Below are 72,089 nucleotides of genomic sequence, written 5' to 3' on the forward strand. Positions count from 1 at the left end.
ATACTACAACAGAAACAAAATGCAAATAAATATGAACAGACAACAATCTCGTTTCAGTTAATCCTTTTTGAAATACTAAAGGACTTAACATTTCTTCTTCTGGGATCAGCCTTTTCCCTAAACTTTTCATACTCAGTATAAACAATGCACATTCCTTGTTCTCTATCTGATTTCGAATACCTTCACTCTTCAAATGCTTATATGCCATCTTCTGATTTCCTGTTTAAATTAACCATGACCATTTTATAACTGTCCAGTCTTGAACTGTGATTTAAATTCCCTCTCCCAATATATTTATAGAGTCACGCTTCCACTGTTGTTCAGTTTTTCTTGCTTTCTTTCCAAACCTTGTTCATAAAGAGAACCGAAGAAAGGGAAATACACAGCACCAAGGAAAGCAAGAGCAGAGCAGCAAATTGCAGTTCTGCAATAGGGACATTCTTTTGGGAGTGGGTGAGTGAGAACCTGGGTTGCAGGAGCTGGGTGTCCAGGTCTCCTGGGACTGCTTTTGCATTTTACAATAAACAGAAAACAAATTAAATCCCTGTACATATGGAGCTATTCTTCCATCTGATTAAGCCTGAGCTCTGAGTTCAAACAACAAATTTGCATGGTGACCTTACACACTGTCAAAGCCCACCCAGGTAGCAGATGGCATTCTCCTGCTATGTCCAGGTAGTTTTAACTCGAGTAGCAGAGCAGAGAGGTTTTTTTCCCCTGAGTGAATTCAATGTGAACAAAACACAACTGGCAGATTTTTGTCAGTGATGTTTTCACACTTTCCAAATCTCCAGAGTGCGTGTATACAGACTATCTAGGTGAGATGTTTCCAAGCCTGTGCTGATTCTTTAACCACATCTGGTACATGGATAAGTCTAAGGCCAGACACCAGTGGTGCAGCCCAAGTATAGGTATTGGTGCCAATGCTGCTTAACATCTTCATTAACAACCTGGAAGACAGGAGTAGTGCAACTTCTGAAAGTTTACAGACATTATATACACCAAAGTTTTTTGCTGGCATTCAGAGACCTCAACAGGGTAGAGAAGGCCCTGGCAGTCCTGGTAGACACGAAAATGTATGCAAGCAACACAGCCTTGCAGCAAACAAGGCCAACAGCCTCCTGAGGTGCATTAGGAAGAGTGTTGCCAGCAGGTTGAGGGAGCCTATTTCGACTCTGCTCAGCACTGGTGAGACATCTGGAGAGCTGGGTCCAGTTCTGGGCTTCCTAGTACAGGAGAGACATGAGCATAGCACAGCAAGTCCAGCAAGCTGCCATGAAGATGATAAATGGATCAGAACACCTGACCTACAAAGAGCGAGCTGGGACTCTTCAGCCTAGAAAAGAGAAAGTTCAGGGAGATCTTACAAATGTGCATAAATAGCTGATGGGGCAAGGGCAGAAGTAGAGCAAACTAAGTCAGTCTTCTCAGTGGCCCAAGGAAAGGACAAGAGGAAATTGGCAGGAAATACAGAAGGCGTAGAGAAAACTCACACAAACCTGCAAGGTTGATCAAACGTAGGAACAGGTTATCCTGAGAGGCCATAGAATCTCTGTCCTTAGAGGCATTCAAAACCCAACTAGATATGCTCCTCAGCAACATGCTTTAGTTGGCCCTGCTCTGTGCAATGTGGTTGCAACACAATAGTTGCGGTTTCTTCCAACCTGAACAATTCTGTGCTTCTGCAGTTGTGAACAACTTTACACAGGAAAACTGACACCACCACCACTGAGACCTTGACAACCTATGAAGTTGAAAGCCTATCTACAATATTTTACACTTCATATGAAACAGTAACAATCAGGTCACCATTTCATCTTTTGCGGAAGTAAATTTCCCACTTGAGTCTGGATCCAGTAACCTTTACTGCAGCTATGCCTACAAACCTTTGACTGTGACCCACATCTCCATTACATCAGTGACCAGTACCTGTAGTTGAACTGCACCTTTAATCTCAAGAAAGAGAAGAAAACACAGTTCTCTTGCATCCATGACAATAAGACCTTAGATTTGGAAATAATGAAGGAATGAGACAGCTTCTCTCAGACTTAGGATGAAGCTAACAGCTTCTTGCTTTCCTTAGACGGACTTACCTAACAAGGAGCACAAGAAGACCATAAGCTACACCAACATTTTGAGCAAAGCTCAGCCTGGTGAAGAGAGTCTCACCAGTGCTTATCTAGCTTGCAGGTTTGATCTGGTAAGCAGAATTGTCAGTCAAACGCCTAAGAAGCCAAACGGTTTTACGTACCTGTGAAGGTTTTATGCACCTGCAACATTAGATGAGCTGGGATTCCATGTGGCAGTTTATTAAATTTTGGATTTAGCCACAGTTATTAAAGCTAGACCCAGGAGGTGTAGTTCAGGTGTTCATCTTTTAAAATGGAGTGTTAAATATCATCAAGTTTATGACTGCACATTTTCACATCTGTGATACAAAGATTTTATGAAAAAAGTTATTCAATAACAAGAAAACTTTCAGAAACCAAGTCCTAGTCAGACTGAGCAGAATTAAATATGTATTGAAATGTGCAGATCACTATTTGACAAGTCATTTGCTGTACTGAATTTTCTTGCTGGAATAACAGGCAAGGAAACACATTTTTAGGTTTTTTCATTTACTTTGTTTACTTCTATGGAAGTTGGCTCCTGGAAAAAGTATACAAAATTAAATGATACATTTGACAGAATTACCCTTTCCACCAGCACTGTGCATATAGACTGTAACTCCAGCTATTGCAGAATAATCAGATATTAACATAATTTTTCATGATTTTTTCCTTTACAAATTAGCATTATAGCGATCTCTGTTCTGAAAGTCTTTATAAGCACGTCTTGCATCTGTTTTACTGTGTGGGATTCTTCCAAAAGGTTCCAGATCATTGAAGCAGGCATCAAAAACTTCATCCACAGCTTTTTCTGCTGTTTCTTTGCTGACTTTTCTAACAGCCAGAATGGAACGAATTGCTCTGTCTCGTACACAGGTCTAAAATGGGAATCAGATAAAGAAAAATCTGTTATTATTAGTATAAATATTTTTTTTCGAAATTTTGTCAAGTATTAACTCCTACTACATACGCAATAATTTTGTATCACAGAAGAATCAACCAATGCCTGTAATAAGTATTAAAGTATATTTTTGTTCCATCCTATGTTAACTATGTGTTTTAGTTTTCCATGTGCAAATAAAATGTCAGATAAGTAAAAGACATTCCTTAGAACAGGAATTAAAATACAATTTGGCATTTGTTGTAGGTATCAAATGTTCGTACAACTTGACTTGGAAACAAGAGAAAATACATGAGAAAGAAGCAGACATAAATACCAGTTAGCATTTTTCCAATTGAAATGCTGTAAAATAATGACTCCTCTACTGGCCTTCATTTTGACACCTTTCCTTTAAGACCTAACACATGTGGTTATTCAGAACTCTTTTCATTCTCCCTCCTCCAAGTTTCAAAGACTTTTTAGAGTTTTATCTGCTTATAGTGGGGTAAGGTATTCCCACCACATTTCCTGCAAACCCTGCTTTTTGTTTGGTTCTCATTAACCATCCATTGTCACTGGTAATGCTCTATGATAGGACTACGTATTCAGGAATTTCACTACAAAAAAAATAACAAGGTGGAAAAAAAATTATCATGAATCATTAAAGGTTATTAAATGTTAATTAAGAGAAGGCAGCAAGTCCACGTAATCCATTTCTTTGATGTTCTCACCTATGAAAGGCTGAGATCAAGTTAGTAAAGATGGCTCGAAAAAAAATCAGTAGACTTTAACATTTACAGTCTTTACCTGATGATGTCCTTTTAATCCAAATTTAAACCTGGCTATTTCATTCATCAGTGTACAGTCTCCACTGAGATTAGCAGCTCGAATCTATTGGGGAAAAAACAAGCCACACAATCAGAGAAACACATGAAAATACAAAGTCAAAACAAAGCTGTAAATTTTTTTTCTTCGGTATTTTTCTGAAGACAGCTGGCAGAGAATATTCCCAGGGCCACTTCTACTTACTAAGTACATATTACTCTTTATATCCACCCTCTCAGCCTCAAAGCACTACAAAGTATTACTATAGAACCTGTAAGTTTCTCCAGGGACTAAGTCGCATATTCCCAAAGCTTAGATGAATGAGCAGAAGAGATTATATGTATTTGCCCATGTGTATATAGGTGTATAGATATATATATATGAACTGCTAAAAGAACATGGAAAGTAATATACGAGTGTAATTTGCCCATGACAGTAACTCTGGTGAGTGACCTCCATGTCCTTATCTTGATCCATGACCTTTTTCATCTTAGTTTTCTCCCTTATTCTGCACAGGAAGGGAGTTGGAGAATGGCTTGGTGGGCGCCTGGAAGCTAGCCAAGGTCAACACCCCCCCCCAACCCGGTTATACAAAATGGCTTTACTGATACCACGTAAGTTTACTTCATTAAGTTTTATCTGTACAAAGATAAAGATAATATGTGGCTGTGACTCCCTTCCACAGCAAATATGAATTCAATTAATGAATTAAAATTAATTTTTATTTAATCTGTGCTGTACCAAACTCATTTTAGTTCTCTCACATACTGTTTATAGATGAAACCTGTGCTAATCTTAAGTCTGGAATCAAATATGTTCTTATTAAAACCAACCCATAAGAGAAAAAAAACAACAGCCAAACCAAAGCTACTATAATATTTTTATAACCATTTATATATTTTTTAAAAACAGTTTAAAAGCCACCTAATTCCCACAGTCACAAGTGGTACTTTCATAATATTAATCATAAGGGTAAGTTTTTCTGTGGTCAAATGATATGGATTACATCAGAAATCTATTAAAAACATGTGAATACACACGAGTCACGTACAAAAGAGGAATCTTTACTAGCTTGTGATCAGTTTCATTTCAGCTCCTAACACATCAATTTTTAAGACCTTTCAAATAGCAAATTCCTATGTCCTCTGAAATGGACATGGAGTCATAACTAAAGTGTATTATTAGCAACATCACAATTAATATAAAACGTATATTATAGTTGTTAACAAAAAAAAAAAAACCTAAACAAAAAAAAGGTTACCATACTACCATAACTACCCAACATACCAAGATTTGCAGCAGAGAAATAGAGCTCTATGAACATTTGACTAATGTGTGAACATGTTTTCATCTCTAACTACTCTCATTTGTTAATAACCAGGGTGGATACACTCACAGTGATCATATTCTACTTAGTATGACACTGACTTACTAATACTTGTGAAAACTAAACACTTCTTTTCTGAATTAAACTGTTTAAGTTGACTTGACAGAAAGGACAAAACATATTAACAAGATTAAACGAAATTAAGTCTGCGTAACAGCATGTCTATTTAAACATGAAACATTGCTAATAACCAGCAGTACTTTATATAATGGCAATGTTAGAAGCATTTTAACTTACCTCTGAACATGCTAAGTGTTTGACATTTTTAAACCAGTCAACATGTGCACGGCAGTGATCAAAAGCATGAATTAATTCATGTGTGACCACCCGGTTCATATGGGATTGCTGGCGAATGTTGTTCTGACACAGAACAATCTGTAGAAGAACAAAAATATAGGTAGTCTTTTCACCAAGTTTCAGGGACCTAAAACACACCACTTACAGTATTTAGACTGTACCTCAGTGTTTTTCAACACTAACACCCTCATCATTCTGCACTGTACTAGTTCCAATACCTTGGAACATCTTTAATTTTTCTTGTTTTCATGACTTTAACTCAGTTAACAGCATTTGTACACTTAATCCTAGTAAAAAACACTACAAAAACGGTAATTCTTTGAAAAGGGAACAATGTCCAGTGTCTACCTGAGATGTGGCAGAATCAAAACCTCCACTGACACACCCATCACAGTTTTCACAAGAAAAGTGCCGGTCATTGAAGACAGTGCTGAAAGGCCCAAAGAAACAAAGTTACAGGGAAGCATTTGAAAAAGTGATGTTACTACACAGACCAAGATTAATTAGTTTACGTACCAACCAGACTGCTTCATGGCCTCGAGAAGAAGTTGAGCATACGGATCTAGAAAAACATTGCTGCAATCAATTTCTCTAGACAAAAGTTTTGAAAGTCATCTATAATCAAAATATAAAGACAGTCAAGAAAAAAAAAAAGGAAAAGCACTGGACATGCAAATTAATACTTTGCTGTATTTAACCCTAATGCAATGCAACTGGCGTATGTTACAGTTCAGGCTATGTAAAGTGATATAGAATCATGATATAAACAGCGCTTTTCAGGAATCAAGTCACTTCTGACATTATTTTATTAGTAGCAGGACATAAATAGAGCGGCCTATAGCAACGATTGGTTTTGGTAAAATTCACAGTCAACATGACATAGTGAAAAGGGCACAAATGAACCAGAAATCGACAATTCCTCTCAGATTTCGATAGGCAAGACCTAGAGAAGGACCTTCTGACAGAAAAAGAAAAAAAAAAAAGCACGCACTTTTGAAATTGTGAGGTTTTTGTCTTAATCAAAATCAGTGCGTTCATCAACCAGCAGCCCCCTCCCGCTGACAGCGGCAGAGGAAGGGGAGCAGCTCCCGCTGCGGGACCCTACGGCCCAAAGTCACCGCCGCGGCCAGGCCGCTCCAGCGGGGGACACGGACGACCCCGACCCCGGCCCCGGTCCCGGTCCCGCCCGGGGCGCCCTCCGGGCCGGCAGGGCCAGGCCCGCCGGGGAAGCGCTTACTCGTGTCCAGTGTCATCCTGAGCATCAGCTGGCACCTGTTGTGGAAGGTGAAAAAGCTGCGGACCAGGAAGCTCTGCGGCTTCTTGTTCCGGTCGGGGAAGAGCCGGTAGCCGAAGTCATCCTCCTCCTCGCCGCCCTTCTCCTCGGCCGCCGGCGGAGCGGCCTCCCCCTGCTCCATGCCCGACCCCGACCCCGGGCCCGGCCCCTCCCCGCGCCTGCCGGCCACCGTCCCCGGGGCAAAGGGCAGAGGGCCCGGCAGCGCCAATCACCGGGCCGGCTCCCCGCCACGTGAGGCGGAGGGGGGCGTGACCGGGCGGCGCGGAGGGCCGCGGGCCGTGAGGCGAGGAGCGGGCGCGTGCGCTGTCCGTGCCCGCCGGTGTCTCTGCCGCCTCGGGGCCTCGGGGCTCGTCCCGCCGCGGGGCTGCGGGGCCGCGCTGCCTTCTGGGAAGAGGCTCGGCCGTGCGGGGGGGGCGGCCGGTGCCGGCAGCAGGAGGAGGCGGGAACCCTCACAGGTGAGACCGGGAGAGGGGTGTGCGGGGCTCGGCCCGGTGCCTCCTCCCCGCGGCCCGCAGGCGGGCTGAGGGGGAGCACACCCTGAAGGGCCGCCTTTGTCCCGGGGGCCGTTTCGGCGTGAGCTCGGGCCTTCTGCGGCGCGGGGCCCGCTGCCGCTGGGCGCTCGCCCGCTCGGCTGGCCTTCGGCCGGGCCTGTGGGGCAATGCGGCTGCTCCCCCGCGGGGTCGCTGGAACAGGGCAGCCCCCGGGTGCTGGGTGAGGCAAAGGAAGGCCCGAGCCTTGAGATGCAATTAGAGCTTGCCTTAAAGGCTGTCAGAGCCGTGCTGGAAAGCAGTCTGTTGCCAGGGCGTGAGTTGTGGTCGTTGCTAAGCTGTATGCGACAAGCAGTGTTAGGCCGGTGGGTAACGGGAGCAGGCTGACATTATACACTTGTGCAAGACACTGTAGAACGCCAGAAAACAAGCAGCTAGATCTAATAATCCATTCTCACAGGTGTAAGAATATTATTTTAGCCATTGGTAGCAAAAAGGTAAGTCCAGCAGGTCACAACCGCATTTCTTGCATCCTTTGAGGCATCTTGTTCTAGCTGCCATTGACCAGGGTGCACTGAGCTGTATGGAATATGTAGTGTGCCCATGCCCTGGGGGGTTTCATGGAATTAGCTGGCTGAATATTGCAGAGACAGTTCAGTATGGGACAACAGCTGTAGGCCAAAATAAAAAGCGCTTGAATTAGAAATACAATAAAAAATGCCCACTTTTTGCTTCAACTGAAGTCTCTTTACAATTAGTTTCAAATAGACTAAATATTTAACAAATTTTAGGAAAAATATATTGCTAAGGGTAAACGTATTACCACCTAATTATAGGAGGTAGGTAGAGAGAAGCATAGCTGGTGCATCAGGGCATCTACTCAGCTGCTTACAGCTGAGGATGAAAAAGCACTAATGTTTTGGTAGTGTTAGTTCACTAGTAATTATGCAGTGTGTTTTTCCATCTTTTATGAGACTTTTGTATATAATTATGGACAGCACATTGTATTGCAGAAATCATTAATTTTGTTTGGTCCATAAATAACGTCCTTTCTTTTTTCCTTCAATTTTGTGTGAACTATCTGTATAAATAGCTTATTTATCCTTATGTGAGGATTGTAACTGATCCTGAAGCTCTTTTGTTGTATTTAGTTCACCATGAATTACTTAATCATGATTATTTTCAAAATGTGTTTGCTTCATTTCAGGTTTATGTGTATATTTTTAATCGTGACTTAATATTTCTGTGATAATAAAATATCTTTCACGTAAGACACTAAAATTAAGACAACAAAACTTACAAAGACTATTAAGTATTAATAATTATTAAATAATATTGTAGGGAGTTGGAGGGCTACAGATGTGTACAGAAAGAATACTCTGGACCTGTAATTCACTAGTCTTCATAATAAAACACCTCATGTATTTACTCATTCCTGTGCTAAAAATGTGTGCATATTTAAGCGTTCTTGTAGGAGCTGAAAGTGCTGTTGGGGATCTGCTTGTCAGATGTCTTGTTGCTGTTCATGTAAAAGGCAGCATGTATGTCTTAAATGGTTTTTTTTTTAAGTTAAAACTTAAAGTTTAACATGTTAAATTTTTCATTTTTCATTCTGTCATCTAGGAAACACTGCATAAGTGGCTTTAAACTAAGATCACCTGGTTATCACTTTCATGATTTTCATTGACTTGTTGAGCCCTTTACCTTGCGCTTAGTTAGGAAGGCATGACTTACTGTTTGTTCTGATATACTTGTTTTGTCTAAATACATGGCTTCCCATCAGTTTTTCAAATACTTTAAATTATGTTTCTTGTTAGTCTCTTTCTATTTAATGTTCCTACTATGCTATTGGGAAGCCTGTCTTGCATGTAAGTCAGGCTGCTGCTGCTTTTTTGAAGTAGCTAACTTCCTTCAGTACATACTTTGAAGTTTTCTTTAGAAAGTTTTTTCCTTGAAATTTGGCAGATTACAATGAGTGCAGCAAATAAAGCACTAGAACTACAGCTGCAAATGAAGCAAAATGCTGAAGAGCTGCAGGATTTTATGAGAGAATTGGAGAGCTGGGAAAAAGACATTAAAGAAGTGGATTCTGAACTAAGGAAACAGAGTGGTGTCCCAGAAGAGGTAAAAATCACAAGTCCAGTGTCAATATTAACTCAGCTATTCGTAATGTGATAGTGTTTATAATAATTACTTTTTGCTTTGGCAAAATTACAAGTGTTGACTTAAAATAACTGAATAGAAGGTATGAGCTAGCCCAGCTGACTTGTTCAGCAGACCAAAAATTTCTCTGTAAACTGTTCCACCAACAGAGCTGTGGGACAGTTGCCTCTGGAAGTCATGGGTCCAGTAAATTTTTAATCCGTTCCAGATAGATCTAGAATATTTAGTTTGCAGCATCAGTATTGCTTACTTATTGCAGGCTTTTAATGTATTGATGTTATTCTTTAGTGATACACTGCAGAGAGTTGTCTTCTAAAGCTTAATTTTTTACCATACATATAATATTTGCTATTATTATGTATTGAAAGATTTATACTTGCTATTCTTAGTGGTTTTGTAGAGTTCCTGAGAACAGCTTACTGGATGGATTTCTAAACTAAAACTAGCCAATAGATAAAGGTATTATATCTAGATACAGGTACGATAGATTCTTCAATATAAGTGAATTTCACACATCTGTTTTATAATAAATTATTTCAATTTAGAATTTGCCACCGATTCGAAACAAGGCTTTTAAGAAAAAGAAGAAAAGCAAAAGTAAAGTCCCTTCAAAAATAACAACGGAGGAAAACAAGAAAAACAAGATCAAGTCTTATGATTATGAAGCATGGGGAAAACTTGATGTGGTGAGTCAGAATATTTCCTTGTTAAGATAAAATAAAATTTTCTTATAGTGCTGAGAGTTCAGTCCACAAATCAGTGTCTTACTGCACTGGATACTGTATGACCATAGAAAATCGTTTCCTTCCAAAATGGTTATGTGTTTAAAATTTGGAATATTGAGAAATACCAGTTTTCTATTGACTGAGCTTTCATCCAGCAAATTGAATTTTTCTTTAAGGGGAAAAAATAGTTTAACGATGGATCTATTAAAAGCTCATAATTGTAGTAGAATGTAAGACTAACCACACCTGGCAGTATTAGAGGATAGATCTCTAACTTTTGAAGGGTGGAATAAACCTCAATAAAGAGAACTTAAGCAGTAGAAATTTTTCAAAACACACTACTAATTCTCCTAAAGTCTTGCTTGATTTATTTTGCATTGTTAAATTATAATGAAGATCATTTATCTGATTTCAGGATAAAATACTTGAAGAACTTGATAAAGAAGATAGTACTCATGATTCTGTATCTCCAGAATCAGACTCTGAGGAAGATGGAATCCGTATAGATGCAGAAAAAGCTCTTGCAGAGAAAGAAAAGGTAAAATATAAATTATAACTTCTTTGTTTACAAACAGTCATCTAACACCATCTGTCAGTCCAGACTTTTCTTCAGTAGAGTCCCTTAGGTTTTTTTTAATTGTCTGCATGGGTGATACCTGCCTTCTTTCTCTGCTGTTTTAGAAATTCACTGGTGTATAATCTGCAGTTCACACTGAGAAATTGACATGTCTTTGTCCATTGTCATTTTGGCTGCAATGAAGCAGTTGAGGACACATGAGATAAAAGTTGTATCATAGAGGATGCAGAAATGAGAATATTTACCTTAAATAGCAAAGATGCCCAACCTAGTTACTAAAAAGTGAAAAAAAAATTCAGTGATTCTCTGTGGAAATTTAAGCAGCTATATATGTGTTACAGATTTCTGGAAATGACCTACAGATATTGAAAATGAATATATAATAAAACATTTCATAAATACTGAGAAATGTTTAATATGGGATACTTAGAATGTTGTAGTTAAAATAAATGTTTTACAGTAAAGAAGTATGTTGTGAGAGATGTTAAACAAAAATTCTTGAGCATTCTAAAATACAAGCTTTGAATTAACCAAAAATCAGTAATGTGTTAGTGTACAGTAATTTGCTAATAAGGCTTTCTTATATTCACAGGGTAATAACTACTTTAAACAAGGGAAGTTTGATGAAGCTATAAATTGCTACACTAGAGGGATGCATTCTGATCCATACAATCCAGTATTGCCCACAAACAGAGCATCGGCTTTTTATAGAATGAAAAAGTAAGACTTCTATTGTTAAATCCTTAATATTTCTTCTTTTCAGTGCTACCTTCAGACTTTTTGACTGGTTTTAAGTCTTATTAACCATGCTGTAATAGAGCCTGTGTAATAATGCTGTTGCAACCTCCTTTGCAGTTTCAAAGTAAAATAGCAATTGCTGGGATAAAGAATCTGGTGGTCTCTCTCTCCTTTTCTTCCTCTGCTTCCATGCTGGAAGTTTGCTGTCTTCTTTCATACAGTGTAAGACGCCAAAAAAAAAAAAGGAGAAAAAAGAGAGAAATTTCAGTGTTTAATTTGACTTTCAGATTTAGTGAGCTCTATTTCTAAGGCTTTAATTAGTTTGGGGGGAAGAAAGGGTATAGGGGAGCTGGTTATTCTCGCTGTTGAAATAGAGACTGTTGACCTCTGTTGTCCTTTCCTGTTTTAACGTGTTGAGAGATGTTTAAATACTTGTTCTGTGCCCCTTCTGAAGCATGTAAGATTTCCACTAGAGAGAACCCATAAAGCTTCAGAGTAAGCTAACTTGCTGATGTTTGGAGTTTTGTTACCTAAATGTGTCCCAACTAACTCATTCATATTTTTTCTAGGTTTGCTGTTGCAGAATCTGACTGCAATTTAGCACTTGCTTTAGATAAAAATTACACAAAGGCTTATGCCAGAAGAGGGGCTGCTCGCTTTGCTTTGAAAAATCTTCAAGGTGCTAAAGAAGGTGGGCCTTTTTAAAATCCTTTCCTTAAAATATATACAAATTGCTTGATTAAAGCTTGTGTGATTTGCTTGTTTGGTGTAGGAATTTAATTTTCATTTGTTGTAAACAAGGAAAGGAAATGCCATGTTGCATATTCTACTGGCAAGGTAAAATTCAAGTGGCAAGTCTAAGTGATTACTGTAGGTATTAAAAGTTCTAAAAGAATTCAGCTTTAGGTGTCTTAGATACGTGCTTTGTAGTATTTTGGGCTTTTTAGGTAACCACAAAAAAAGATTATCTCTTATTTTATACTCTGGTTACTTGCCTGTCGTTCCTAACTGAAATGTTTTTTTCTGCTCTTCTGATAGATTATGAAAAAGTTTTAGAGCTGGATGCAAACAACTTTGAAGCTAAAAATGAACTGAAGAAAATCAATCAGGTAATAAGACTAATAGGCTCTAACATAAATTAATAAACTCTTCAGTTTATATCTGTATCAACTTTTAACAGGAGCTGAATTCAGCAAAATCTCCTGTGTTTTTTCTGGCATTTGAAATTCACTGAGGTCAAAATCTGTAATTGAGTTTCTTCTGGATTAACTAGCATATGTGCAAACACCCATGTAATGGTGGATTAGCAGCTTAAAACTGGACGTGTGCACCAACATCTGTGGTTTGTTTTTGTTCTTTTTTAAATCTTCCATCAGATGTTTTTTTCTACCTCCTGTGTTAATGTTTTTTTCAGTCATGCTTAGTATTTTAATACAAGATAGCACTATGTATGAAAGAACCTGTGTGTTTTCTTGGCCATAAGCCAAGCTACCCTGCTTGTAGTCCCACTGATTGCTGTGGTCTGCCAAACCAGAAAGTGAGTTTAAGCCTAGCAGAACATAATACTCTACCATAAATCTGATCCCTTTCTTGACAAGGAGAGAATGTTGATTATGTTATTAGTAAATAACAAGCTTACCTGTAGTTACTGTGTGAATATACTTATACCTCTTCAACTGTAGTTTTGGAAGTGCTTGAAAAATTTATTTTCAGAATGAAGACCCAAGGTCTCCAGAAAGTGAAGAAATAAATTATTTGTGAATTGGAATATATATAGACAGGTTTAATGGGTCACTTTACATTGTGCTTCAGTAATTACATACCAAATACTATTCTGACTCAGAGTCCTTCATAGAAATAAATTTTCAAGAACAGTTTAGAATGTTGTCTTCAATTTGCATTCAACTTATAACACAGGCACTTCTGTAAAACGCTTGGCAGAGCAGAGGGAAAATACTTACTGAGAGGAAAAAAAATTACTTATTTGCAGGCTCTGTCATCAAAAGAGAGTTCAGAACAGAAAGAGTTTGAAGATGTGGTCCGACCAGAATTAACAGACGAGGAGAAGAAGCGCATTGAAGACCAGCAGCTCAAGCAGAAGGCTATTACAGAAAAAGATCTGGTAAGTCACTGGTTCTGGTAAAACAGAAGAGATATAGCAAAGAAAAGTGTTATGTTGTGCAAATTAGCTATGCAGATGTGTAAATTAAACTTGATGCTGTCCCGAAATTCGTAAATACAATATCTTTGATATTGCCTTGTTTCCCATTTTGGGCTCCATACGAGGGGAGAGGGACAGAGTTCTTTTTGAACTCTTTTGGAGGAATAATTATACAAGGTAGCTCTCGCAGCACAAACAAAAATAAATTTCAAATATGTGCTAAGGTAAGTAGAAGTTGGATTGTATTTTACAAAGATCCCATTTCTCCAATATTATGTGCATCTTAATCCTTTCCTGTCTAAGTATAGTTATGGACTGTTTCTTGTGCTTTCAAACCTCTGATTACATGGTGAAAAGTAGTTATAAAACAGACTTCAGGGAGTGCAGGCAGCAATCACAATAAAAATGATTTTGTGGGTACGTGATTTTGACTCTGTTGGCTTACTGATTTCTCCTTCTCCCCCTTGTTGCAATTAAGAAATAACATCTACCAAAACATAGTTTTCTTTCTGTTCTCTAACTAGCTTTTTAACTTCTGACTTTTTATCAATATTCAAGTTTCCTGTGCTGGTTGTAAGAGGTAATTAGGAAAAGAATGAAAGCATACATTAAGCAGGTAAAAAGGAACAAAAGTTTGAAAAAACCACAGAAAAGACATTTCTGTCTAGTGCAATGTTTCATTGGTAGCAGAGTTGACTCGCTGTGGGCCTGTTCCTGGCAACATGGATCCTGTCAAGTCTGAACCGTGGCCTTTGCTTTTTTGCCAGTGAGTAGTGTAGTAGAGGAGATGATAATACATGGCTTTATGTTAGTCCTGAGAAGCAAAAGATAACCTTAGCCTCTTGGAAACAAAAAAAGTAATGCAATTTTGTTGTATGGAGCATTAATTAGAAAAAACCAGCAATATTGGGGCCCAAATAATATTTGAGGATAAGAGTTTCATGGATGTAGCAGGATAAAGATGGATTTGTGCAGTGCAGAAAATAATCTTGGAAGGGAAATCGTAAAAAATTTCAGCTTTGTTTAGCTTGTGTTTAAATTCAGGAGGAACAGAGTGGTTTATCCTGGACATCAAGAGTAAAAGTAAATCCCAAATTATAGACTTATAGGTCTGCACTTAAAATGTGCATGTGGAAAAATATTTTTTATCCTTGAAGTTCTAGAAAAAAATAAAGATACTTTTTGTGGTCTGCTTCCAAGCTTAGATATGAATAAAAATGCCATAAATGTCTGTCCCGATGTGGATGTTCTTTGTGATCCATCGTCTTGATATTGTGACCCTGTCTACTAAAAAGAGTAAGAAAAGCTCATTGCACTAGACCTTTCTCAACGCTATTTTTTTTTTATTCCTAACCTACATATTACAGGGTAATGGTTATTTCAAAGAAGGAAAGTACGAGGCTGCAATAGAATGTTATACCCGTGGCATAGCAGCAGATGGCACCAATGCGCTGCTGCCGGCTAACAGAGCCATGGCCTATCTGAAGATTGAAAAGTAAGTAGTACTGCCTGTGCTATACTGCTTCTTTCTTTGTTGTGAACTAGGCAGGAGAATGATCCAGTAGATTTTCACTCAAGTTACTGTCACTCCTTCTAAGTCCTTCTAGAATTCAGTATAGAACAAATCATATTTAAGACAGTAAGGGAGAGAGACCAACTCAGTAGGTGTGATTTTACAATGCATTTCATGGGAAAGAAGTTCGGAGAGAATAAAATAGCATCAATATGAAAGTACAGTTTCTAAAGTTTGATTTGCAGTCCTATATGTGTGTAAAATTCTAGATAGTCACCTTTCTTATAGGACCTGCCCAAAGTGTTATATCTTTTTTTGTTTGTAAAACCCAGTCAGCTACTAGAAGTTTCACTGTAAAAAGGTTTATAACTCCTGACTCCAAAGGGAATGAATAGGAGCTTTTCCTGGAAACTGTAATTTAAAAAAAATATTGTTCTTTAACTCCATTAATGGAGACGTGTATGTGTAGTTAGTTTATTTTTAATTAAACTATATTCATATAATTCAGTAACAGTAGGAAATACATGCTTTCTTGCAAATGAGAAAAATTACATATGACCATTTTTGAAGTGCAAATCTTTTTTGATTCTCTGATAATGTAGTAGAATTACACTTTTTAGTGTAGAATTTAAAGTAGAATTAAACTTTTTAAACTGGTAGCATGAGAAGCAGAGAACTGAGCGTTATATTGGTATCAGTTCTAACATGATGTGACTGGGTACGTGTAGAGACAATACATTGATCTCAAATTATGAGATTACAAAATAGGTTGCACAGGTTCCTGTAATTTAGTTGTAATTTAGTACTGAAGCCATAGAGGACATCATAATGCAAATAATGTTTTTAGAGAATCAGAGGAAGTAATACGACAATTGAATGACCATGCAAGAAAATCAATTCTGTGTGATAAATCAGTGTATCATGGGTCTTTACATTTCAAAGAGGACCCAAATATAAAATACAACAGAAGCTCATTGGTATTCTAGTAAACCTCTAGAACTGATAAGAACTGAAAAAAAAAACAAAACCAACCCAACAAAATAAAAACCCCAAAACTGTTACCAGAACTTCAGTGCCAGATTGAAGGAGGAGAAGAGGAATGAATGAAAATACTTAAATATGCACATAGTGGAATCATTTTCTATTATAACGAAATATAACTGGGATGAGGAAATTTGATCTTACACTGAAACAAATTACTTTAATACAAGGATATACTGACATATTATTCTGGAATAGTTAAGGACAAGTCACAGAAATTCAGATGTAGATGAATTTATTTATATATATACTTGCTTCTCCTTGCTTGTGTGAGGTTTTTTTGTTTTGGTTTTTTTTGCTATGGTATGTCTGGTTTTCAGACATACAAAACTGTGATGCTGACTTACATTTTAAGGCTACTAAATGTTCAGAGTGGACTCTGCTCTGACAGGCTTTAAGCATTTCTTTTCATAGAGGAAGTGAATTTCTCTGTGATGATAAAGAGTCATCAGTGTGTCATGAGCCAGTTAAAGATTGGCTGGTATGTCAAGGTGCTGAGAAATCATATCCTTTATGCTTACATTTATTTTACAGTTTAGCTCAGTGGCGTGTATATATATGTGTGTTGGTAACTAAGATCTGTCTTCATATTTTAATTGTTTTGGTTAGCTCTATCTTTTCAGTTGAAACTGCCTCTTGAAAATGATTATTAATTTTGTTCTACTCTTTTGCTGAGATATGAAGAGGCAGAAAATGACTGTACACAAGCTCTGCTTTTAGATGCCTCATATTCTAAAGCCTTTGCCAGAAGAGGAGCTGCCAGAGTTGCTCTTGGAAAGCTAAAAGAAGCTATGCAAGGTATGACTTTAAATTAGCCTAAGTGTGATAGGTAAGAGAGGAGTATAAGGGCATCCTGATTTCTTTTTCTTCTAACAGGAATTAGATGAATTGCTGATTGATTGAGGTTATCAGAGCAAAAGTTAAGAGTGGTGGGGTTTTGTTGTGTTTCACTGAATATGTATAAAACCTTTTGTGTTGGTATACACATGATCTGAAGACAGTTTTGTATGAAATTAGAACTATTGTTGTTCATGGTAAGCACTAAGAAGTAGTTTGAAAAATGTGTTTAAAAACTAGATCATGGCATCAGGTTGACTTACCTGTCTTTCATTATTTTAAAGCTCTGAAAGGAAAATAAAAAGTTTAAAAATGTCTTAGTTGCTTTGTAACTTGAAATGTCTACAGTTTTCGTATGTTTTATCTCTCAGATTTTGAAGCTGTTCTCAAGCTGGAACCTGGAAATAAACAAGCAATGAATGAACTCAGTAAAATAAAGAATGTATGTATACTTGTGCTATTTTTGTTTTTTTGTAAGCCTGTAGTAATAGAACATTTTCATTCTTTTTTATGTAACTTTTGACATATCTTATAATTTTTCCTTAAACTTTTGATCTTTTGGCCAACTTGCCACTTTTTTCAGGAATTATCTGAGAAAGAACAGCAGACTCACCAAGAATATCCTGCAGTATTGATAAAAGAAACGGAAATAAAAAATATAGTGAAAGTGATTGATAATCCATTACACGTGAAATCAACAGTAAGTCGTTTTGTTTCCAGAGTTGCTTTCTGTAATGAAGGGAAAAGTAGAGCTTAAAGTTAAAATCCACTTTTTGTGTTTTTATTTATGTAGACTGACTCCTGATAGATTCATCTTGCCTGTGGAAAGCTCAAAATTTACAGAATTGCTCTTTAGATATTTTTCAAGAACATAACTTCAGCATTTCCACGTGTGTAACAGTAGTGGTGGTGTAGGCATTCAGCCTACAGTACCACACTCAGGAGATGTGGCGTATGCCTGTATCTATAGTACAAACTGAGGAGGCAACCCCACAACCCTATCCTGGGTCCGTAGCTAACATCACAGTTGAGACTAAAGGGGAGGCAGTTGAGTCTTGGTGTTTCTTTGCAGACTTGAGAAGGCTCTGGGTAAACCTGCCTTCTTTTCATAGGCTGTTCATAGTTTCTCTAGCAGCTGTAGTGGTAATAAGACATATCCCCACCCATGTCATATGCCAGTGTCACCTAGGGTGACTGAAAGAGCCTTGAGCCTGCATTTTCATCCGCATAAACTGGAGAATAGAAGGGTGTTGGTTTTCAAGAAGCAGTATTTTTGGGCTACGAGTTGTCAGGGGCTATAGTGAATTAGAGATACGGCAAAATATGCTAACACTGAAAGTAATGTTAGCTTTCTTTATGTATTAGGCTTCCCCTTTTAGTGCACTTAATCTTTATACATTCAGCAGTGAGTTGCATGAATGCAAAATGTGCTCACATATTGTACGGGGTGCTGTAGTGTTCTGCTATTGATGATTTCAAAATGTTTGTTTACCTTCAACAAATACATGAAATATGTAATTCAGATAGATTGTTTTACTAGAAAATGTGTGATTGTTTTGATCCTTTGGGGAGGGAGTTGGGGGAGAGCATTATGTGCTCTCTATAACCAGATCCAGTTATTTCTAGAAACCTAAATGAATTGATTGTGAAGTAGCTGAAACACTATAGACAATTATATTAAGTTTTCAGTTTGGCAGCTAATTTAAGCGGAGATACTAGGTTGATTGTCTTTTCCTTGTTGTTCTGTTGAGGTAGAACAAGTAAAGATGAAGAATCTGTGCTTTCAGTACTGCCTAAGGATTGCAGAGAGAACTGTAATTTTATTCCATATTCACCAGGCAGCCTCCCAGTCTTAGCCCAATAATGAGCTGGTATATTGTGAAAAAGAACCATGTATTGTCTGTGAATACATCAGCAAAATGCAGGGTTTTGGCATGATTTAAAGCAGTTTGCTGTGAAGATGTATGATGTGATTGTGTTAGAGCTGGACAGAAAAATCTGCCATTGAAATTGTTGAGCATGTTTAATAGTGTGTATTTGCATCTGTATTTCTAGAGCAATATATACTATGTTTGTATTCAGGAAATTAAATTCCAAAGAAAACAGTGATAATTTTTTATTTATTTATTTTTTCCCTCGCCACTAAGTGGTGCTTCCTTGTAAGACCTGTGAAGGTGGTGCTAGGTGGTGGTCAAAAATCATGCAGAGATCAAATAAGCTGAAGCATTTTAGTTAGTATGCCTTCTAGTGGTGGAGTTAACTGTCTTATGATGTATGTAGGGCTGAGTTACAGATATTTATAATCTCAAAATTTTAAGTTGAGGGTTTATTTGTTTAGCTAAATTACAAGGCTGGACCAGGTCATTGGTCAAAATATATGGTAGTCCTTCTCTATTGAACTTTAGAAGGGGGGGAAAAAATAAACTGCTTTTTTATTATTATTACTGGGAAAACAGAATGCAGGTTCTGTGATCCTCTAGAGTAAGGATACACTGGTTTATGAGGGTAAAGCAATAAAATGATCATGTAAGGTTTCTTGTAGAATATAATGAAGTTTCCTTTTATTGCCGTTTATCTTTATTTAAAGTGTCTTCCATGTGCACCACTACAGATGAAACTGGTTACCATGAGATTATTTAAAATTACCATACCTGTTTATCTGAGGCCTGTTTATATATACTGATGTTGAGGCTACACATGTGACATGAGATACATATTCTGTTTAGATGCCTTTGCAAAGAATAGCCATTGAAGAGATCGATGATGACACGCCAAATACTGATTTGCCCGGCACTACTGCTTTAGTCAATAACTGGAGGAATGCAATGAGTGTTGAAACAACAGCAAGTCTAGATCAGGATGATCAATTGACTACAATGGACATTCCAAAAGCAAAGCACTTAAAAATAGAAGAAATCAGTGATACTTCACCATTACAGTAAGTATAGAAACTCTAATGTTCTTTTAAAAAGGTAAACGTAGTTTAAATGTAATTTTCATTTTCAGATTTCTACATGTGATGAGGTATCAAATGTATGGTGCAGAATTTGAATTAAAAAAAAAATATTGAAAGAAAATTGAAGTTCTTGCACGTTTTTGATCATGTAGTGGCTGAGACAAGTATGGTCTGTTTAGTGTTAGGTGGAAAACTAGTCTTGCTCTTACATTTCAATTATAAATAAATTCATAATCTTTTCCTGTATGCTATGCTCTCTTCCTTGTGCACTTCATCTTCCCTGGCTGAGATTCTTATTTGTAATGTTTTAGAGTAGGATCTGGGCAGAGCTCAAACATTCTTTGCACACCAGTTGTGTGAGAGAAAACGAGCCGATGAACATCATCCCTCTTTCCTCTGCTGAGCAGGCAGCCAAATAACTTCAGGTTTACTGAAAGTTCCCAAGTGCCACTGTGTTAGCTGGGCAAACTCAAGTCTGGCTGGCTGACAGTAGACAGAAGTATAGAAGCCACTATCCTAACTTTATCCCTGCGAAGTATTGGAACTCTACTTCTTGTCTGCTTAGGAAACTTCCATGTGCATCATGATCATCTCATTCTGTTAATAGTAAATACTTTTTATAGAATTCTGTTTGAAGAATTTCTATGGGAAATACTTCCCACACCTACCTTTTCCAGCTCAGTCAGATGGATTTACTGTGAAGTGTTGAAGAAAAAATCATATTTCGTAGCCATTTTATAACTTCTGAAAAATAAGTGCACTTAACTCGTAAATTATAGGACAAAAAATAGCTCCTCTCTAATTGGTGTTTAGAACGGTTTGTTCGTTTAGCATGGTTATCGTTTTGCATTGTGAAATTGCAGAAAATGTAATTTGTTTTTTTGCAGCTGTTTATGGTAGAAATCTGTACCATAAAATGTAGTTATTTCCAGAAACAAAGTAGAGAAAGGCTGAGCATATTTGTAAGTATCTGCAGGTGTGGGTTTTTTAGACAAGATGAATCAAGTGTAAAGCTTCCATAATTTGAAGACTTTTTCTAGATACCTTCCTAAACTAATTTTTTTTTTTTTTTAAACTTTGTTTAGTATTTTAGATTTTTAATGAATTCGGAGATCTCCAGTTAGGTCTCAGTGTAGGATTTCCTTAAATGTTTTCTTGATTATGTGTTTCAAAATCTCTCTGCAGGCTTCCTGCTAGCGTGAAAGGAAGTTCATCAATATTGCATCCCTCCTCGCCTGTGAACAAACAGAAAGAAAAAGAAATCAGAAGGTCATTCAGATCTGATTCTCATGTCCCTGGCATTCCTGCAAATTCTTTCCAGCTTGAGGCTGACTTCAGGAAGTTGAAAGACTGCCCAGAAAATATGTACTTGTACCTGAAGGTATGAAACATCGTATTGATTGACAGTGCTTGGAACAAGTTTCTTCAGCTGACATTGAAGAAACAGCACAAACTTGGGTGGAACAGGTCGCTATGTTTAGAATGTCTTAAGTGCACAGTAGTCCGTTTCTTAAACTGCCTTCACATAATACTAAGTTTGATCCACATTTGAATATTTCTCTTGTGCCTGACTTTTCACTTACCTTGCTCTGAGTACAGTCCTCTGCATAATCTTGTTCTTCTTTCAGACATAGGTCCTGATTCCACAAAGACTTAAATATTTTAGTAACCATGTGAAATTATAATTTTTCAAATGAATGCTTGTAGGGTAATTAGACATAGCAACATTCTTACCTCTTTAAACTGAACGAATGCTTGAAACACATCAATCCACTTAATGTGTACTTCTGCTTATATGTAGTTTACAAAAAATACTTAGAATTCTTCTTTTAAAAGAAGTTAGCAATTATCAACAACAACAAAAAAACAACCAAAAACCCCCAAAATTCATGTTCAGAGTCAAATAGGGCAAGTGATTTGTTTTTCTTTATTTTGCTTTCATGCACTTCTTTTTGCTTTCAGGCTTTTCATGCACTTTTTAGGATGTCCAAGACATCCTAAAAACTCATTTCTAATTCTCATGACTCAACTGTATTTTGCCTAAAAATAACACTTGTTTAATTTTCCCAAAGCAAATAGAACCTTCGCTTTATCCGAAACTGTTCCAGAAATCCTTAGATCCGGACTTGTTCAACCAGATACTGAAAATTCTACATGATTTCTACATTGAGTAAGTTTAACCCTTTGTTTGTTTGTTTTACATTGCTTATTCCTATTCTGGTTTTTTGCCTTTTAGTTTTTTTTCTCTCTAGCCCAGCCCTTGGGCTTACAAAATTATTTCCGGCATGCAGCATCACATGAGCATGCTGTAGTAATTCAAATGATTCAGTTGTTCTTTCTTAAGAAATTAAAAGATATTTTGAAGAATCGGATAGAAAAGAGGTAAAGAAATAAATAGCCTTTGCTGTATGTCGTTGAATTCAGTCCTGATAAATAGCATCAGAAACTGAATATTAGACTGTACGAAATAATTTTTGTGCGTATTACTGTGCATGTTCTGTTATCACATAATTGCACAATATTAGCTTTCTATATTAACTTTCCAAAGCTGAGAAATGCAGAGGGTTTCATTCTCGTGTGATGCTTATTGTTTTGCATTCTGACTTTGTACAATGCTAACAAGCAATTAAAAGTAGCCTGTAGCAAACGTGTATTAGAGCTAGAAGTTCTGATGAGACAGGACCTGACGATTATTTTTGAAATTTCTATCTATGCTACCATTTGAGTCTAAAGTTCATTTTGCCTGTCAGAGGCAGTGTGCTGCTTCTCTGAATTACTCTGCCCGAGAGCACAAGCTCAGAACGTTTTTAGGGTGTTGCTTTTGGAGGAAAGTAAATGTAAATGAATGTTAGCCTTTCCTTTGGTTTCTTTAAAAGTAAATACCCATCATGTGGGTGAAACATAACTTCTTAAGTGATATGGTCCTGCCTTTGGTGGTGTAATATACAAAGGCTAGGAAGTTGAAATTGTTTACAGTAAGGTGAAAGACATTTCTTTGGGAGGCAGACAAGAAAAGTTATGAAAGAAAAATATTATTTGTTGTTAGTATTTGTAACAAAGACAGTGCCTGTTTACTATTGACTAGAAGAATATGAAATGAACACAATCTAGGAATTTTCTGTATGGATAAAAATGAGGGCAACTAATGTGAGGCTTCTTGCTGAGCTTCCTATGACCAGAGGTGCTACTTCCCCTCACACCCCCCAATATGTATAAAAATTGAGAAGTTATGGCAAGGTATGGACATTAAATCATACAATAGCTATTCTGTACATGAACAGCAGTCAGTTTGCATCAGTCGATGTTGTTATATTTCTTCACTCTTGCTCTGCATCCGAAGGATACTTGGGTAAAGATTTCTGGATGTTGACTTTTTGCATTGTGGGTGGAAGAATGAACAGGAAAGATGAGAAAGGCAGGGAATACGAGAGACACAGAGAAGGGATTTCATTGGTCCTTTAATTTCTTGTTCTTGAAGTCTTCAATATTGCTTGCAGCTACTGAATCTTTCTAATCAACAGTAGTTATTTTTGTATTTCTAATAATCTTCTTCAGGAAAGAGGAGCCATTGCTCATCCTTGAAATCCTCCAGAGGCTATCTGAATTAAAAAGATTTGATATGGCAGTAATGTTTATGTCAGGCTCAGAGAAAAAAAGTAAGTAATTCAGTAGCATCTTTTTAAACTTTGTTTGTGATACTGTGGAATCTAGCAAGAAATACATAAAACATAGTGCTATTCTTGTTGTTGTTTACTCTGTGTAATAATCAGTTATGGTTAGGTTGTCTAGCCTTTTTATTGTTTTAGAAATCAATATGCATGTCATGTAATTTTTATTAGTTTTTGATTCTTCATTAATTGTTAAGACTTGAAAACTACAGCTAAATCCTTTTGTTTTTATCAGTAACACCACTACATTTTAGTCTGATAAAGTAAGCTTCACTAGCATTTCAGTTTGTAGCTGGTAATGTTACAAATTTATGAATTTGTATGAAGTCTTGCAAGTCATGCAAGTCATCCAAATTACACATCTTCCACAATTTATGACTATTTCTTAGCAATCCTGGCTTCACTGTTGGCAAAAAAAATGTAAACGTCTCTAAACCACTCAGCCTGTTTGTCCTGTTCTTGGGGCATTACTTAGATTAGTTTGCAATTCAGGTTGATGTTGGTGTGAGTTCATGGTTTATAAAAGTGATTTATTTTTTTTTTTTCAAACATTTTCTTTATTTAGCACACCAGACAGACAGTGTAACAGTGGGACACAAGCAAAACGTTTCTCTGGGACCAAATGATGTCAAATTTACTATCTGCAGCTGAGTTTCACTAATAACAGCTATACTTTCAAAATTTTGATTTGTGAATCTCCTTAAAATAAAATTACTTGTTTGACTTGCTGAAGTGCAAGTAAATTCCTCTTATGAATTGCATTCATGCCTTTAACCTGATGTAAGCTTTATCTGCCATCTGGCATTAACTTTTATCTTCTGCATTTAATGGAATAGTGCCAGGATAGGAAACAATAAAATCTGTCTGTTGTCAGGATTATATACCTGTTTAAGGAAATGTTGTTAGGCAGCTCATGGGCATCAAAACGAAGTGGGAACTTCCCTTTGCTACACTTGTTTTCATTCTGTCAGTGGTTCTAAAAATTTTCTTGTATTTCAGCTATACAATCCAAACCTTACTCTCACTAAGGAATGAATTGGACTAATTTACCTTAAGAAAGGGAATGACAAAAATAAGAGTTTATGTTGGGATTTTCTTTTACAGTTGCACAGGGATTGTTCAATCATGTGAATCACATGGGATTGAAAGATACTTCTGTTGAAGAATTGGAGAAGAAATATGGCATTTTCTCTTCGTGAGATGACTGGCCTGTAAATTTCTGTTTCTGCACTGCTTTCATATGGAAATCAGATGAAGAAGCCTATAAAGACTGGAATTTTGTTGCTTTTGTATAACTAATGAAACTCTTAAACTTGGTTTAGCCAAATGGCAAGTGCCTGAAAAGAGAATTATCTTGTTCTGCAGGTACATTTGCTTTCCAGCACCTGAAACAATTCAGTGGAATATGTTTGCCAAAAAAACAGTTGGGCAAATTGGCATTCAGGATGGGGACTGTAGATAGAGATCTTTATGAAAGGAAAAAAAGTATTTATAAACATGTCTTTGGTAAGAATCAATTCATGTATATTACAAATGTGTGTGTGTTTTTTTTATTTTAGAAAATAAACTGATTGTTGAATTGAAGATGCTACATTTTTTAAGGATTTTTTTTTAACTAAGGTGCCCAAATAATTTTTTCTAAGGCTACACCACATTAGAATATGTAATGTATGAAGTGAACCTGAGATATGATGGCCAAAATATTCCAGAATTCTTTTACTTGAGTTTATCCGAAAGCTGAGTTTTTGCATTGACAGCTGAGATATTCCTGTGAACCACAGCTGCAATTGCAGAACAGAAGGAAGCCAAGTACTCTAGAATTAAACTGAAAGTATAGGGAAACACACTTTTTGTCAGCTATAGCTTTCTAAAAGCCTTAAAACTTCCAAGATGGATTAATAGGAAAAGGTATGAATGTTATCTTCTATGTAGTCAGTATTAGAAAACTAATTTTAAAACATTTGCAGCTGTGTAATGCCCTAGTTCAGATACAATCTGGTTAAAGAAAAAAAAAGTAATTGAGCTCCATCCTTGGGCTGGGCAGCAACTGATCTGAATTGAAGCACTAGATCCCTGAGGTAGCTTCCAGTGAACCCTGGAACTGGGCACTAGGAGAGTAACCGGTGTTACTGGGGAAATGGAAGAGGTTTTATGTGTCGCTGCTTGCAGCTTACCCACAACATCAACTGTTATCATTAGGTGTGTCCCAAATTAGGTGACAACTGGCGATTTCTTCCCCTCATTGTAAAGCGATTGTGGTAGCACATCAGGGATACTGCTGCAACTAATAGAATGAGGCGGGGAGTGGAGGGGTGGGAGGAGGAGGGGGGGAGAAGAGTAGTTAATGCAGTAATTTGATACACCTTTGTAGACAGAGCGTACCTTCTTACAGACCGTTATGAGTTGTTCCGTGTAGAGCAGAGGTGTGTGCCTGATTAGGTTATACTAGTAGAACATTTGGTACGTTCTCAGAAGCTGCTTCTTGAAGGCCGTTGGATGAGAATAGGGGATTGTAATATAGATCCATATATTTGTGATTGTAATATAGAGCCAGTAAAAGCAAGATGATAGCAGAAAGATTTAAAAACTGTAGGGCAGGAGTCACCTGCAACTCCACTTCACCCAGTCTGATGTGCTTTTAATGAGAATAAGCTGTTCCTGCTCCTGCTTTTACAGAGATTCCTGTTCAGGATTTGTGCATAAGGAAGGCTGATTGAAAGGAGACTGTTCAAGAATGTAGAATTTGGTGGGGTGGACCTGAGTCAAGTTGCTACTGAACTTAGTCTACCAAGAACTATCTTGAAAGTGGTATGCTACTATAGCTCTTTGCTTGTGTTTCTAAATGCAACATCTGATGGTGAGTTGGTAAGTCCCTGAGATTACTTTTCAGTGCATAAAAAAAAAACCAATGCATGATGGAGAGCAGAATGCAGGCATTCAGAGAACTGCTGGCTTTACTTGCTCCAGGAGATGGCAGTAGTTTTCCCTTCTAAATTGTTAAGATTGCCAAGTCTCTGAACTGAAGAATTTAATGAACCATGGAGAAGATTCATAGATCTGAAGTAAGTCAAGAATTATTTCTGGTGAGAGAGGGGGATTATTTTTTTTTTTTTAAATTCAATGCCTCAACACCCTCTCAATGGTTATATTCCTGTAGTGTCACAGGGGAAAAAAGTCTGAGGTAAATAGGTAATTAACAGTGTGAAATACTTGATAGCCCTTATCTGTGTTACAGCATTCAAAGTACCTAAAGTCGTGCTTGCTTCAGTGACTCATTCAGACCTGAGTTTTGCTTATCACTATTAAGTGTTGTATTTTCCTATCCAACTTTTAAACTTGTAAGTATTGTTTTTCAATTTGATGTTGTTCCTCCAGTAGATCTGGGAGGCATTAAAACTCCATACCGTCTGTTGATTTCATCATCTAGATTGTTAGAATGTCGATGGAACTGACCCTAGGACATACTTTTGCAGAACATCCTTACAGCTTTCTGGTTTGCCAGCAGACTGATTTTATTTTTTTTTTTTCCCTTCTGATAACTCTAGCTAGCTCTGCATTCATACAGTAATAGCTTCATCTGAGCTGTGTTTGTCATGCTTGTAAGAATGTCCTGTGATAGTCAGATGTCAAGATAAAGATACTTCACCTACTACTTTTTCATTATGCTACTGTGGAAGAAAGGATTTTAACATAACTTGTTCTTGGCTGACCTGTGTCAGTTACTGTAGAAAGCATAAATAAGTATAGTTTGGCTACTTGTTCCAAAATAGCTTTTAGAATTAAAAATTAATGGGTTTGACTCTGGTCAAGAAGTTTTTGCTGCTTGTCATCTTCTGTACCTTTCTTTTTAGAAATAGGCATTTCAGCTTGCCAATACTCAAATATAACTACTACTGGTTTTGAGGCTACTTTTTAAACATCACATCAATACAAGATTAGCATATCGATTTTTAACATATCTTGTAAGAGGAGTCTTTGGGGCCCAGAAAACCTGTGAACATTGAACTTCAGGAAACTTATGTTCTAACCTATCCTTTTCTTTGCTCGGCAGAGATCTTTGCCAGTGATGTGAATACAGTTGCTTGTAGTTGCCATCACTAGGGAATACTGAAATGAAAATAGCCATCAAAGAGCTCATTTCTAATGTCATCAGCTGTCAGTTGTTTTTCTTCCGTCTTGCATAACTAACACTTGCCTTTTTTTTTTTTCTTTTAATGCAGGTGCACTTTCAGAGGAGTCTCTTCTTACTCTTGCTGCTGCTTATTTTATTCTCCTCTTTTGGCTCTGGTATGGTCCCAGAGTTCTCTTGTTGCTCCTACTTAGTAATTACTAAGCAATCTGTCCTTGTTTCTATTACTTACATACTTTTGTCTTGTGAAATTGTTGAAGAGCTCTTTGTTAGTCAGGTTGGTCCCTTTTTACGCTTGTTATTCTTTCTTTTCATTGGCGTAATTTGGGCTTGTTACCTTGATATCATTTATTTCAGAACTGCCAGGTCTCCTGTACCTTTTTCCGCCCTTAGATTTTTCTCTCATGAAACCTTAATGAGCAGTGTTAGGAAAGAGGAAGTAGCAGAGAGAAGACTAAGCGTGTCAGGCTTTCAAAGTTGCATTTAGGTGCTGTGATGTCTAGGCAGCTTGAGTTTGCTCTACCCGTCAGTATTGGAAACAAAGAATTTGGGGCATTAAATATACATCCTCTTTTCCCTCCTCCAATAGCAACTGCAAGCTAAGGAACCTATGCCAGTCTTCCGCCACTAGTTTGTTTTTTTTTTTTTTCTTTCAGTAAATTAGTGCTTTTCTAGGAATAGCAAGAAGGGCCTTAATAAAAGCATAGAGCTGCACATTTGTTGACTCTCACTTCTCCCCAGATAAGATTCAGTCTGTAGCTTTTCTTTTGTAGCAGCTGTTAATCACACACACACACCTTTTTTTCTTTCTCGCATCTTATAGTGCCAGTGGTGTTCTGAAGTGCACTGTATCCCTGCTGCCTTTGCATGATGCTTTAGTAACTCCCTTAAGGTATATTTCAAAGGGTTGTATTATTCAGAGGACAAAATTATCCTGCAAAATCATTTGTTATTGACTCTCCTTGAGAGAGCAGGAAACTATCCTGACCTCTCAGGAACACATCCTGAGTTTGAATCTAGTCTTCATTTAATATTAACAGGTTTGAGTCTGCCAAAGGACCTGGAACTGAATTAGTGATTAATCTGACTTTACCTGCTTTGCTGTTTAAGCTTAGGAAGATACAATTTATAGAATAAAAGGTGGAATTGTATTTTTCGCTGTTGTCACATCTCTTAAGTATGCAGTTCAGCATGATTGCAGCAGCAAAGTTGTGGGGGGTTTATGCATTTGTCTGTTCCTTTTTCATTGTATTATTTCACGTGAACCATTTGTATCAGATCTTTCTCGTTACATTTGTCACCACGTGCCAATTCTCTCTCTCAGAATTTCAGTCTTCCCTTTTCACTGAGCCCTTTCTGTTCTCCGTCAGGTTCAAAACAATGTATTCTCCACTGCCTTCCCTCTCCTGTCATTAGTGGTAAGCAGCTCAGCCTCTAAAAGTGTCATTTGAAGGCTCCTTTTAATTTAAAAAAAAAAAAAAGCATTCAAGGCTTTTTGTTTCTGAAAGCTGCTTCTAACAGCTCTGCTTCTTTGGGCTCCATTTTGTAGGAGTATTCCACTCTAATGTCTGGCTTTGTATAGCAAGTATAACATAGAAACTGAGGAATTTTTTTTTTTTTTTTTTTTTTTCCTCCTTCCTTCCTATTCAAGTGGTTGCTGAGTTCAGTTGTGGTTGGATACACTGGAATCTTCTGCTTACTTAATAGAAGCAGAAAGTAGTGTTTGCTTTCCAGACTTCATCTTCAAACTTTAGACCTTCCAGTCTCTCTTCTGACAGATGTTGCATTAATAAAGCTTAATGTGGCAGGGTAAAGATAAATTTGATTCCTTGTTCTTCATACCAAATAAGTCTACCTGGGTCATAAAGCAAAAAATGTACCATTAGGCGCAAACACTGATTGCATTTAACCAACAGCTGAGTATATGAAAGTCTTCCTTGTCCTGATGCCTCATGAGACAGGACAGATTAATGTTCTGTGTAAACTATCAATTTAAAGTCCTTTTTTGTGGCTACATACTTGGACAGGTCTGCCACAAAGAACAGCAGCAGATTAGAGTCTAAGTGAGGTAACCTATAAAAAAAAAAAAATCAGATTGTTTTGCTTTATATGTATTGCAAGAATGAGTGCATGTACTTCAAGTTGCAAGGTCATGTACTCAGAGGCATCTTACTCCCTGAAGAATCAGCAGTCTGTACAAATGTCACCAAAAAGCAGAAAAGGATTAAATGGTTGATTTTCCTGGCTGTGATGGGAGAACAGTATCTGACTCCGTAAGTCAAATCTGGTGTCTTTCTGGCCACACCAGGCTGGGTACTTGGTTTGACAAGTGGCGCTTGAACTTGGTTTATAATGAATTGCTGTAACTTTAGGAAAAATCAGAAATGCTTTGCTGGCTTCAGAAAAGTGTACTCTGGAGTCTTCATTGGGAAGTGGAAGTGCTGCCAACTTTTTCTAAAATAGCCTGAAGTTCAGATTGTGTTACGTACAGGCTTCGGCACAGAGCAGTAGCTCATTACTTCCTATTTCAACAATGTAGCATGTGAGCCTTGAGGACTCCAGTTCTGTCCTTGGTGTTAAGATTTCTTTGCATTTTGTGGTTGGATTCTGGTGGTTGTGAAAATTAGCAAGGCTATTACAGGGTTACATCTCATTAAACACAGTATTTAAATGAAAACCTGTGTGCGTTTTTAACAGATGGGTAAAACCATTTTAGGGAATATTTTCCGTACAAACTGTAACAAAGAAAGGACATGAAATAAAAGCTTCAGAATTTGCCAGATCTCTGAGATTTTGTTCTGCTTCATGTTTTATTCTTCCGTGGACAACCTTGTCTGAATGATTGGTAAAGCTGGCAACTCTCACCCAAAAATCTGCAAGCATTAATTGAGCTTAAGGAGAACATAATCTTTGTTTAAATTGTTATCATCCCCAGACTTGAAAATTAAAGCAAGAGAGAGAAGTAGCTTCACGCCTTGCACTGTTTGCAACTGTTAAGCTTTGGCTTGATATTCTGACCTCAAGAGAGCTGTTTGTCCTGTCTCCCCCCTCCTTCCACAAGTTGCACTTGAAATACTGGTGCGAGTGATTTTCTGCTGCTTGAAAATGGGCACAGACCACAGCAAGTGGGGACTTGAATGGCTGGAGCCTTTCTGAGGAGTTGAGGAGCAACTTCTACGTCATTTCTGTCTTAAATTTCAAAGATGATACCAGGATAAAACAAATGCTTTGCAGCTTAACTGTTGGCCTGCCTTGTTCAGACTGTAACTGTGTTGCTGGCTTTGAGATACAGAGCCCTGGGAGTCCCTGGGGCTCCGCTTTTTGATTGTCATTTTTTACAGAGCCCTGGGTGAGGTGGATGTCCTGTGGGTCTTGTACCAGTGGCTTGTGGTGAGGACTTATGGTGGCACAGAGTAAATTCTTCTTCCAGGGGTTTGCAATCTAAATAGACAGCGTGTAGCATAGTCTCCCCACTGTTAGAAACGTACGACTGAACGCCTGGAGAGGCTGAGGAGAGACTTCCTTTTCACAGTAAAACCTTTTCTGTGAGTGGTCTGAACTGACTTGATTTTTCCCTGAAATGCAGTGGGAAGAACTCAGCTGCCCCACTGAGCGGGGTGAGGGATGATACATCTCTCTGAGCTGTGAGGAAGACAGGGCCATCAGCTGACATACCACATCATCTGGGATGCAGAAAAGGATGCATTTTACTGGTGTGAGTGCCAGCTCGTTCCCAGTGTAACACAGGGTCTCAGTGACCAGGGTAGGGAGAAGAACATGAGCCATGAATTTCCATTTTACAGGACTCAAATTCAGCATATTTCTTCAGACTTTCAGTATTTCAAACTCAATTTCAGTATTCAGTGTTTTTAATGTTTTTCTCTACTACAAGGAATCTAAACAATAATGAACATTTTAACATGAGGCTTGGCGAAGCTGGGAACTGAACAAACCCCACTAGCCCTTTTGAGCCCTAGGTCTGTTCTAATATCTTCAGCTACCTTTCCTCTCTCAGAATTACATTTTGTCCTTGTCTTCGTCCTTTCATGCTTTTACCTGTCACATACCAGGTTTATGTGAAGCCAGCTGTACTAAGGACAGATTCCTGTGGTCAATGTGCCCATTATCAGATTTTGTCAGAACAATTTTGCTGGTTCAGAAGCAAAGAAGACATTTGACTTGATTGGGATTCGCATGTGCTGCACATAAAACACCCAGAGAGTCTTCGGCTCTTTTCCTACCCACTTTGTGCTGATAGAAAGAGGAAGGCACTACCACACAGCGGGAGCTCCAGTCTCAAGTCATGTCATAAGGCTTCTTTCTCCTCCTACAGGAACACTGATGCAAAATAACATTATAGGGATCAGCTGCTGTGTTCAGAGGCTGTCTAGGGCTCTTGTTTGTTCCTCTTCAGCTACCTAAGGTAACAATATAGGGCTCCTTCCTCCTAAGACTCAAACCTGAGAGTTTGCTAAAGGACGTTTGTTTGTCATTCCCAGTTGCATAATGAATAAAACAGTTTGTTCTAATCTTCCTTCTCTTCTGCTGATTCCATCTAGGCTGATACTTACCATACTTCAGCCTGCCTGTGTTCTGTCATTGCTGGTTCCTGGCTGAACGTAGCCCATGCATTTGTCAGAGCAAGAGGAACATTTTGAATGGGTCAAATTAAATCAAAACAATAGACCAAAGCAGCGTTTCCAGGCGCCTCAATGTATTCAAGCTCCCTGTGTACAGGATTTCCCCAGGAACACTACTGTACACTGACATATTTCAAAACTTAACATGATGGCTATTTCCAAACTGATGAGCATCTGTTGCGAGGTTGCCAAAGACACAAGTGACAATTAGATGTCCATCTGCCTCTGAATCTCAAAAAACCCCAGCTGAATTACACAGCCTGTGGGAGGAGTGCTGGGTACTGCTTTATTGCAGGCCGCAGGGACGTTTGGGTTAATCAGTGCTTGGGAAAAGAACAGAAACCAGGTGATGGAGTGACAAGATCAAACCCTCCACCGTTATCTTCCGTGACTATAATGAATTGCCCTGTGTTGAGAAGTGCCCCACTTTTGTGCATAACCCTGTGCCTCAAGCAAGCTCCTGCCTAGAAATTAGTTTGTCATCCTGTGTGTTCAAAACTTATTGATAAGGTATGAATGTACTCTTTTATCCTTTTGCTTAGGCTTTTGCTTCTCTCAGGTTCATGAAGGAGCAGAGCAGGTTTGATTAGTTGGAGAGTCGTGGAAAATCGAAAAGACACCATCACAAAAGGTCTCTCTCTCAACAGAAATTGGCTGTGTCGCTCTGCTAACTATAAAACCTTTCTCAAAGAGCTAATTTGCAAGTGTTGATAGTTTGTCAGGGTTTTTTTATTATTATTGAAAGCACTCTGGGTTTGCCACCCCAGTGTCTCAGGCCAAATATTATTAGAGGAGCTTCCATATGTCATCTATGACTTGAGACATTTAGAGAGAACTTGATTTCCCTTGGGAAATATTTTTTCAGATAATTCTGCCTGAAGATAGAGTGGTATGTGACTTCTTTGTGGATTTTTTTCCTAGATTCTTATAAATACTCTCTTCCCTGGAGTAAAGAATATTATTATATCCCATAAATACTCTCTTTCCCATAATTGCACTCTTCTTTTTTAGCCTGTCCCTTCTTTCACCTCCTGTGTGCTGCCTTTCTGTGCTGGAGCTCTGCCTTGAGTCTCCTGCTTAGCCAAGCCAGCTCCTGTTACACCTGCCCATCTTCCAGAATATCAAGATGTGTCCCACCTGTGCTTGGAGAGTGCTGTCCTTAAAGACTTACCAGTTCTCCTGAAATCTTTCCAGAGCTTCCCCATGGGATCCCACCTACCAATTCCCTGAACAAGCAGCAGTCTGCTTGCCTGGAGTTCAGGGTCTGTGGTGTGCTGGACTTCTTTTGCACTCCTCACAGGATCTTGGACCCCACTACTGAGTGGTCACTACAGCCATTGACGCTACTGACTGTCACAACTCCAGCTGTCTTTTCCTTGTTGGTGAATAGCAGATGATGGAGAGCATTGCCCTGCTTGAGCCACCCAGTTCTGTATGAAGAACTTCTCCCTGACACCTCCAGAAATCTCCTTTAACACTTGTGTCCTGTTGCATTGCCCTTCCAGCAGATGAAAGGGGGTTAAAGTGCCCCAAAGAAACAGGGTCTGTGATACAGAGGGTTGAGCTGTTTAAAGAACTCTTCGTGTTTGCCCTCACCCTGATCAGATGAGGTGGCACCCTCCAATGTGATATGCCATCCTCATCAGTCTCTTCTCTGATTGTGACCCACAAGCTCCTCCTCATGGAAATGTCCTGCACCTCTGAGCTGCTCCTGTGCACATAGAGCATCTCTCCTCTTCTTCTTCACTGCCTGTCCTACCTGCGGAGCTGGTACCCACTCATGCAGGTGGTCCCAGCAACTCTCCAGTCCTGCAGTGATGCCACAGCCATGTGACCCCATTGGAGATCTCATCCCTTTGGAGTGTTTCCCAGGTGGTATTCACACGTACACTTACATGTGAAATCCTTTCACCCTCTTCCTGATGCTTTTGGTTCTCATCACCCTAAGCACTTGCCTGTCTTTGGCGCTGGGCTTGGTTTTAAAAAATATAAAATTAGATTCCTTTTACAGACCTAAAGTGTTTGTTTAGCTGCAAGCCCAAATTTAAGTAAGTCTTTCTCTAGGTTAAGTTCCTCTCCTAGGTCTAGCTGCTGGCACTCAGAAAGATAAACATGATCAAAACTTTCCCCAAGTGAGGACTTGGGGGAGAAAGCATCAAGCTGACATGAAGCTTCTGTCATGTTGCTCTACCTGTGCCCCTCACTCATGTGCTGTCATTTCTGCCTAAGAAACAAATTGTCAGCATGTGAAATTGCAGTGCAGTGGCGGAACTGGAGTCTGCCGTACACAGGAGGTGGAGCATCTGAGTCTGTTTCAGAGATAATTAGGAAGACAGTTGCCTGACTGTAAAAATGCAATTCTCTTCATTGGCAGAAGAAGGTAAAAATGTTTTCTCCCGGTGGGGAAGGCAGCTCTAGGTCTGTGGGAGGGCTGGGGCAGAGGGAGGTGCTGAACATCTCAGCAGGAAAAGAGATTCTTGTAGGAGCCACACGAAAACTGAGATTTAGGAGGGAAAAACCTCAAAGCAACGTTTGGGCTCATGCAATAGCTAAGAGTGCTACTCATTGAAGACTGTATTTGATGAAAATTGCATGAAGTATCCATTTCCCTTCCTAATTACAGAGCTAGCATAATGACTCAAGAATATCCACAGACTATTTATGAAGTGAATTTTGTGAAGGAAAAACTACCACTGTATTTGATTTGTTTAATTTATTTGACAAGCTTTGAGCCTGACCCAGCTTGGGGCCAAAGAAATGCTGGCAGGGAAAGAGAGCACAAGGCCTTTATCTTCACTGAATTATTTCTGCCAGCAAAGAAAATGTTTGGCTCTTCAATTATTTCAATTCCAGCCTGATGTTCCAGTGCTGGATCATCTGACTTGTCATACAGGATCATGGTTGCTTTTTCCTAATGCTAGAAATGAGAATCTCAATTCCCCTCCTTACCCAACATCCTACCGATTAGGCATCTTTTGACAGGAAATTTTGGAACTGCACAGAATTGCCCTAAAATCCAGTATCAGGGGAAAGTGATCACCCTTGGCAGCTAGGGCACAAATTGGAAATAGGTCTTCCAGGCTAACATGTCTTGGGACATTGCTGTTGCTATTAAAGAGTAGCACAGGACAGCTGGGCACGCAGGGAGGGTGTGAAAGCCAGCATAAACAGATAGATAGAAAGAGACAGTAGTGGCCAGCCCTTGGCTCATGGGCAGCTTTTCTTCCCTGAAATACCCCTCTGGCACTGTTCAGAGTCAAAGGACACACAAAAGTTAAAAATAAAGCCACAACTTTCTGCTCTGACAGGAAGCACAAATTTTGCCACAACTTCTGCCCTGATTTATCCCAGAATCGTTGAGGTGCCACAATAACTGATGCAGATTTCTTCTGATCACTGATTCATTCTCTTAGACAGGGTAAATTGCATTGGCTGTCCTGAGCCTACTGATCATGCTTGTGTACAATCGTGGAAATGACTCTCCTGCTTAAAGGAGTATTGAATAGAATTGCAAAATCAAGCACTCAAAAGACTCAAAATGTCAGTTATGCACAAAGTGATACTTAGCCTTTATTCAGACCATTTGTGTATTTTCCATACCATGGTATAATCTTTAATTACATGCTACATCCAATTTCTTACCTTCTTACCTTCTTACCTCTTACTTCTTACCTTCTAGCACAAGACTTAAAATGTATTTATTCTCCTGTAGTCAGAGGATTGTTTGAAAGAATATAGCTTTTTTCTGGGAAGATTTTTGGTGCTGGTATTTAGCTGTCGAGAGGGCAACCTGTCACTTCTGCAGTACAGTGCATGCTTTTAAGCTTTTTATAATGGAGTTTTGCAAAAAAAAATATCTAACAATGAATTGCAACCACAGGGAGGAAAGTAAAGTGGGTCTAGTGGCTCCTGTTCAGCTGGTTGTTAAAAATTTCATGATAGCATCGATGACACCCACACACACAGTTACTCTGTTCTCCCTGCTGAAGTACTCTTGGGTTTCCTGGCTGGCTCTGTGGCAGGCAGACATACCTCTGTGTGTACTGGTTGGACTGGACTTCACACCACATAGTATTTGCTTTATGTTGGACAGACTGGGAATGCAAAATCACTATAAAGCCCACAGCATCAATATATTTTTTTTAATTATTATTTTTTGAGTGCTTTGCACTTGCAGACCTACATTTTTTTTCTTCCAGTTCATTTTTGTTGTTCTTACTCCTCTAATTTTCCTTCCTACTTTTCTTTTATTCATAAGTGCTAATTAACTGTGCCTATGAGCCGTAACACTTTCCTAATGAACAAGCCATGGGCATTGTGAAAGTACCTCAAAAGACATGGAAAGAACCGCTTGCAGCTGAGACGAACCCAGCACATCTCCTTGTGTCAGCCAGACAGGGAGAGAGAGGCTCTGTTCAACAGCCTTTTGGAGAGCTGCCGATGCCGTGCAATTAAAATAAAGCCTGCGAGCAGCCAGAGCATCAGTGCTCAGCCATGGCAGCAGCAAGGGGGTGAGCTCTTCGCTGTGAGCTACGCGGGTGGGAGGGTGCCAAGAGGAAAGGTGCTTCCCAGGAGCCTGCCGAAGCTGCACCGACTCCAACTCGCAACACCATCCTCCAGCCTTTCCTGAAAATACATCGCATTCAAGAAAAATGAAAAACATCTTGAGGACAGAGTGAAAGGAAAGCGTTGCAGGGAAGAGCCAGCTCAGCAGGAAGGTGGGGAGTCAGTGTAATTGGAGGTGCATGGAAGTGCCTTCAGATAAAGGAGACTTTAAATGGAGAGGAAGGGTGAGTCCTTTCTGGGAAAAGGCAAAATGGGTTGATTTGCTGCTTCCACGCTAACAGTGAATGATGGGGCTATATTTCTATCCCTTCTTTTGCAGGCGGACTCAAAAACAAGGCACCTCTTCAGAGCTTTTACATTCTGCAACATAATAGCCAAACAAATGGCACTGGGAAGAAATCATCTAATTCACACCATTTCCTTATTTTTTTTATACATTTTCGATGAAAATGTTGAACTGTCTTTACAGCGTTAACATAAATGCAAGTAATGGGAAAGAAAGAAAGACTAGAAATGGACTTCCATTCGGAGAAATTAAAATCTTTTAATATAATACCAAATGAAATTGTTATGAATCAATGTGCAACAGAGAAAAAAAAGAAAGGATGTTTGATTTGCAGAAGTTCCTGCTTATCATTCATGGCAAATGAAGCAAATGCAGTTTTATTGCATGAAGGAACAATCTTCAACTGGCTTGAGCTATTATGCACTCCATTTAGCCCAGAGGCTAAATGAGATATGCAGCAGGAATGAATGTTATGTAAAATAAGCATAGGTTGAGGGAAAGCTGCAAGAATGAAGCTGCATGGGGCTGAAAAACGCCTTTCCTAAATTTCTCCATTTCTTCCACTTTGCCCACGCAATGGGGCCTGGGCGAAGCCCAGAAACAGCATCTCTCAGGCTGAGCTCGCTCTTCTGTATGGAGAGCAGCAGCTGTGCCAAGCAACAGCAAGGAGGGAAGGGGAGAGCTGTTGGGATACAAAGGAGGACCAGGACCCCCTCTTGGGCTGTCAGACCAGGGTCGGACTTTTTGTTCCCCCGCACTTGCTGAAATCACAGCAACTCCTCCTGTGGAAAGGTGAGTTTGCTAAACACAAAGTATGGATGAAAAACAACATGTTCAGGCACAGAGCGGTACGTCACACGTTCCTCTCACCAGCCGAGAGTATCCAATAGCATATGCAACACACACACTTTCCTTCTGTGGTTCCAAAATCCCTTTTCCTCGGTTAAATCCACCTTGTGAAAACATGACAAATATGACAAATCTTTCATGATTCTTCAGTGCTTTGGACTTTACACTACAGTCTTGTTCACAAAACAAGGTTAGAGCAACACTGACTTTTCCTTATAATGCGTTTTTATCTGTGAACATAAACAGAAGAATAGCAAAGCAATAAACAGCTTTATTGAATAGCTTCCACCAAAGGGGTCTTTATGCCAAAGAAAAAAAGAAAGATGAGGTTAATAGAGTGTGTGGTCTTACCAAAAAGTACATTGTGACTTTCTGTATGATTGGTAGGCTGTGCTGCAAAAGCCAGCATTAAACTTGATTTAGAAAAGAAACACACAGGGAGGAAGATCTAGTCAGAATAACCTGACTACCAGCCTCATGATTACATCTGTAGCCTGTAATTTTTTTTTCTAAACCATCTTTAAGTACAAGAAATATACAAAAAGCATTATTAAAAAAAAGATAAGGAAAAATGTGCCCACAGAAAAACTGCTAAAATGAAAACAGCAGCAAAAATAATAAGTGTAAATCAGGCTGAGCACAGTGCAGTGTGCCTAAAAGCCCAGGTTTTAAAAGTAAATTGGGATAAAATGAAAGTCTTGACTTTTCCTTTTCAAACTGTTCAACACTCAGCCTTCTTGACTTGTACAACTTGCACGTGTGAGCACAACTATTGCTATTTTACATTTTATTTAAGAGAGCTTTTTATCCTTAGACATTAAAATTCCAGTACTCCTGCTGGAGTCTCTCAAGTCATTTAATAATTCTGTGGTTTAATTATTGAAAAGATTGCTATCTACATTCAGTAAAAGCAGCAGCATATTGGTGATTTGAAAGGTGTGATATATATATATATTCTCAGTGACAAAGAAAACATAAACAGTCATCAGTCATCTTGGGTCGTCCACATAAAACAGCGATGGGAGAGAGGTTTTTTGGAGGTCTAATAACCCACAGAGGATTTGGGACCCAAATTACTGTATCAGATCCTCTTCTCTTCCCTCCTATGAGGTAAAATTTCTTCAGCACATCAGTTCCTGCTACTGAATTTTCACAATCATCTGAAGCTCCTTACAGCAGGTACATGCAGACCATCAAAACCTGGGCAGCATAGCTGCACAACACCAGATGCTCAAATTAGTTCGGGACATTTTTTTATCTCCCCTACTAATAGGGCCTGATCCTTTAGTTTTACCGTGCCTCAAAGGAAAACTTGATGTCCCTACACACTGCCTAAGATCACAGTAGATGAGCATCAAAATGGGAAATCCTGTCTCAAGTTCCTTTCTCCATGGCCACACAAGCTAGTTCTGTCCCAGAACATCCTGGGACAGTGGGTACTAAATCCCTCTGAAAATTGCACTTTGCATGATCTAATTAGAGGTCATGTTTTACAGTGAAATTCCTAGTTTATATTAAAATAGGAATTGAAATGCCCCAAATCTCCTCTTTACCATTTGGTGAAAGGAATTTCTCTTGCTTATATTTTTGCATGGAAAGGACAGCACTTTCAGTAGGCAATTCTGTTGGAGCCACTTTCTCCTCCTGCCACCTGAAGACTGTCATCCAGTCTGGTGGAGTGCAGCAGAAAGTGTAAACTTGGGCAGATGGAAAACCCGAATTCAGCTTTATACCATCCCAAGTATGTTTACCCTGACTATTGATTTATTTACTATGATGTCAAACAGAAGATGTCCTACCCTGACATCTTTTTAGAACGAGGAGCCCCTATAAAGCTGTTTTAAAGGCACTGAGCGTTAGCAGGAAACTGATGATTGTAAATCCCAGGCAGAGACATGAATCTCAACCAAGTGAAATTTTAGCTGGTGCTGTCTTCAAGGAAGTGGAGTTTAAGATATGCCTCTTCCTACACTTTATAATAATTGTTTGAGAAGTTTCTCTTCTCTTGATGCCCAGGCAGGACACAGGCTGGTATATAATCTGATGTATACTCCTCTAATAGACAGCACAGGAAATACTGTTTGCACGGGGAAAATTTACATTACAGTTAAGATTTGCAACACGGGACTATCAGTCATCTCAAACACTTGTAAGGCATGGATCATTGTCTGTTTTGAAAAGACGTGGAAGAACATGGTAGAATACAAAGACGTAAAACTTGATCTCTCTCCAGCTGCTGAGAATAATTTTCATAACTAGTTCATAACTAACTGAGTAAATACTGGATTGTTGCTACAGCCGCAGCCTCCGGTATATGGGCCACATATCATGTGTGAAGTCCTGTGCTAAACTGATACTACTGATGGAAAACAAAGCACAATGATATCTGCAGAACATCCCCTTGCCCAATATCAGCTGTGCCTGTGGCAGTCAATCTTGGTGTGTGTGCTGGCTTTCTTGCTTGGTGTGTATCACTCTCTTTCCCTCTCATCTCATTCCTTTTTCCTCCTGTGGAAATAAGATTCAGGGGAAAAGGAACATACAATGGCTTCCAGGCAGATCTCCAGTCTGGGTGGTCAAATCCCAAACCAGCAGGTTGTGGTGTTATTTAACAGGCTGGAGACCCTGTTAAATAATTTCCTTAGGGAAATCATTGAGGTCTCCACTTGTGTTGTTAACACAAAGTCCTGATTCCCACATCTATCTCTGATAACAGAGAAAGAGGGTTGATGGAAAACTGACAATGTGCCGGGGACAAGAGTATGTGTTGCCCAAGGTATTTTTAGGCACAGTAGGAATCCACGCAGAGACATAAATTATCAGAGAGAGAAAATGCCTCAGCATCAATGCCACGTTCAATGCGTGGGAGAGCCTCAATGCCAGCTCAAATATAGCACAGCAAGCAGATGTCTTTACTACAGTAGGCATACTTAGACCTCCCTGGATTCACAGCAACAGCATAGAATTACTGTCTCTTTCATTCAAAAATTATAGCAAAAATCTGGGTCACCCCTCACCTTTTATATAAGACTGGGAGGCTACAACACTCAGCCACAGTGAGAGATCTGAAGTAAAGACAGAAAGCAACAGGAGAGATTAAAGGAAGAAGGAAGCAATTTCCATTCTTCCCGTTGAAATCAGGGTTCCTTATGTGGAAGGATGTAAAATTCCTTGTGGCCAAACTCAGGAGGTGTAAACTGGATGGGGAGGCTACAAGATGGGTGAATAACTGGATGGATCTTCAGGTTTCAAAAGTAGTGAAGTTTATCAAAGTATGAAGTTTATCAACGACACATGTAAAGCCCTTGGAATGGCATAAGCCTATGCAACAGCACTGACTCTGTGTTGGCTGGCTAGAAAGAACTTTGCAGAAAAGGACCTGTGAATTGTTGTCCTAATGGATAAGTTGAATCTTGAGTCAGCTTTGTGTCTTTGTGGTGCAGAGGTCCAGCCTCAAAAGGTATTGGCAAGAATGCAACCAGCAGGTCAAGGGAATGGCTCTTCATCTCTATTTAGCAGTTGTGGGATTGTGTCTGTCCTACTGGGCTCATTTATGTGCTGTAAAGCACAAGAAATATCAACAAACTGAAGCAATTTCAGCAGAAGGCCCCCAAGATGGTTGAGGCTGGAGCATTTGACCTGTGAGGAGGGGTTGAGAGACCTGGGCTGATTCAGTCTGGAGAAGAGGAGGCTTCTGGAGCACCTAATTGCTGTCTTAGAAAAGGTAGAGCCTTATTCTTCTCATAGGTGCACAAAGATGGTGTCTCCCTAATAGGGCAAGAGGCAACGGACACAAGTGGTAACAAGAGGAATTTCAACTGCTTATATTGAAAAATACATTCACAATGAAGGTGGTTAAACACCAAAGCCATTTTCCCAGAGAGATTGTGAAAGGCCCATCCTAAGACATACTCAAAAGCTGACCAGACACAGCCTTAAACAACCAGACTTAGCTTCAAAGCTCGCCTGGCTTTGAGATCTTCAGAGCTACTTTACAACCTGTTTTTGGTTTTTTTTTTTTTAATTCTATGATTTTATGATTCCTAGAACCCAAGAGAGAAAGCAAGCAACAGAAAACCTGGGTTCTTAATGTAAAGCTCAAAAGTTTTCCTGAGGGAGGCGATTTCTTGGAGGTGAAGAGCCCTGCTGTCTGTTTCCACACTTGATAGCAGAAGGGCCCATGCCTGAACCTCATGAGTTTAATACCAGCCCTGCATATATAATAATATAATTCCTGTTCCCATCCTTTGAGTGATAGTCTCCTGCCCATAAAGATCTCACATTTGTGGATATTGTTCCTGCAGACAGCTTAGGAAAAGCTTTGGATACATGTGAGGGTGACTGACAGTTATCCTCACCTTATCATATATAGAAGGATTTAAAGTTCTTGCTCCCTTTCTGCCAGAGAGATTTTCATAGCCCATTTCACAATGTTTGTTTCTTTAGGGTATGGACTACAAACAACATGTCAAGTTTCTGGAAGATATTGTTCCACACCTACCTCTCTGGCTTTGAAACACCTCTCCAGAGAGAGTCACAGAAAATTGGTAGGCAAAGGAATTAATAGATACAAAGCAACAACAACTACTATGAATACAAAACAAGGCATCAGGAGAAGTAACTATCATGTTGAATCCCTCCTAGCACCCTTCTTCTCATACACATTGTAGGAGAAGCTGTTTACAACTAGTGGTTGGCATCAAGTTCTGTTGAAAATATTATATAAAACTTCACAGAGTACAGTTACTGTGGACACATTGGGGTTTTTTTACTTTGCCCCAACTCAGTGTAATACAGGATGGACAACCTTAATGGAAAACTTAATTTCAAATAAGACCCATTAGTCATTTAATATGAGAAGCTACTATTAATGAACTCTCAAGAACAAGGCACTAACATATATTCGTTATTGGGATGTTGTCACCAAAAACAACTCTCCTTCCTATTTTAAAGGTGAATTACTGGGAAAAAAATTATTGAGGTACAAAATGTTCCTGTTCTATGATGATTCTGAAGGTATAGTATTAGATTTTTCTGACAGATTTTCTGTTTTAAATTAGTATAAAAAGTGCAGACTAAAGTCATAGTTATAACAAAATATTAAATGTGCATTAACATTTTAATAGAGGCGTTTGAAGCAGTCATTTGGACCAGAAGAACAGGTCAGCTCTCTGAATACTTGATTTCAAAAGCTAAGTAGAACTAAAAATATTGACTTAAACAGAAAGTGTTAAGTATATCAACCAGGAACTGCCTTGAAGAAATAGACTGGTGTGGGACAGCAGCAAAACAAAAGAAGCAATTTTTGTCTTTTTATTAGACTGTTAGCAACAAATATATGGAATTCTAACTGAGTGCCTGAAATCAAGCCTTTCAGATAATTTCTTTTTTTAATGTAAATCAAAATCAATGATTAATGTAGCATTTCCTGAATGGATGCTAAAACTACTTCATCTTTTTGATTAACCTCTTAGGCATACACTGCAGTTTGCATTAAAAAGAAAATCAGATAAGATTCTACTGAGTGAGCCAAGAATAAAGCCCTCTCCTATTAAAATGCACCCTCTGTGTGCATCCATTGCCTGTATTATGTTATGGTTCTGAGCTGCAGCAGTAGCAAAAGCCTCCAGCCTCTATCACCCCTTGCACATCATTACCTGTCCCACCTCTAAAAATGCATATTCAGTTGCAGGTGAAAGTCAGTCTGTCAACTGAATAATCAAAGGACTTTCATTTATTGCTGCATGAATTGGTTTTCCAGTCTCTATTTACATGCCATAAACAATCTAAATTCAAGTTTATTTTTAACCCGTTTTTCTTAAAGCATAGGGGGAATTTGAAGATACTTCTAAAGTCCATCACCAGGTACATGAGTGCAGCACAGCCCTAAAATACTATCTTGACCCCTGAAGGAATGTAAATATGGCACTGTGACATGGGCAGCCAGAGGCAGCTGCCAGTGTTCTCTCAGCAAGGCTGAGCCTTGTCTCAAGTACCTCTGCGTTGGTCACCATTACATAGCCATGCCCACCATCACATCTGACCAGAGCTGGGTTGTCACAGTTTCCTCCCAAGGTTGCACCTTACGCCAGAGACCCAAAACCACTGAGGCTACAGCTGTGTGGCTCAGGACCACTTTTTTTTTTTTTTTCCATTGCCCCATGAGATATCCCATATACAGTAAACTAGATTTCTCTTTCCTGACCCTGTATTGAGACCAATAATTGTATTCAGGCAGAGCAGATCACAGGAAGGCATCTGGATGTGATCTGGAGATGGCAGGAGGAGGAGAATTTCCTGGTCTTTAACCGTGGTTTCTAAATTCCAGTTAATCGCTGAAAGTGGTGAAGTGCCTAAATTCTACCTGGATTTGGGTTTTACTTCCAGACACTATTTTTTGCTCTGGTAGGTTAATGTGACCCTCAGTACCTCTGAATTTCTTCTCCCCACAATGCTTATTGGTAATGTTTAAACTGTCTTGGCAAGTTTGATGAGCTTGACAGACTTCTATAGTGTCTACTAGTACAATATCTTAGGTACCACAACCTTTCAATATTTAACACACAGATTACATTATCAGGGAACATAGAATCATAAAATTATTTAGGTTGGAAAGGACCTTTAAGATAATTTAGTCCAACTGTATGCAACAGATGAGAATATAAGATGAGAATGCAAGTATGGTGTAAAGTTTAAAGCATCTTTGATTGCATTCAGCCTCAAAAGCCTCTGGATTAGTGTGAATTTTATCTTTTAAATACCTCTCTCTGACCAGACAGATGCACATCAGTGTAATGCTTGGGCTGACAGAGATCATGGGACAGTGTATCGTTCATCTAGGCTGCGTGTTGAGCTTGTCTCCCACACCAAGAGCCATCACTGTGTTTCTTCAGGTGGGGTTACCTCCCAGCACCCTCGCTGGCAGGTGCCTACACTAAGTTGCAGGGCAGGAGAGCAAGTCCTGTGTTAGTGGAAGCTGAGCAAATACCAGAGCTGTGTAGCACTGGCTCCGCACCCCAAACCATCACCTTCAGCTGCAAGAACAGCTGGCTGATGTGGACACAGCTTTCTGATTGCAGTGTGAGATGTGGCTGTGTTGAGCTGGAGTGGTTCTGGCTGGGGTGTTTCTGAATAGATGCTCCTGGGTTTAGGAGATGGTCCAAGAAGGAGCAGCTGTGCTCAGTCAAGAGCTCAGTTTGGAGTGCTCTTGACCAGTGGAAGTGTCACTTGCTAGAAGCAATCCATTATCATCCTTGACTTGTTTGGCTTCTTCCTGTGTCTTCCTTGGGAGCACTGCAAAAGCCAAAGTTTTGTTTACATAGCTCTGTTCCTTCTTGGCAAACTCCTTATCCTTTTGGAAACTAACTGAGGCACAAAAACTGCAGGCTGCAGGCAAATTTCAAGTAACCCTGACTTTGCCTATCCATAAAACAAGCAGTATAACAAGTGGCAGTTTTGCCTTCAGCCTATCTTTTTGGAAAAAGGCACTGGAAAGGCACACACATCCTGTATCCATTAAGCAACACACAGATGCCATGAATCAACTCAGAAAAAGACAGCACTTTACTGAGATCTGTGCCAGCATCAGAAAAACCTACAACCTATTTCTAATCAGGGCTTATTGTGCAGTGCCTGGGAAAGAACAGGTGGGACAAACAGGGTTGATAGGGAACCACATGAACAGCAGAAAAGATGAAGAAAAGTTTTCCTTTCTGAATCTCTCTCTCCTCTGTTCAAAGGTTTGGGTTCATGACCCTGAGGCTTTTTCAGATCCAGATGTCTATGGCAATTTTCCCACAAGATATGCCAAAGGCAAACAGTCTTTCAATGGCTGGAGCAGCTTAACAAGGAGCAGAGAAGTTATTAAAATCTTTCCTTTGGCCTGGGAGGTGGAGATTGAAAGTCATATCTCATACTTCCCAGGCCAATGCCCTATTTGTTGTCTCACTGATCTCTCTTTCTTTCATTTAATAAAGCTACAATTAGTCTGTTTGAAATGGGATGCAGTTAGCAAAAGAAACTAGGACCCTCTTTCTCTGCCTGGTTTGTCAGGCTGGCTCATAGTTTAGTGATCAAGTGAGATGTGGAGACTGACCTTCCTCAGAGAAAAGAGGGAGTAGTCTAGAGATTTCGTGTGCTGGGTCATTCCTCTCATTGCAGAGCTACCAAATAATAAAAAAGATAAGGGGCATTCTTGCATAGTTCCCAAACTGGTTGGAACATTTCTCCAGTCAGATGTTCCCCTACACCCTGACCAGACAGGAGCACTGAATACGTTAGCTCAAGACGACTTCAGAAGAGCAAACTTCTCACTAAAACATCTCCATATGGTTAATGCTATAATATAGTAATGACCAAAAAATCTCACTAAAGGAAAATAATTCATCAAAGTATTTAAAAAAAATAAATCCTGCTATCCTCATATTATTCTCAATTATTTTAGGTCTGATGTTTGTGAGGAAAGCTGAGGACACTCTGCTTTCTTGCAGAACAGTTCTGCTTAATTAAAATAACATAATTTGGAACAACAGACACAGATCAAGCAATAAATGGTATAAAAATAAACCAAATCACAAAACAAGAGAACAGACAAGGCTCATATTTGTCACTAAATCTGTGTCTTACCTCTTTCCCTTCACCAATGACATCTAGTTTATCCATTTTAAGTGTTCTTGCATTGCTGTTATGTGATGATATCTAGATCACTTAATGAGCAATTTTCACATGGCACAGTGCAATAAATGGCTCCCAAACCACATCAGAGAGACATCCCCCCTGCATAATATTTTAGTGGAAAATTAGTTCTTTCAAAGATAAATTGTGAAAAGAACCTTACAGAAATTATTCTGAAATAGTGGGCTGTGAAAACTGAAACGTTGTTATATAATTCCTTAAACTATCTACAAGGTTTAAAAAAAAATCAGTATGTTTTCTAGATGGAGAATCTGCAACATTGGCCAAAAACACCTAAGCAATGCCATAGCCATTTCTTTGACTTTGTAAAAGTTATTTTCATCCCTCTTATTGCAATTTCTCTAACCTATTATTGAAAGAATAAATGTCATTCCTGAGTTATTGCCCACACCTCAGAATCTTTAGTGGTCTCAGGGAGAACGGATCTGCTCTCAAATAATGTATAGTTGTGCCAAAACAAAATATATTTGGATATCACTCCTGTAAAGTGTGAGAAACGAGACCAGAAAACTTTATATGTGATACCAAACTTCTTCCAGTTGTATCACCAGACCTGTCAAACTGCTAAACTCTTGGTTCAAAGGCAGGCAGACAACATTTGTGATACCTTTGTGACAATCCATAATGAAAACTTATTTCTAAAGGCCTTTGGGTAGTGATGGGAGGCTTGAATTTGTCCAGAAGCTATTAGACTGAGTTGTCTTGTGGCAGAAGCATTTCATCGTACACAAAGCAGCTCCTGAACCTCTTCAGCCTACGGCATAACGTGTTCATACAGCCCAGAAGAAGCTTTGATTGCATTGTGTGGGCTGACAGTCAGAAGCTATACACACGGTTCACTTGTTGCCACAGAGGGGGTGGCACGACCATGAGAGGGGGCGGTGGGTAAACAGGCACAGTATGCAGCCATCTTGTTCCAAGCTGCTTGTGTGTGTGCAAATCGCCACCCACAGCCACACAGTAGAAGGAAAAATAAGAAGAAAAACTGCACTTTTAGAGTGAGAACCTTAGTTATTTCCCATCTGGTAGGACATGCCTAGCACCATGCAAGAGCTGACGGCAACAGAGGAGGAGGAAGCCCTCCATCGCTCCTCTGCAACTTGCTGGTTGCTCTTACAGTGAGTTAAATCAGCATGCAGCCCGGATTGCATCTATTCTGATACGTCATGACATAAACTCATTGAAAAAAGCAGTCAAGAGCCATTGTCTAATAGACGGATTGATCTAATGGAAGCTTTTTTGCCTAAAATTGTGGTTATTCATACCTGTACTCCTACTATGTGTATCAGCTTTACGGTACTTCTTCATTCTAAATCCCAGCTCTGACCAGCCAGAGATATGCTCTTCTCTTCTGCTGTGATTCATTTTTACTGTTTTGTGTCAGTATTAAACAAGCTCCTTAACACTTTTGGAGCAAGTGAAGATGTGATAAAAAGAATGGCAGTTTTTCCCTAATAAGCTGTCATTACCTAAATAGCTGTAAATGTTGTGCTATTGCTTTCATACAATTAAAGATACTGCAATATAGACATTATTTCGCTATGTGATTTTTAAATCTTCCTCTAGCTTTTATAAGATGATCTGTCAGGTTACAATTCACAAATTCTATTATTTATTCTGAAGAAAACCAATTAATTACACTTTACTGAAATCTTTAAATTAATGGAGTCACTTTTCTGAAGCTTTGCTAATTTACAAGTTATTTGTCTTTATTCATGAATTCTGTGGATACCCAGGTAATTCTATTTTTTAAATCCTCAGACTCTGAAAATGAGTCATTTCATACACCCTCTTCTGTCTCATGTAACATCTATTAGCTTAAGAGAATCATCCTGATAAGAATATCTCATTATAACACCCAGAATATATTTCCTACATTTGTTTATGTCAATGTTGGAGGAATTAAATTTTTAACATATGAATATGGGTCTAGTCTAAACATGACTAAGAAATGGCACATATTAATATTGCCACAAGACATGCAGGGCATATATATCTCTCTTTGACATGAGAAATACGCTTGACCAAAGAATGTAATGAAATACTAAATACAAATTTACAGACTCAGAAATTAGATGGCAACATTATTGTTTTGAAAGAGTAAGTTAAGTTAGACAGCAATGAAAAGTTAGTTATTCTTGTACGGACAGCCACAGTATAAAACTAACATGATTTTCCTTTTGGTTTTTCTTTCTTTTAAAGAAAAGAAGCAAGGCTAAGCCCTCTCTTTTGCTTTTGAACCCTTAGAAATAGCAACTGTTATATGATCTGCCTTCACAATAACACTTCTGTTATTAGAGCCCCCATTAGGGTCTTCTAGCACTCAAAGGCAAAGCAACCCACCTTCCTGCATGTCCAGGGAGAGTAATCAAGTACAGCATCTGTTTTTTCCTTTACAGATTTTGCTTTGTCCTTTGAGAACTGGATACCACTTCAAGTGAAAATAAAACAAAATTCACTGTACTGTGACTGAGGGATAGTGAAATATAGGAGAAATCTGTTTATGTTGAGTAGGATACAGAAGCCTGAACAGCAACTGGGCAGAGCCTATTGATTTAAAACTCCAGGCACAAGCCAGAGATGAAAGTTACAGCCATGTTTCTAAATAACATGGGCTGGAGACTGTTCTCTGCAATGCAGCCAGGTGATACTGGGACCTGACAGCTAAATTCCCTTCCTCTCTGCAATAGCCTGGCTACGTGCAGGCTGCCATTGCCAGCTCTATTTGGTCGTGTCTTGGGACTATGTAAGTTGTATGTAAGTCACCATGTCTACACCAAAACCAGGCCAGGAGCAATGCTCGCTGTCTAACGGCACCTAATCCTTGCTGCTATTTTCGTAAAGCAGTAGCCCTACAGACTGAAGCTACAGGACAGGCCCTAAGCTCTTCTTATGGTAATGTAAATCCCACGGCTAGAAATGAACATAACATCTTACTGGGAATTTTCATAGGTGATAGGATGGGTAAATGTCAAGGTGGTTGTCAGACCTTTTTGTTTTCTTTTAATTTCTCTCTCAGCTAAAATTCTTATCTCTTGAAAAAAAATAGTTACCTATCCTGCCCAATATGCATAAGAATCACTCAGCAAAAGAATGAGATGTGTCTGGAAAAGTTATTTCTGCCTTTGAACTGTTAGGATTCAGAGAGCGACTGTTTATTCAGAAGCTTAGTTTTTTTCTCAGTTCATAATTCCAGTTGCTAGCAAAATCTGCATCAGTTGTATTGCACCAAAAAAGAAGATTGAATTTCAATTTCTATTGCTTTTGTGGCTTACAAACAATGTGCTTCTTTTAAGGAAGCTTATTTTCACTTGAATTTCTCAAATTACAAAAATTACTTTCTTCTAGAGGAAACCACAGCACTATTGATCATGAAAGGTGATTATTTTTGTGAAGATCTATGTAAACTGAAAAGTTACATTTTGCGATGTCCAGGTTACAGCTATTGTTGGGAGTCTGCTGTCAACAATTTGGGTAAGCGCAGAAAATGTTTCTACACGCTTCCTGGAGCGGCGATGCTGCCTGCAGTTCTGAAGGGAAGCTTCTAGGAGAGCAACAGGCATGTGAATTAGCTATTCTGAGAAGTGTTGCAGATCATGAACCGGTAGTATGCACCGGTCAAAGAGCTTGCTTGGTACAATACAGTTTACATCAAAATTTCATAGAATTGAGGTCCATTAATGTGCAGGAAAAGAAGTGATTTAAAAAAGAAATTCACAAAGTTTTATTCAATATTTTTGATGCTGCATTTTAAAAACATGTTTAATTTAATCTAATAAAATGCAACTATGAAAAATTCAAAAGATGTTTCAATTATTCCATCAGGGACAAATTGTTTTCAATCTGATCATTGTTTTCCAGGGGGCAGGGAGAAGAGAGAAGGTGTTTCATAAGAAAAAGAGAAGAAATCTCTTTACGTTAAAGGATTTTTCTTTCTTCTGTTTTGCCACTGATTAAAAAAAATATTGTCACAGTACTAGCAATGATAATGAGCCTAAGGTTGTCACCCATAGTCATGCTATTTTCCAGATTAATGAAGGAGAGCAACATCTGGTCCTTAATCAAGACATACCTTGTTTTGTTCCTGCAAATTAATTTTTGCTCTGATATGTGACAAAAAATAATTAAAAATCACATCCTGGGATATATTCCTAATATCAATTATTTTAAAGTGAGCATGAACAAACTTTACTTTTTATTCTAAGTCTCTTTAAAAGGAAAGAATTAGGATCTTCTGATTATGAATGGAAGTTGCAAAATCAACCAAAAGGGTATCAGTAAATATATTAGTATCTGGATAAACTTCTTGATTAAATGAATCCTGCTAAAAGCACTAGATGCGAAAAAGACAAAAGACTAATTGTCAGCATCAGCGATGCTAAGTAAATGTTTGTCTTACTGATTACAATGAACCAGTGCTGCTAGTGGGAGTTTTGTGAAAATTGTTTGTTCTTAAATTATTCTTCCTTAGTGAAAATGCTGTTTTGGTGGCATATTTTGTATGCAATTATTTTGCCTATTGACATACAGTTCATTTGCCCCAGTAAAATCTCTTTTATTGTAAGTTGGGGGTCTTGTAGTATGCAAGTCATTTTTCTATAAACAATATTGATTGGACAAATATTGTTGGGATTTAATTTTAAAGCTCTGCACAATGTCTAATTTGTCTCCATTAGTCATAATTTTTGATTCATGAACTTTGTGCTAATTGCCACTGAATGTCATTTGCAACCTCAGAGGGTTATAATAATAAGTCTGAAAAATCAGAGGCTCTTCAGCTAGTGGAAGTTGTGAAATGTTCAAGACATAATAGAGATTCATAAAATTACATATGACTAAATATTCATAACAACAACAAAAAAACCTATAATAAGACCTAGCTGAGCTGTGTGAATATAATCAACAATCTCCAATTGCTAACAATATTTAGTTCAAAAGACCTTCCAAATATATATCTTTGGTATGTCATGCATTTTAAGTCATGTAATTGGAACACAGAAGAAAATATAAATAACTACCAAGAGACTTACTGGATATGTCTATTGTTTTCTTAATGGTTTAAAAAAAAATTTAAAGCCATGAATATTTTCAGTATTTAGAAAAAAGCATGACTTTGGGTGCAGATTTTGGTTTGTCATCTGTGTAAGTGCTGTGCAAATACCTAGGAGTACTGAAGAGAAAGAGAAGGGAAGATTGCTCTTTTAGTGGCTCTGTGCTTCTGGTATCCCTTTTGTCACATCTTAGTGTACAAGGAGTTTTGTTCTCCATCAAGCTCATACTGCCAGGTGAAACCTGGGTAAGAGCTAGCTGCAGGATCAGCAGGAGTCTAAACTCTCTACAGATCCAGCCAAAGTGGTAGCAGACTCATACCTGACACTTTAGCCTAGAGTATTTTTACATCTGAACCACAGTCACAAAAGGTTCCAGTTCTCCGACCTAAATTACCCGATTACTGACTGTCATAGCTTAACTGCTCCTAATGGACCTCTGGGGTGAGAAAAAAGGTTTGACCCAAGCACTTGTGAGGGGCAGTCAATGAAAAGGGGTGAGTCATGCTAATGAAGAGGCAAGGATTTATGGCAAAAACCTGAAGCAACCTATTCCTCCAAAAATATTTGTCTCTTTTTTCTATACATCCTTCCTCTGCAAACGTCTCTTGGGTCACTGTGCTCAAAGGAGCCTGAAGGAGCCAGATGGAAAGACTCTGCAAGCAAGAAGCGCACAAAGCTATAGTGTAAAGCAATTGTTGGCTATTGTTCTCAAATACTACAGGTCTGAGCTTTAGTGTGCTCACCATCCTCAAGGAACACCTGAAAAGGCTTTGCTGGTCAGAAGGTGCCAGTCAGGAAGGAAAGAGCTGACACCTGCTCCTGCATTAGATCCTCCATGCTGATGAGTTGTCATCTGATGACTCTACCTTTCTCCCTTTAGGGTTTTATTCCTTTCTATGTTGGTATTTTTTCTTTTGAATGCATCAGCTGCTGGCTAACACTGTCTCCCCTACCTCTATCTGCAATTTTACCCTTCTTATTTTGCATGTTTCTCTCTACAGGCCTTCCTATGGCCTTTTTCAGAGCTCAGTTACTTGCTCAGAAGTATGGGATAAGTTTATACAATGGGGAAATAGTCCTGAGCCATAGTAAGACAGACTGCTGAACCCATGGTGGTGGCAGTCACAGAGCAAGGCGATTATGTTTCTGTTTCAGTGTGTCAAGCTCAGAGAGGATTCAGAAGCTCTTCCTTTGCTGAACAAGATATCTTGCTTTATTAGCAAGTGTCTTACAGGAAGATTACATCTGTGCTCTGATTTTGTTTCTGAATGTAACTGAGAATAAATATCTATAAAATTCATGGTGATGTTTGGCCCTAGCTATACAGCCAATATCTAGATAGATAGATACGTTTTCACTATCACCCTGACCCTAGAATTTCAGAAACTGTCTCACAGTTGTACTATGCTCTTGACTGGTTCCCCATTTTTTGGTTCCTGATATATTTCAAAGAACTGCCTCAATGTTTTTGTTCCAAACTGACACCGTGACCCTCTCATTTGACAGCTTTTTTTTTTGCAAATAGACTAAAACATGCACTGTTGAAATCTCTAAGGGGGGTAAGGGGAGAAAGAAAGGGGAGAATAACCCTGGAGGAATAGTGGCTGCTTGTTTTATAACCATAAAGGTGCTTGGGGTGACATAGGTGTTTTCTCATTCAGAGTCTAATCACAGCACTTTGTGTTAGTCATGGCAAAATGCTTGGGGTGGATTCAAAATGCCATCTGCCCACCTACTCAGCATGTAAGTTTACTGTGTGCTGTTCATGGGAGTATAAAATAAATGGGTATTAAGTTAGCATTTTAATGACTCTGTGATCTGTAATAATCACAAAAAGCAAAGGAATCCCTCACTGCATTTCCATGTGGTGTCACATGTATGTTGAACAGAAACACTCTAGAGGGTGTGTGATGGGGGTCACCAAAAAGTTCTTTTCTTTTTGTTCACTGAATGTGCTGAGGTAATTTCCTAAAATGTATTTTTTAAAAGTTGTTGCTCATTGTTATGTGGAAATGTAAAAGCTACTACATTATGCAAAAAAAGTTTATTTAATATCTAAGGTATCCATCACTCACAAAGGGGTCTGATGAAGAGCTTATTGACATGAAAAGAAAGATTTCCATTGTTGTCAAGTGCTAAGTATCAATATTACTAAGTTAATGACTACTTTAAGGCAATGGCTACCAATGACAACCAGAGGATTTCTGAAGCTGACGTCTGTTCTTGGCAGAAATAAATTACTTGAATATCAATTATGGTAAATAAAAAATACTGAGTTCAGAAAATGGAGATGTTGTTAGCCTGATGTTGCCTACACAACTGGAACATTTGATTCAAGGAAATAATACACAAGAAAAGAAATTACCCTTCTGTGAATCGAATCAATTGTTACTATGTGCACAGTTTCTACAATGCTAATCAATTGTTAAGAAATGAAATGGAAAACATTATGCTTTTTACAAAGTGGCACCTTCATCAGTATTCAAGCAGAGATTTTCTAGAAATAATTAGTTATTTCTAGGTGAGTCTGAATCAAAGCCTAACTCTGAATATTACCAAAGTTTGGCTGAAGACATAGTGAATATTATCTCTTTTCCTCTGGGGATAATCATGTCTGTCTTTTTATTTTGGAGCCATCTTCTCTGTCTTCAAATTAGTTTAATTAGCTCCTGCAAACTGAAGATAAATGGGTTGTAGAGCTGTCTCATCAAGAAGGAACTTTGGTCCATTTAGGTCATGAAGACCCTATCAAACTCTCACATTACTGCTGTTCTCAGAAGAAAGGATTTTTTTTTTCCCTCCAGCAAAATCTTACAGAGAATAAACAGTCTATATATTAAGAGGACAGGAAGAATTTTTTCAACTTCAACTTAGGGATAAAAAGATAGGCTGTAAATCAAAAAAAATGAGTCCACATGAACTGGAATATAACACCACCACTATATCACTCATCATGATATCACAAATTTACTGAAATTATGTGCAAACCAAAGAATATTAAATTAATTCCAGAAAAGCTTTGAATACAACTGCTGGTCATTCATCATCTGGAGCCTCATGTGACGTTCCTGGGCTCCCTAACTGCCACATAGAGAAAATCAGGGTCCTAAGAATGGAAGTCAATGTATTCTTTGAAAAGCACTAGAAGAGCCTTGTCTCATTTGTATGTGAGGTTCCTTAGGATATTTTCTGATGTTAGCTTGATCCTTCTCTGCAAATCATTTTTATTACAGATTGTGCAGTGTCTGGAATAAAAATCTTTAGTCAGATCTTTAGTCAGACTGTTATTTCACAGGACATGGACACAGGGAAATAACAGCCAGAAAAATGCAGAATAATTTAAATCTAGAAGTAACAGGGCTGTCATAGTAGGGCACTGTAGCTGCGCAGTTAAACTGCATTAAATAGTGTGTGCCATGCATGAAGATCTAGGACTAGTAAAAATGAGTCTAAAGAAGTATTAGACGAGACAGCTAACTTCCAGATGGCTAAAGTTGTTAGAATTCATCCTAACTCAGATATCAATTCCAAAATTACAATCCTAACTTAGATACTAGATCCTAAATTACAGTCCTTAGTGTCAGAATGTACCTAAAGTTACTGGGAACCTCACTTGGCACCTGGAAGTTCCCTCAGCGTATTGAGGCTATGGCTTCTCCCACCAAGCAAATGAGGCACCCAGTTTCCATCCAGCTTTACACATCACCTGAAAGTGAGCCACATGAAAGGTCCAGGGCAGTGCACGAGAGTAAGTGCCAGGCAGCACACCACGTGTTACAGGGTCTCTGCTTCAGAAATACTTCAGTTCCACCAACAATCACAACACAAATTACGGCACTTTGAAAGAAAAATAACTAACCAAGGAAAGCATGACATGGTTTCCCAGTCCTCTTACAGCTGTGTGAGAGTGTTTTTTATCGGAAATAAATGTCAGGTTTGCCTTTGCCAATTGAAGGTTGAAAAGCACTTGTCAGTGACAGAATATGCTCTGTATTATTTTATGTTCTCAGTATAATCAAAAAGTAGAAAGGGAAAGTTAGTGAAGGAAGTGTGTGCTGGCAGCTAGACCTATTCATGGGAGAGAGAGGAAAGATGCAGATGTGGCCTCTTTCTCTAAGTCATCTTCCTGGCATGGCTACATCAGTGAAGCATGAGGAGGTTTTAAAATTTGAACCCCCTGTGGTGGAGAATGCTTGGACTTTACCACATTGTTTCAGAGCAAGATCTACATGATATTTCACAAGCTAACACAACTGCAGTATCACTGCATTTTCCCTTCCCCTGCCCACAGTGTGGCTGCATCCAACTCATGCTTCTAAGGGATTTAGCCATCAGCCAATTCCTTTGATCCTTGGAGGGGATGGAGCAATGATCTTTGCACTGCTTGGGCTTAATTTTGGAGCATAGGGGATCCACTATGTCACTGAGTCAGTGAGGCAACAGATGTAAATCATCTGAGGGGGATTTGATCCTAGCACTGTCAAAGCATGGGATTAGCCTTGCAGGCTTGTGGGACTCTGTTTACTTTGAATTTTGGTTGTGTTTCATGTTCAGATGAAACACTGGAACAAAGGCAACTCATCTGAAAGAGCTGAAGGCTCATCTGCCTGTTTTGATCTCAGAATACACCATTGGGCTCACTTGGTTTTCCCCTCACAACAAAAAACCAGCCAAATGCTACTCAGTTGCAACCCTTGGTCAGGATGAGTTGTGGGCTTTGACATATACTCACTAGACCTTTCCCGAATTTCAATTTCTTTCTATTCTAGGTATTTTTATACCTTTGGCAGCCTTTTATTCTTAATGTCTTCATCTCTTCTTTCATCATCCTAGAAAGAGCATTTGCTTGCTCCCTCTCCCTCCCACTGGTGCACAGCGTAGCCCATCTACCACATTCACCACTGTAGGGGCCTCCTGTGCATCCCCCTGTCCTGGGTGCCCTGTCAGAAGGCAGCCCCTGCCCATCCAGCCCCAGTTCCCCAGACCTTCTCCTCAGTCCACTGCTCATGTGTGCCCCCCAAACTGTCAGTGTCACTTCAGAGTTCAACCATCCCAAAACTGGGCAATCACCTTGGCGTGTCTGTCCTCCAGTTGCTCCATTTTCTCACCCTTATATCCTGCCAGACAGCAAGAGACGGGAATTTTTGTCATCTGGGGAGGGTGGGAGAGTGGTGGTGTGTGTGAAGAACCCCGCAGAGCCAGCCTCCACTTGGACCTCAGGCCACAGGTGGCATGTGCAGGAATTTCCTTCATAATTTGGTGAGCATGGGCACATCCCCCTCACTAGTCTCATGAACTTTCTGTGGCAAAAGGTAGACCCTGGCTTCATGTCATTGTCACACTGCCAGCTCCTCCAGATCCTTTTGCTGAGGCTTTGGCTTCACGTCTCCTTGCCTCTTCCTTTGTCTGAGGCCCTGCCAACTCACTCCATCTTCTCACCCTGGCCCTGTCCATGCTGTTCATTCCCACCACCTGGAGGAGGAAACTCAGTGAGGAAAGGAGGTTCCTAATGACTTCTGCTCCCTCATTACTCATGCCTCCATGCAGTACTCTGTCCCCAGTTCCATGGATGCCTCCTAGGACAAGTGGATGCTCTCAGAAGTGTTCCGCTGAGTGTCACTTGCCAGCTCCTCTGCCACTCATGTCCAAGACCCCGAGCCTCACACTTCTGTTTTTTCACTCACTGTCTCCCATCACCATCTATCTGTTTTCCTTGTGTTTCATTTTTTATTGTCCTCTCCCACTCATGCACAAGGCACAGCATCACCTACAGGATTTACACAGCTCTGAAATAATTTAATCCCAGACTGAGTTCTGTAAGTGCAATAATAGACAATTTCTTCCAAAAATGAGGTAAAACCCTCCACAAATATGCAGGCAAGTCCTTTGTTTGCACTTGCCTTTGGTTTGAACAACAACATACACCTCTGTGTACACATTGGAAAGAATGTTTCTTTTCATTTAATTTTATGAAGAAACACAACTGTTTTTAATGGAACACAACAATGCATAAATGATGTTAAACAGTGACTTTACTGAGGTTACTTTAATCTGTAGTTTCTTAATAAGTACAAGAAAAGCTGTGAAGTCACATTATTATTATTTTAAAATGGAAGCCTCACACAGTTCATATAAAAATTTATCATTCCCATGTCTCCTTTTCTTTCTTTTTCCTATTTTCAATTTGATAGTCAAATATTTGAATTACTCACAAGGCAGAATACATAAAATTTGTAATAAAACTTAGGATTCTGTTATGAAATAAAATAAAACTCATTTTTATAAATTATTTTCATTTTGTCTTTTAAAAATACTATCCCATGTTTCATATCTAGTATGTTGTTAGGTCTACAGTACCTTATAAGCACTTCAAGGTTAAGAATAAGCTGTTGCTTTGTGCTTTAATACTACTTCACGTCTGATAGCACTAGAACTGTCTAAAGTGCTACACTTAAACAGCTAAGAAAGTAAAAAGTAAGAAAGTAAAACCCAAGAATTTCTGATCTTTTGGCCCATTCATTTTGTGTTAGAATTTTCATTTTGATGAACCAGGATTACATTTGGATTGTGTCATGTTCTTCATGAAAATCTCATCTATTCATGCTCCTGCATTCACGCACATCTGCCATCTCCCATTTTTTAGCTTCCAACATGATATTTTGAGCAATCAAACAGTGTCATAAATAGGAGCTACAAAATTTTGACACAAAGCTTTAGTTTGAACGTGGCTTTTAAGGAATTTTGAAAGTAAAGTTTCAAAAACATGAGTGTGGTTTGAATCCTAACACTGGATTGATTTTTACTTTTTCATTTCATTTTGCATGAATGAAGCACAAGGTGAGAATTTGACAGAGATTATAGAGACCAGTTTAGCATAGGTTTGGAAACCTATAGGTTTGCAGATGGTCCTGCCTCACATGTAAGCTCTTCTGTATTCCTGAAAGGTGCTCCATTAAAAATGAAAGTCCACCCAGATGGGAGGTAGATACCAGGAGCAGCCAGCAGATCACTGCAGTTAAAAAAAAAATGCACTGAAGTATGAAAACAGAGATTAATTGACTATACAAGAGAGTATCTGGATTTGAGAGTCTGAGAAGAGGAGAGTTTGGAAAGAGCAGGGAAGAAAGGGAAACTATCTTAACGAGAACAGGTCTTCCACAAGGCAGAGCAGGCAGATCTCTGGTAATGAGGAACGCAGGCGACTGCCGTCAGGACAGGGTGGAAGCTCATCACAGGTCCAACTCACACAGCAGCAGCAGCAATGAACACAGATGCAGCAGGAAGCTTTTCACAAAGCCAGAAACTAGAGCCCACAAGCCCTATGCTGTTGAGCCAGACACACCAGAGGGAGAGCAAGGCAGACCTCAGACAGGACAATTATTAGTGTTTCTATTGTTTTATCACAAAAGGAAGTTCATGTAATGAAATTATATTGACAAAAATAGTTTAACCAAGGTTAAATTGCATTCCTAATCTTAACTGTCTTCCCCCTTTCCAACAACCTTTTATTAAAATCAAACACTGAGACTAATTCGTATGTGATTCATGCAGGTCCTTTCTTCTTTGCCTCTGATTTTTATTCCCACACAGACAGACAGAATACTGCTCATATTGATATAATTGGAAACACTGCCATTGATTTTGGTGGGAGCAGCATTCAGCATAGCATAGATGGGTTACTGAGTTTCTATTGTCACTATTCACTTCCAGTATCATGCAGGCCTATAACAGGAGCACAAAGTACCATATGACAATTACAGCATTAAAGATCAGTACATTGCAATCACATCCAAATTGTCAGCCCTAGTGTAGAGCTGTGCTTAAAGGCAAAACTGCTCTGTTGCAGACAGATGCTTAAAAAATAGAAGTAGCTGGATGATTTTATTGTACAATAATGTATGCAATATCTGATTCTGCGTAGGACACCATCAGGAATTATCTAAATCATCATGTTCACTGTAGTTAGGGCTTCACGTAGTTCAAATTAATATAATTCTTCTTTGAAACCACCATGTGAGTTCCATAAACCTACGTGGCAACAATGCTTCGCTTTCAAAGCACTTTCATAAAACAGCTGTACAGAGTCCATTTCAAACCATGGAAATGAATAGTTATTTTGACAGCCAAGGTAGTGATGCTGAGATACTAAGAACTACTTTCCACATCATTAACCACAGCCTTTCCTCCTTGCTGGAGTAGCTGGTAAAAAAGGGCAAGCCACTTTTTGTCATGACAGCTTCTCAACAGCTCTTTTTGTAGGATATTAATCATTAATGTCTTTTCACCTTTCAAAAAAAAAGATTTTTGTTTGCATAATGGGCCAAGTATAATGTTCTTCAAACTGGTATACTATGATAGACAACTAGATTACTGAAGTGTATTGAAATTGAGTTAGTAATTTTAACCTTCCAAAAACTTCAGGTAGTCCAAAATGTAACCACCTTCTCAGACACAGCCTCAGTTTACCCAGCAGTCAGTGTGGACTCCCCAGCACACCTCTTCTTAATACAAAAGATCAAATTAAGAATCCTCATGGACCTCTGAAATTATCATCAGAGTTCATGAAAGCTTTCCAAGAAGCTGAATCAAACCTGGAGTGCTTTATGATGAAGGACAATCAATCTCTGAATCTAAGGACTGAAGAGAAAAATTCCCATCTTTGACCCTGTCACAATAAAGGAAGGAGTATTGAATGTGGAAAAGCTTTATGTTCAGACATGTTTTGAAGCACTGACTGCACTTACACGTTGGCCTTGTCTGCACATTCAAAGCAGGCATGAAAGTGGACCACTATCTTCCAGTCATTTTCCATTTGTATTATTACCTGTTTGCTAGAATTGAGTTTTGGCTTAAAACTTGTAAATTGGTCTCAGGAAAACCTCAGGACAGGATAGGTGCACCAGGATAGATCTGTGCATGCTTTGCCCCATTTTTATGTGACCTGATCAGAATTACCTGCTCCATGAACAGGCACTTGGACCTACACTCCAAGGACAATCCCAAGCTAAGATTGAATCTGAACCTTGTACATCTATAATAAGGATGGAGCATGAGGAAAGTATATTTTGACAGCAGACTTTGGCCTCCTATTTAAGTCCTTAGAGCTCTCCTTTGGAGGAAGGGGCACACTTGTCTATGGAGCTCAACACTGGGTAACAATAAAGACAGACAGAATGAAATAGGAACCAGAGGTTCAGTATGAAAACTGAACAACGTGCTCAGCAAAACAATTGCATCATGAAAGCACTGACATGAAACAAATGCATTTTGCTATATTTATTAATATAAGAACTTGGTTGCCAGAAAGAGATCTCAGGGGATGATAAATGGGTTGTCTTCTTTTTTTATTGAGTATAGTAAAGTTAGTTTTGTAGGCTTAGAAGATGAACATAGGAGATCTGAACTCCATTAATTTCCTGACTATTGTAATGGTACAAATAAACAGAAATTTCTACAGCAGAGAACCAACTTGACAGAAGGGTTGAATCTACTGGGATATGAGGGTACTGATTAAGAAGATATTGCAAATGTTGTTTATCTACGCCCTGACTGAAAGAGAAACAGATAGAAAAGAACATTTGGTACCATTTGAAATATTAACTTTTAAAGGTCCCACAAAGTGCTGCAGTTCTTAGGGAGTATAAAACAAAGACTTACTGTTATAAGCAGTTTGGGATTTATTTCAGTAAAACATTTTCCATCTGCAGAAATTCTCAATTTTCTCACAGGGAAGATTTCTTTTTCTTTCTGTTTAACAAAGATTTGGAAATAGGTGAAATTAAAACTGGTAAGTTTGTAGTTGGTAGCTTTCATTAAGAACTTTCTATTTAGAATTGTATGATGTAAGACTGTAGGAGCATAACTGTAAGTTAATTATGATAACATATTTTTTAAACACAGAAAAAGAATGAATTCTCAAAGTGCTTGAAACAAAATATCTAAGTTAACTTAAATTCTATTTCTTGAGGATTTTGAGTTATAAAAAATATGTCAAAACTAATTTACGTACTTTGTGGAGATGTCAAATAAATACAAATAAGCAAAAATATACAGGATAGGAAAGAGTTTTCCACTGCTAGGAACCATACTCCTAGCAGCATTTCCCAGAGCTCCTAAATGTCAGCTCTCAACTCCAACGTTTATTTCTATTTAAAGGCAAATAACTTATTTATAGTATTTTTAAAGATTATAAGTATGCATTAAGTGGAAACAAAACACAAATACGGAAGTGCTTACTTACAGGTTCAATATTTGGCTATCCGGGATAGAAACTTCATCCAGCCACGTGTTGACCCTCTGACTTCTGAAACACAAACTGCTATTGTTTTCTGGCACAACTACTATGGCATTATCCAACTAAGCAACATTTACTGCTGGGGTTATCATCTGAGACAAGGCCTCAGTGGTGTGCCTAGCCCATGTGCATTCTTAGCCTGCTGGTATAAAACAGTAGCTTGTGATCTTTACATGGCCAATGGACTGCAGAAGTACCGGGGCTGGTGACTTCACCACAAAGTGGCTGCACAAAATTCAGGTTGGCAGAATACGACTGGATACTTGAAAACAAACTATTTAGATTGTTTTTCAAATTTTTGTGCAAGTGAAAACCCATTGGGATTTAGGGTATCATCTAAATGTGAAAAAATAACTAATGTTTTCAATCTGGAGTTGCAAGCCTCAACATGCTGTGAACAGTTTGGAGAGCTGTGAACAGTCTCTCTGTCAATAAAAGATGAAGGGTGGGAATGCAAACATTTTCCTATTCCCCACCACTGTAATCCATTCACAAGCACAACATGAGCAAGGTCATAGCTCCCTCAGCCTGGTCACAAATCTGTCCTGCCTTTTCCTGTGATATAACTAGACAAAGAATGGTCCTATTCCATCTGTCTACTGCAAAGTCAGGCAAGAAGACTGAAGCAGTTGAGACACAAGGAGAGGTACAAAAGATTCCTTTCTTTTTTTTTTTTTCCAGACTACGTGGATAGGTAAAATATTAGAGGCAGATGGGAACCCTCCTGACTGGTAACTTTTTAAACTTCTGTTCATATGAACAGCAGGATAAACAGTTGCCTGATTATGTACAGCATACATTACAAGCCTTCTTATTCAAAGGAAGTAGATTAAGAACATGAAAGAGCTACCACTCAAATACGGATTCTAATGCATGCTGCATGTGCATTATGCACATCAGTGGTATGTCAGTGAAATACAGAAATCTGAACAGAAGTGTTTATTCATTCAACTCTGAGAAAAAATAAACAGCACTTTACTAATAATTACAAAGTGACCACATGACAAAAAAAAAATTACATGCATCTTTTTCACTTGTACCTTAAGTGATAGAGGAGCACAGTCCTCTTGTCACTGACAATAAGAGAAGGAGGCTATACAGAAGCCATGAACAGGCTTATATTTTTTTTTTTAGAAAATCAATACAACAAGCTCCACAGCTGTAGAGACTAGGAGGATATGGGGAATGCTCCATAACTGACTGTGTAATTTATTCCCCTGCTGAATCTTTCTACTCACTTATCAGGAATACTGTTATTTCTAAGGTTTATTCATACTCGCTGCCTATTTAGTTCCACCCAGTTTTATCATTCTTGTTTATACAGCACATTGTATAAGAATTACAGATACTGCATGGTCCCACAGTTCATATCATATGTATCAGCATGGCTGACTTAATAGTTTCCTGTGCTTGAAATGTGATGTTCATTTTGAACTATAACAGTCCAAAATAAGCATATCTATAAGATCTTTATGATTAAGAATATCTCAAGCTCATTGTTGTTGTCACTGATATTGTTCCTATTTATGGGCTTACAGGATTTGATCAACAATGGGAGAAGCACCCTTTCAGTATTTTAGGTTCTATTAGGAATTTTAGAAATGAAAGCAAGTCTGTTTATTTTATGTACATAAACCATAAGACAAGATCAATTGGATGGTGTATATCTATATCAATATCACTCTGACTGAACATCTGCTTGAAGGCCTTAAACACATATGCCATGCTTAAAAACCTTGCAACACTACTGGATAGATCATTTGCTAATACTAAACCAAGTTCTACCCTTTCTCATACTTAACTCTCATTCTCTGTATAGAGGTGTCTTGCGCTGACTCATGGATCTTTCTACCTCTAACATGCCTACTGTTAACAAAATCTTCCCAGAAGGAGATTAGGCTAGATAACACAGCAAAACTCACACAGCAAGAAACAGTGGGAGTAAAGACAATTTTATATAGTTAGATTTAGTTGTAAATTACAATGAGAGATTAAGACATAACAAAAGACTTGGATTAATTGGAATGAGTTGTGTAAAAGAATCTCTGATGACTTTATTACTAATGAAAATGTTTGCAAACATGGGAATCGTGCAGCATACTGTAGAAGGCAGATCATCAAAATTCTGTGAGAGCCCCAAATGCACTTCCTTTCAATGAGTTTACAGAACATCACACTTCAAAATGTGTTATTTCTGTTTACAACAAATCACCGCTAGGTTGCAAATTTGAGGAAGCAGTAAATATTTATTTCATATTATGTAATGAGGTATTTAGCAGATTGGACTTTATGGGATGATACCCATATCCGAGGGAAAAAATGAATTGCTGATTTCTTTTATTATTTATTAATTTTTATTTGTTGATACTTGGCTGTCAAATGCTATGGTATCATTCCAGGAAGATGGCACTTTTTGACTATACAAGGTGAGAATAAGATGTTCTTTTAGCTGCCAGATGATAAGTTTGGCTAAAAACGTTCTCACAGAAACTGAAGACACTTTTAACTACATTCAAATCGCTAATATGCAACCTTCACATGATTGCCAAGATAACAGAGACTACAGCAAGAATAATTAGTATTTGTGCAGGCATACAAAGAATACAAAAATTATGAGGAAGTCAGGTAATGCTAAGTGAATCAGCATCAGCAGTGATGTTCATTAGCTATGTTACAATCCAGTGTGCATTTAAACTATGTATTATTTTAGAATACCAAAGCAAAAATGTAAGGCATATTTGTATTGTAAGAGATCTTAGAATCGGTTTGACAAAAATGGTTTCTTTGTCTAAGGTTGTGCTTAGATATACTACAGAAATAAGATGATGACACCTACTCTGAACTCTTAAGATTTGTTACAACTCAACTGCAAATCCCCATCATTTGGTCATTGGGAGAAAGTAAAGATTTGGTTACACGTGGACATCAGTTCATATCTACCAGTATTGCGGTATGGCAGTCCGGAACATTTCCTGCTGAGGAATAACACTTATCACCTTCTCAAAGTTTATTTGTGAAACTTTCTGACATTCAAAAAAAATGCAATGATCTCCAGAGAAGGCAGATATTTTTTTTATGCAGACTGAAGGCAATAAATCATTTTACAAAACTTATTCAGAGCTGTTTAAAATTATTTTGTACACTCAAAATAACCAGTAGGCAATGTTAGCCTGTAGGTTTCTCAAAGCAGATGCTAAATCCTCTCCTATATTCTCCAGCATACAATGAAAGAACTGATATAATCAATCCTTCTGTCTTTCTATGCAGAAAAATACTTCCATCTAACAGCTTAAAGGTATTCAGCTACTGTTGTCATCTTCCAGGCAAACCAACACAAGAGCCTTATAATACTAGAAGGTGTATTGGTTTTATGGCCAGGTGTTGACAGTGGCGGGGGGAGCTGCAGGAGTGGCTTTTGTGAGAAGAAACTAGCTGTCCCCATGTTGGACCATACCAGTTCCACACATCTCCAAGACAGACCCACTGCTGCCCAAACCTGAGCCCACAAATGACATTGGTGGCACATCTGTGATAATATATTTAAGAAAGGGTAAAAATGATATGCAGTAGCTGTGAGAGAGAGGACTGAGAAAATGTGAGAGAGAGGAGTGAGAAAATGTGAGAGAAACAACCCTGCAGACACCAAGGGCAGAGATGAAGGAGTGGGAGAAGGTGCTCCAGGCACCAGGGCAGAGATTCCCCTGCAGTCCATGGAGAAGATTATGGTGATGAAGGTTGTGTCCCTGCAGTCCAATGAGGACAGCGGTGGAGCAGATATCCACACTGCAGTCCATTGAGGATCCTACACTGCAGCAGGTGGACATGCCCTGAAGGAAGCTGCAACCTGTGGATACAAGCCCACACAGGGGCAGGCTCCTGGCAGCAACTGTGGCCTGTAAGAGTCTCAAGTTGGAGCAGTCTATTCCTGAAGGACCATACTCTATAGAAAGGACCCATGCTGAAGCAAGTCTTGAAGAACTGCAGCTCATGAGAAGAACCCACATTGGACCAGTTCATGAAGGACTGTATCCTGTAGGAGGGACCCCATGCTGGAGCAGGGGAAGAATGTGAAGAAGGAGCAACAGAGACAAATTATTGTGAACTGACTGCAACCCCAGTTCCTTGTCCCCCTGCCTGCCCACCCCCCCCCACCCTTGAGAACAAAGTAGAAGAGTTAGGAGTAAAAGAAGGAAGTTGAGTCTGGGAAGGGGAGGTGAGGGGGAGGTACTTTTAATTTTATTGGTATTGCTTACTATCCTACTCTGTCATTAATTAGCAGTTAATTTAATGAACCTTACCTATGTCAAGTCTGTTTTGCCTGTGACAATAACTGGTGAACAATCTCCCTGTCCTTATCTTGACACATTAGTTTAACACACTACTGAAGGCAATTTAAGTTATTTGTAAAAATTATAGGGAATAACAATATTTGTCTTCTATATACATACTGAATCCCTACTTCCCAGGAAGTGGCTGGACATCACCCACTGATGGGAAGTAGAGGCTATATCTCTTTTTTTTTTCCTTTACTTCTGTGCACCACCTTTGCTTTTGCTTGATTAAACTGCTTTTATCTTGATCCATGAGTTGTTTTCCATCTAATTTTCTTCCCCCTCCCTGTTCTGCTGAAGAGGGGAGTGATAGAGTGGCTTGGCGGGCACCCGGCGTCCAGGCAAGGTGAATCCACCACATGATCATATATAATTTTAAGGATTTTGGCAGGCAGTATTAAATTACAGGGAATTAACAAAATAGTTGTATAAATCAAGTGAACAATATATTCAGTTCGTGCATTGCATTCTTGCTGTTATTAATGGGAATTACTCATACTTATCAAAAGAAACAAAGAGTGTAACTGACTTGTTCAACTTCAATAACTTAAATTCAAATCCCATCATATGCATCTCTAGGTCCTTATTCATTCTACCATCCCAAATGGGATTAAACATTATAAGGAAGGCCTCAGACATTAAAAGGAGTCTGGCAACAAGTGTAAGATAGATACCAAATTTTAAGATGAACAGAGATAGGTGTGGTGAACACTGACTTTAGTTTTAAATCTTGAAGTTGTTTATATCCTACTGTGAAAAGCAATATAAATGAAATGGGAGAATTTTTTCTGCCTTAAAATTATCACTATGTACTATGTATGCTCTGGTTTAATTTAGCCCTTTGAGTACAAAGCGGGATACCTGGAGTTTTGCTAAAACTGGGCAGACAAGAGACAAATTAGAACTCAAAAATATATAGGGTTTTTTTTTAGTGTTTTTAAAATCACATTGAAATTACCAAATCAGTTCTGTTCCCTTCATTTACCTCTGACTGCAGATGACAACAGAAAGCAACAGGAGTCTTGCAGACAGAGAAGAAAAATAGCCTTCTTTTGAAAAACCTCAGCCAAAAATATAATTTGAGAAAGATGTAGTTTTCACAGGGAAACAATGGAAGCAAGCATATATTAAAGATAAGTAGATTCTAAAGGACAAATTTAATGTATTGCCACTTCCTGAACAGGAATAGGCTCATATGCATTTTTTTCTCAGACTTGACTAAACTTCTTTTAGAGGACTCTGTCTTGGGTGTTAAAAAATGGCAATGAATCATGTCCATTTGTTTCCAAGCAACTCTGGTGCCCAGGAGTACTCTGATGCAGGTTTATTACATTCTGTATAAATGGGAACCCCGCTCTTTAAAATGTTTATTCTGGCTTTTACTAGAAGAGGAAGCTAATGATACTAGTATAAGCTACTAATTAAAGGCTTTCAGTAGTCCAAAATCTATTTTACTATTGAACACCTCTTTCATCTTTCTGACAAATAAACACAGGCTTTTAATGCAGAACACTAGAAACGAAAATGTAGGTTCCTTCATCTGAGCTGTCTGTGTAATTTTACATAGTTGTTGATTTTAGGTGGATGTTTCCTGGGGCACACACTTTCCAAAAGAAAAGCAGTTCACATAAGAATACCTTTTTATTCATTTTGACTTTGTTAAGAAAAACAAAGCCATTTTAAAAATAAAAAAATGGAAAAATGGCAGAACTGAAACGAACTCTTCCTAATGACTATCAAATAGAAAATCAGGTTTTCATTATCACTGAATTCACATAACTGAAACAATTGTTCTCATGGAACGGTCACCTGCTCAAGTGGGTCTAGAGGCATGAAGATGATCAGTGCGCTGGAGCACTTCCCATATGAGGACAGGCTGAGAGGGTTGGGGTGTTTAGCCTGGAGAAGAGAAGGTTCCAGGGAGACAATATTGCAGCCTTCCGTTACTTAAAGGGGTCCTATGGGAGAAATAGGAAGGGACTCTTTATCAGGGAGTGATAGGAAGAGAGGAAAAGGCTTTTAACTAAAAAAGCATAGATTTAGATTAGATATGAGGAAGAAATTCTTTACTGTGAGGGTGGTAAGGCTCTGGAACAGGTTGCCCAGATTTAGCCTGGAGAAGAGAAGGTTCCAGGGAGACAATATTGCAGCCTTCCGTTACTTAAAGGGGTCCTATGGGAGAAATAGGAAGGGACTCTTTATCAGGGAGTGATAGGAAGAGAGGAAAAGGCTTTTAACTAAAAAAGCATAGATTTAGATTAGATATGAGGAAGAAATTCTTTACTGTGAGGGTGGTAAGGCTCTGGAACAGGTTGCCCAGAGAAGTTGTGGATGTCGTCTCCCTGGAAGTGTTGGAAGCCTCCAGGTTGGCTGAGGCTTTGATCTAATGGAAGGTGCCCCTCCACCTCCCTCTTGGATCAATCGACTACAGCAGGCTAGGCTGAAGCACCATAATCCCTACACTTCTCCACAGTCTTCGTACCAAAAAGGTTCCCATAACCTGTGATGGTCTGGCCATGAGGCTGGCTGCACAGAAAAGACCTGACTCCCCACCCTTTCCACTTTATATCCTAAAGATTATAACTGTATGAATTTTTTCTTCAGCATCAAGATGGGGAAAAGTAGAACTGAAGAGAGATGTGCTTATTCCCATCCATCCAGGCATAACCCACGTGCAGAGATTTTAGCACTAGGTATCAGTTAGCTTTGCTGTGAAGATACAACCCAGCCATAAAACTGTTTTGCTGACTGCTTCTGTGGCAAGAATGCCATGACTCCTATTCTAGCAATGGCCAACATAGAATCATAGAATTGTCTAGGTTGGAAGGGACCTTGCTATCAGGGCACCTTTTCAGTGGCTGCCCAGCAATGTTCCAATGACTTCTCTGGTGTTGATGTCTAATCTAGACACATTTACCTCAGAGAGCTGTAAAAATGCCTCCACTTGCAGGTGGAAAACTTTTGCTCACCTTGTTTTTTCCTACTACAAATATAATCCAAAATGAATGATGCTAAGCTGTTGTCTGAGCCCTTAGATGAAGATCTAATCAACAGATCAAAAAGGAAACTGATCCAAGGGATTTTAGGTCTTCTCAGGAACAAAGTTTCAATGACATATGGCTATAAAGGAAATTAAGTTAAATTATCTGTGGCAAGACTGGAATTAATCAGATGATTTCTCTGTTTCAAAATTAGTTCTTAGCATTTTGACTGTCTGATGCACACATTAGAAGAAAATGTATATTTCAAATAAAGGATAGAGGTAAGTCAGTAAGTAGTTATTTGGGGATAGCTAGCAATTCAAAACAAGCTGGAGCTGTTTGGCTCCATCTCTAAGCAGATGCTTCTTTCAAACATGAAGCCACATTTATCTCATTATCGGCCGAAAGACCATAACATTAGAGTGAAAAATCACATGAAAAATAAACCTCTTTTTTAGTGAGAGTCCATATTAACTTCGTTTTCATGACAATAGTTACTAGATAAGAAACATTGTGACAATTAATCCTTACCTTAACTCATTTTTTCCTAAATTCTCACTAAAAAATCTGGTTATTTCCAATACTTTTGCCTCTGGAGGTTTAGGTATCTGTAAACACATGCATACTCAGAAAGTGGTTAGCAATGAGTTAAATAACAGGAAGATTACTCAGATCCTTCTGCATTCCAGGTAAATAAATGTTTTTTCTATCAGACTAGGAAATACTGTAATTACCTGTATCTGCCACAGGAATATTTAAACCCCGTGATGAAACAAGGTAGTATTTTTCAAGTGGTAAGACAAGCACCATTGTTATTTTGAGAAAAATTGTATGAAATTTGCAATATTTTGAGACTTTTGTTTCCTTTAAAAAGCTCATGCTTCCTGAATAAGTAAATCAACAATTTCTAACTTTTTTTTATGCTTGCAATTGTTCTTTCAGATGTATAAAATCACCTGTTATCCATTCTGATACAATGGGCTGATTTGGGGAAATGGGTTATCTATAATGCATGAATGTTTGTTTTATGAAATTGCAACATCATTTATGGGCTCTATATGCAGTAAGTCAGCCCGAGGCTGAAAAAAGAATTGAGAAAAAAAAGAAAAGATATCATTATAATTGACAATGGAGCTGTGCCAGGCCTTTTGGAATACTGAACAGGAATGCTTGTTTTAACAAAAAAATAGAGGAAAACAATTTCACCAGCTTCATCTGCAAAGAGAAATCAATATAAACTAAGAAAAATACAAAATGGAAAAGTATGGATCAAGATGGCAATAAAAAATGGAACTTGGGAGAAAAGTGGGAAAGAAGTGTCAAACTTTTTTAAATAAAGAAACTGTTGGATTATGGGACAAAGGTCAAAGAAATCTGGATGAAAGATAAGGTGATAACATCTCAACTTTCAGAGGAGTTTTCATGAGGGAAGAGACCCAAAAGAAATAGTTTAGAAAACTGATTGAACACTAGCAACTGCCAGGAGGAGCAGTCCACAACAGTAGAGAAAGAAGTAGGTGCTGCTGTGAATTGGCTTGTGTCTCTTTATTTAACCAGGTATACACCATAACACTGAAGCGCAGAAAAAAAAAATGGATTTAAGCTACCAGGAAGATTGAAGGAACTAGTGTGAAGTTTAGTGTCTCAACAGTTTTGTGGCCCTCTTTTCAGTCTGTTGACTTTCATGCAAATCATGGATCTGGAAACAAGTAGGATTAATCTGCAAAATGCTATACCTCTCAAATTAAGTGTTCTAGGCTTAGACAGTCATATAATTTCTGGACAGTCATTAATATAGAGAGATGAGCACCTCTTGAATGAAATTCAGCCTCTCTGCATTGGTTCCCTGGGTTAGGATGTGATGAGTTGTCTTCTGGAATTGTCTGTGTCTCCCCATTAACTACAGAAGATAAGCAACTAGATAAGGTTAGATACCTGCCTGTTCAATAAGTTAATTTAGGTGAGGTGGATCCTAGCCTGAATGACAGTATTTGGAATTGCTGAGACTTGGAAAATTTGAAAGAGTAGCAGTTCCCCATGTGTGACCCAAAGCACTAGACTGTAAGCAGCAGTCTAGTGATCACTCCATGCAGTGGTCCAGCATCACCAAAACCCTAAACTATAAAACTTTAACACAATGGTAGTGACATCTTCTTACTTGTGGTCTGATTATATTTATCACACATGATTCTTCTTGTCTCTCTCTTCCCACTACTGAAAAAAAGTATTTGGACACAGGCAGTTTCCGCCTCTTTCAAAAGTGATTTCACACAGAGGAACTCCCTACACGAGAATGGGCAAAATTGCCTGAAGTATTGGAGTGGCAGAAAAAGAGGAGAGTCCTGGCATGGGTCCATCACATAATTAAGCAATAGTCCTGCCAAAACCAAAAGAAAGTAACTTGAATATCAGAGGTGCGGACACTTTTTACATGTTTGCATATCACGTTTTATAAATGACTGCATTATCAGCCTTAAAGGACACACTAAATCATTCTTTCACACAACCATCAGTTTTAAAGAATGCAGAATTACTAAATATTCTACAGTGTGGACTCAGATTGCTATTATTCTATGAAACTTTGGATCATTAATTACACGTTAGCTTTAA

At 38.7% G+C, this 72,089-nt stretch overlaps 2 protein-coding genes across 2 annotated transcripts; one reads left to right on the forward strand and one right to left on the reverse strand.

Annotated features, from left to right (window-relative positions):
* Positions 1 to 2,601: 2,601 nt before the first annotated feature.
* XRCC6BP1 (XRCC6 binding protein 1) lies at positions 2,602 to 6,952 on the reverse strand. The gene is made up of 6 exons (XM_014964005.1): positions 6,735 to 6,952; positions 6,014 to 6,059; positions 5,846 to 5,927; positions 5,438 to 5,575; positions 3,796 to 3,879; positions 2,602 to 2,986 (listed from the first exon to the last, which is right to left on the reverse strand). The coding sequence occupies exons 1-6, from the start codon at positions 6,910 to 6,912 to the stop codon at positions 2,783 to 2,785; spliced, it is 732 nt and encodes a 243-aa protein (XP_014819491.1). The 5' UTR covers positions 6,913 to 6,952; the 3' UTR covers positions 2,602 to 2,782.
* Positions 6,953 to 7,048: 96 nt separating this feature from the next.
* On the forward strand, positions 7,049 to 25,249 carry RPAP3 (RNA polymerase II associated protein 3). Its single transcript, XM_014964004.1, has 17 exons — positions 7,049 to 7,246; positions 9,245 to 9,403; positions 9,988 to 10,128; positions 10,583 to 10,705; positions 11,337 to 11,464; positions 12,052 to 12,173; positions 12,521 to 12,591; positions 13,473 to 13,604; positions 15,011 to 15,138; positions 16,874 to 16,995; positions 17,406 to 17,476; positions 17,618 to 17,734; positions 19,761 to 19,972; positions 21,176 to 21,371; positions 22,063 to 22,160; positions 23,546 to 23,646; positions 24,763 to 25,249. The coding sequence occupies exons 2-17, from the start codon at positions 9,251 to 9,253 to the stop codon at positions 24,855 to 24,857; spliced, it is 2,010 nt and encodes a 669-aa protein (XP_014819490.1). The 5' UTR covers positions 7,049 to 7,246; positions 9,245 to 9,250; the 3' UTR covers positions 24,858 to 25,249.
* Positions 25,250 to 72,089: the final 46,840 nt, after the last annotated feature.

Source organism: Calidris pugnax, unplaced genomic scaffold, assembly GCF_001431845.1.
Source record: "Calidris pugnax isolate Ruff unplaced genomic scaffold, ASM143184v1 scaffold44, whole genome shotgun sequence".
NCBI classification, from domain to species: Eukaryota; Metazoa; Chordata; class Aves; order Charadriiformes; family Scolopacidae; genus Calidris; species Calidris pugnax.

Excerpts from the sequence above, each read along its gene's own strand:
- RPAP3 (XM_014964004.1), top strand. The coding sequence starts at position 9,251 with ATGAGTGCAGCAAATAAAGCACTAGAACTACAGCTGCAAATGAAGCAA. Across the intron at positions 10,129-10,582 it reads CATGGGGAAAACTTGATGTG|GATAAAATACTTGAAGAACT; the intron begins GTGAGTCAGAAT and ends ATCTGATTTCAG. Across the intron at positions 17,735-19,760 it reads CATTACACGTGAAATCAACA|ATGCCTTTGCAAAGAATAGC; the intron begins GTAAGTCGTTTT and ends TATTCTGTTTAG.
- XRCC6BP1 (XM_014964005.1), bottom strand. The coding sequence starts at position 6,912 with ATGGAGCAGGGGGAGGCCGCTCCGCCGGCGGCCGAGGAGAAGGGCGGC. Across the intron at positions 5,928-6,013 it reads GCCATGAAGCAGTCTGGTTG|CACTGTCTTCAATGACCGGC; the intron begins GTACGTAAACTA and ends TGGGCCTTTCAG. Across the intron at positions 2,987-3,795 it reads GATTAAAAGGACATCATCAG|ACCTGTGTACGAGACAGAGC; the intron begins GTAAAGACTGTA and ends TTCCCATTTTAG.